The sequence below is a fragment of the Podarcis melisellensis genome (assembly GCF_964234715.1).
Source record: "Podarcis melisellensis genome assembly, chromosome: 17".
Classification (NCBI taxonomy): domain Eukaryota; kingdom Metazoa; phylum Chordata; class Lepidosauria; order Squamata; family Lacertidae; genus Podarcis; species Podarcis melisellensis.
Genome location: NC_138534.1, coordinates 37,894,050 through 37,965,431, shown reverse-complemented (window position 1 = coordinate 37,965,431; position 71,382 = coordinate 37,894,050). Strand labels below are relative to the sequence as shown.

The following is a 71,382-nucleotide window of genomic DNA, read 5'->3' as shown; positions in this document are numbered from 1 at the left end:
AAATGATGTACAGGTGGTACATGACTCCAGTCAAGCTTGCAAAAATCTACCATTTGCCCGATAATAAATGCTGGAAATGTAAAGAAACTGAAGGTACATTCTTTCACCATAGGTGGAGGTGCCCAAGGATTAAGGCTTTCTGGGAGATGATCTATAATGAAATAAAAAAGGTATTTAAATACACTTTCCCTAAGAAACCAGAGGCCTTTCTCCTGGGCATAGTTGGCCAATTGGTGCCAAAGAAGGATAGAACTTTCTTTATGTACGCTACAGCAGCAGCATGAATACTCATCGCAAAGTATTGGAAGACACAAGACCTACCCACTCTAGAAGAATGGCAGATGCAAGTAATGGACTACATGGAAATGGCGGAAATGACTAGCAGAATCCGAGACCAGGGAGAAGAGTCGGTGGATATCCCGCCCTGTCAGTGCAAACAGAAATGAATCTAACACTAATGAAGCCATGCTGATGTTGTAAAGGTAAAGGGACCCCGACCATTAGGTTCAGTCGTGACCAACTCTGGAGTTGCGGCATGCATCTCTCTTTATTGGCCAAGGGAGCCGGCAGACAGCTTCCGGGTCATGTGGCAAGCATGACTAAGCTGCTTCTGGCGAACCAGAGCATCGTATGGAAACGTCGTTTACCTTCCCGCTGGAGTGGTACCTATTTATCTACTTGCACTTTGACGTGCTTTCAAACTGCTAGGTTGGCAGGAGCAGGGACTGAGCAACGGGAGCTCACCCCGTATGGGGATTCGAACTGCCGACCTTCCAATTGTCAAGCCCTAGGTTCTGTGGTTTAACCCACAGCGCCACCTGTGTCCCACTGCTGATGTTGTAGGGGGGCATAATAGGGAGCAGAGAAATAACTGCACTACTCTCTAGGGCAATAATGTGAACACACACACTGTGAGGTAGCACAGGCCGCAGGATGGTGATTTTCTCAAGGTCATCTGTTGAATATGATGGCTAGGCAGGGATGCAAACATAGTAGTATCACACAAAATCCAACACATTATTCACCACACAAGCCTGATTTCACAATACCCTAGTTTATGAATATTCCAGCATTAAAAATTATTTAAGAAGGATGGAATTCAAACACATGGGGACACTAAAGTTCGGTGCCCAGTCTTAGTGCTGAAGCCCACTATCAAACAGCCATTCACTTTGCCGAGTCATGTGTGAAATCTTTCTCTAGGCATTTAATTAAAAAGTAGCCAAGTGTAGCCTTTTGGAAAGGTCCAGCGTTCTAAAGGTGTTTTATGTGTGGCTGTGCGACATGACTTTCCTTCCCAAGTTTCCTTCACAAAATTACTAGTTTCCTGGAGAATCTGCCGGAAGGCTCACCAAGTTATGTAAGGAGCATGAGAGAAATGTTCCATTTTAGCACAGTATGGGGCATTAGCAAGGAAGACATTAAAATGGTAGCGCTTGGGAAGCAGCGAGCGAACATTGAAATTTCCTAGGACGTTCTGTAGCAGAACCATCCCTACATGCCAAAAATTCGAAAGGAAACTCTAGCGTGAGGCAGCTATGTTGGAATTCGTGAGCAAATTTGACACTGAGTTCTGAACTCAATGTACTGGGTATATGTTGCTTGCTCACTAAAGAAAGTAATTGTCCCTCCCATTTATTTGTAAGTTATTTTTAGCCAGGTGTTCGCCATAAGCTGCCAGGTGATAAGTTATGACAATATAACACACCATTATGAAAACAGATAAAACAATTTAAATTACAAAAACAACTAAATTTGAATTACAAAAACAACTAAAACAACAGAAGATGTTTCAGCCAGAACAAAATAGCCTAAATTCAGTAAAAGTGGTTCTGGCCCTACCAATGAATTGGTTCATGCTACAATGTATTTGTTAGTTTCTAAGATGCCACTAAACCATGGGTAGGCAAACTAAGGCCCGGGGGCCGGATCTGGCCCAATTGCTTTTGATATCCAGCCCATGGACAGTTCCGGGAATCAGTGTTTTTCTACATGAATAGAATGTGTCCTTTTATTTAAAAACGCATCTCTGGGTTATTTGTGGGGCCTGCTTGGTGTTTTTGCATGAGTAGAATGTGTGCTTTTATTTTAAAAGCATCTCTGGGTTATTTGTGGGGCATAGGAATTCGTTCGTTATTATTTTTCAAAATATAGTCCGGCTGCCCACAAGGTCTGAGGGTCAGTGGACCGGCCCACCGCTGAAAACGTTTGCTGACCCCTGCACTAAACTCTGCTGGCTTTGGAGAAGGAGAGGGAAGTCAATGGACAGATTATTTCGTAGCACCATAGAGCAGGAAGGGACCTCGATTCTCTTCTTATCTGGGGTTTCCCAGAATGGTTGATAATGACCCCTTCTGGGGTTGATGTGACTGTGCAGCAGGAGAGGCACAAATACAAGATGGCTTGAGAGCAGTACATGTGAAAAGGATCTAGGAGTCTTGGTTGACCACAAACTTGACATGAGCCAACAGTGTGACGCAGCAGCTAAAAAAGCCAATGCAATTCTGGGCTGCATCAATAGGAGTATAGCATGTAGATCAAGGGAAGTAATAGTGCCATTGTATTCTGCTCTGGTCAGACCTCACCTGGAGTACTGTGTCCAGTTCTGGGCACCACAGTTCAAGAAGGACACTGACAAACTGGAACGTGTCCAGAGGAGGGCAACCAAAATGATCAAAGGCCTGGAAACGATGCCCTATGAGGAACGGCTAAGGGAGCTGGGCATGTTTAGCCTGGAGAAGAGGAGGTTAAGGGGTGATATGATAGCCATGTTCAAATATATAAAAGGATGTCACATAGAGGAGGGAGAAAGGTTGTTTTCTGCTGCTCCAGAGAAGCGGACACGGAGCAATGGATCCAAACTACAAGAAAGAAGATTCCACCTAAACATTAGGAAGAACTTCCTGACAGTAAGAGCTGTTCGACAGTGGAATTTGCTGCCAAGGAGTATGGTGGAGTCTCCTTCTTTGGAGGTCTTTAAGCAGAGGCTTGACAACCATATGTCAGGAGTGCTCTGATGGTGTTTCCTGCTTGGCAGGGGGTTGGACATGATGGCCCTTGTGGTCTCTTCCAACTCTATGATTCTATGATTCTAGGTTAATAAAACTCCAGGGGTCAAATAAGGGACATAGGAGCCAACTCCCAGGGGCTGTGGGGGCTTTGGGTTCCCCAATAAAATATTTGACGGGGCTGGGCTCCCACAAAGTTTGTGGGCATTTCCATTCAAATTGTGTGTGTGCTCTGTGTCATGTGATTGTTATGTACTGAGTTAAATAGGATCCAAAATGCAGCAGTCTGATTGGTCCTAGAACAATAGGATTCAGAATGCAGCAGTCTGATTGGTCCTAGAACAATGCAGCAGTCTGATTGGTCTGCAGGAGCCACCCAATCCAGCCCCAGATGGAAGTGAATCCACAACCTGATTGGACTACAAGAGAATTCCGGAATTAACCAATCATGTGCAGCCCATTGTGTAAATAATGTATATAAAGCAGATACTTTGGGGAAACTTTCATTCCCTCCTCACCAATATGAGCTGAATAAAGAGCATGAAATCCATTCCCGACTCTGAGCATATTTCAGTGATCAATTGTGCAGGGCAGGCCTTACTTAGCTAGCCCCCCCCCCCCAATATTTTATTCAAGTTGGCACCCCCGATGAGGGATGCAAAGAGCTCAGGGGGTGAAAATTTGCATGGGGTATCAGTGACTCTAAGGAATAAGGGGCACAAATGCGTACAGAGTACACCTCCCTTATTTATGATTTCATAAAAATTATACACCGATTGAGTGTAAAAAAACCCCTTCCTTGCCAATGAGGAACCTCTGTTTTTAATAATACAATTTGACAATAAAAAAGTATTCCTAATTTCCCCCCACGTTATGATTCCCAGGAACGATGATCATTTATAAATGTTGACTATACACTGATATTTCTTTGACTTGTGTCATTTACATTCCTAGGAATCTGAGTCAAACACATAAGAAAAGCCGGCTGGATCAGGCCAATAGACCAACTGGTCCAGCAGAGTGCCAACTTAAACAAAATATTGGGGGGGGGGAGAGACAGATAACCCCTACCACACATAATTGACTACATGACATAGTGCACACACATTCTTTGAATGGCAATGCCCATCAACTTTGGGGGGGCTCGGCCCTTTCAAATACAGTGCTACCTTGGGTTTCAGATGCTTCAGGTTACAGACTCCGCTAACCCAGAAATAGAACCTCGGGTTAAGAACTTTGCTTCAGGATGAGAACAGAAATCGCGCTGCGGCGGTGCGGCAGCAGTGGGAGGCCCCATTAGCTAAAGTGGTACCTCAGGTTAAGTTTCAGGTTAAGAACGGACCTCCAGAACGAATTAAGTTCTTAACCTGAGGTACCACTGTACTTTATTGAGGGGGCAAAGACTCCTTGGCTTCTAGGAGTTGGCTCCTATATCAGGACCATAGCTGCCAACTTACAGACTTGAAAATAAGGGACCAGCAGCCTCAAAAATAAGGGATCAGCAGGCAAAATAAGGGATTTTAGTCAACCAGCAGCCAAACGAAGCCTCAAGCGGTGGTTCCCACAGCACAGCAACCCGGCAAAGGGGATGCAGCAAGGAAAACCACCGTCACCTCTCCGCTGGGAAGCGCTGAGCAAAGGTGAGTCCCCAGGCAACGCGGCCGATTTGATCGGCACAAGGCATGTAAGCTCCTCCCCCCAGTCATTCTTAGACTCCTTATTCGGTGAGCAACACAGCCAAGTAACACAATTGGAGCCTCCCTCCTCCCTTGCCAGCAGGGAGGGAGGGAGGGAGAGGAGCTGCTTCCTTTGAAACCCAGGAAATTTAAGGGACATCATCAAAAAGGGACAGCAGCGGGACACGGCGCTGGGATAAGGGAGTTTCCCGCCAAATAAGGGACGGTTGACAGCTATGATCAGGACTCAAAATTGGGCAACCAGCTGCCTGAGGGAGGGCTGGGTTCCAATGAAGCCAATGAAAGGATAACATGTTGTATAGAAGATGCGAGTCCTTTTCTTCTAAATTGATGTTCCTTTTGTGAGATCGTTCATTTGTCCATACTTGTGAAATTCAAGCTTCAAAAAGGTTTGCATTTAAAGCTTTCGATGAACATCTTTGCGAATTACATTGTTAGAGGATGTTGCCACAGGAAGAGAAGGCGTGATTCTTTTCCCTCCACAAGTTCTCTGTCAAAATAGTTCCTTAGTAATTCAAGCATCTCCCCAGCATCCAAAGAAATGTGGACATTTTAAAGGGGATGTACATATTCAGTGTAGGAGAGGATGAGAAAGTTCAAACAGGAGCAGAGCAGGGAGAGAAGGCAGTTCCTCATGCCCTGTGGATTTTTATGGTGATGTTTGCTAAGACCTTTCACAGGAGGAACTGGCAGGGACACAGGCACTTACAAGCACCATGCTGGTGACCCCAGATCGTTTTATGCCATCCACATTTCCCAATAAGTGTTTGGTAGCTGTTCTCCATAATAAGCTGCACATTGAAACATGGGAAGCGCATTGAAGTCTTCTATTCTTCGGTGATTGTTGGAGAGGACTTCTTCTTCCAGTGTTGGAGAACATTTTGGCCATAATGAGAGTCTTCATGACCCATTTTCATTGTCTGCCCATCTATCAGTTCCCACAGGAAAGAAATGTAATTCAAAAGTTAGACAGGAACACATTGATTTCAAAGAATTCCCCAAAACTAGGTGAGTATGTTTTATCAGACCAGAAGGGAGCCATTATAAGGCATACTCACATTATAGGGTATAAGAACTGCAGTTCCCAAAATGTGGAACACCCTCATTGATGGGCTGCAGCCGAGGGGAGTTGGAGTCAAAAGCATTTGGGGGCACTAAGTTGGCAAAATGTGCTTTAGGGTAGTGTTTCCCAAACTTTTTTGGGCAACGGCACACCTGTTTACTGAAAAAAAATCTCACGGCACACCACCATTAAAGCCCCGCCCCGTGACGTCAGCGCGCAGCGTCACGCCGGGAGGGACGCACGAAAGTGAAAGTTTTTTCCCTCCCCCTTGCCGGGGAACCTCCAAGCTTTGGGGGTGGGAGGAGGCAGCAGAGCGAGGGACTGAGGGACGGCGGCAACTGAGGCGGCGGCGGCTGTTGTGGTGGTGGCGGCGATAGCGGGCGGAGGAGGGGGCGGCGGCGGGGCTTGAGGAGCCGTCGCCGGGAGTTGCTGCTGCTGTTGTTGCTGCTGCTGCCCGGACATGCCGGCCTCCTCCTCCTCCGCTGTCTCGCGCTCCTCCCTTTTGCACGCGCTGCCCCGCCGCTCGGCACCACCACCGCGGAGCCGCCCCCGGCTCGACGCGGATCCTCGCCGCCGCCGCCTCTCACCGCCCGACTCGCCCGCCTCCCTCCCACGGCACACCAGCCAATGTCTGACGGCACAGTAGTGTGCCGCGGAACACCGGTTGGGAAACACTGCTTTAGGGAGTCTGACATCCATTTGTACCAGAGAGTGTGTGTGTACATGTGATGATACCCAGCTCCACCTCTCATTTCAATTGGAACCAGTGAAGGCAGAGAATGTCCTATGTGGGTGTCTGGAGGCAGTTGCGGGGTGGATGGCGGCTAACAAATTGAGATTGAATCCCGACAAGACAGAAGTACTGTTTCGGGGGGACAGGGGTAGGGCAGGTGTGGTGGGTTACCTGGTAACTGTGCCCCTAAAGGACCAGGTGCGCAGCCTGGGAGTCATTTTGGACTCACAGCTTCTATGGTGGCACAGGTCAATTCTGTGTCCAGGACAGCTGTCTACCAGCTCCATCTGGTGACTGGGAGTGGCCTCCCAGTGGCCTCCAAGATCATATAGCACCGGTCTTGAAAGACCTACACTGGCTCCCAGTAGGTTTCCAGACACAACTCAAAGTATTGGTGCTGACCTTTAAAGCCCTAAACAGCTTTGGCCCTGCATACCTGAAGGAGCGTTCTCCATCATTCAGCCTGGACACAGATCCAGCTCCGAGGGCCTTCTGCTGGTTCCCTCACTGCGAGAAGTAAAGCTACAGGAAACAAGGTAAAGGACCTTCTTGGTAGTGGCACCCACCCTGTGGATGTCAAGGAAACAAACAACTATCTGACTTTTAGAAGACCTCTGAAGGCTGCCCTGTATAAGGATTTTTTTTAATGTTTGATGTGTTTCCATTTGTTGGAAGCTGTCCAGAATAGCTGGAACAACCCAGCCAGATGGGTGGCATATTAGTATTATTATTAGCTATCTGTGTGTCAATGTGTGTAGACAGTGAAGGCTATTCTATTGGGGTTAGGGCTCACCATCTTTAGTGTGCCCTCAGCCAATCCACACCTGCCTTCCTTCTTACTTATAAACTGTTTGGGGCCTGGCCCTGGCTTCTTTCTTCTCTTTGTTTGTTTCACTGTTGTCAAACTCAGGTGGGAGGAGGAGGAGAACAAAACTAAAATTGACTTTACTCATAGTTGGGCTCCCTGCCTCCCACACCACCAGCCCCTGATGCACAAGAGCAGAATGCTCCCCATTGTGGATCACAGCCACCTGTCTCTCCTGGCTCAGAGCACAGGCAGCAGCCCCATTATAACCTCACAGAAGCCACAAGCCACTTCTTTTGATCTGCTTGGAGCAACTGCCCCACACCAAGACCCGCCATCGCTTTCCAGAGGGATGTGCAGAGCCTCCGCTTCAATCCAATTAATTTTTGCACCCAACTAACATTTGCCCTCCCTGCAATGTGAGGGGGTGCCGCCGCCGCTCAAAACTCCCGCCCTTGTTTGCTCTCCCACATCCTCTTCCCCCGCTCCTCCGAGCGCCACCAGTCTGCTTCCCAGGCTGCCTTCATTTCAGGTTTTATCTCTCCATCGATCCGCTGCTCTCACATTCTCCGACACGCTTGCTGCTTTTCATTAGTCAGATAAAGCCAGGCCGCCTCAACAACCATTTCAGCCTGACTCTGCCCTTCTCTCCTGACTGGCTGCTTCCCTGCGCTCCTGGCTGCTTTCACCCGAAGCTCCTTTCTGGGCCCTGGGCACCTCTTTAGCTCCCCAAAATGGCGCAACAGATTGTTTGCTCCGGTTTAATATCGCATGGTAGTTGGGGCCTCATAATCACTCGCACAAATAGGTGCTCTGCTCTCCCGCAGACACAGAGAGGAGGACGTGCGTTTACCGTGTTCTTAAGTACAGGGTTTTGAGACAGATAGTACAATTCTAAGGTCCTGGTTCACCAGGTGGCCATTAAGCCCATGTTGGCATAACACCATCAAGCTCCTTAGGCACTCCCAGGAGGAAAGCGGAAAGAGCTAACATGGTGCCAAGGAGGGAGTGGGGGCAAGTCAGGAATAGCTCACAAGTGTCGGTGAAGTTAACCCCCTTTTCAAAGAATCAAAGCATCTCAGGCCGAGTGATCACAGCAACTCTTCCCAGTACGTCTTGCCCCAATGAGCTAGTTGTGAGGACTGAAGGCTCCCACTTTCCACTGCTCTCTAAGGCTCCTCTTCTCCCGGGGACCTCTTCATTCCTCTTTGTGTTCTGGGAGAACAGGGAGGAGGGGAGCTGGTCACAGCAGCAGGAGGAGGCCCTTTGGCTGCTTCATCAGTCTGCCTCATCTCTGCCCCTTGGCCCCAAACCTCTGCAGCCTCCGCTTCTGCCTCTGATTCTGGACTGCTCTCTGCCCCAGACTCTTCCTGCTCACCAAACCCTGTTGCCTCTTCAGCTTCTGACACCGCCTTCTTCCCCGTCTGCCCCGTCTTCTTCCTCTGACCACTCACTGTGGTCCCACCACCATTCCCCTGGCTGTGAGCCTTCCTCCCCTGGGAGTTCCCTTCGGGTTTCCCCAGCTGGGGCCTCCCACTGACTCCTCTGCATCCAGCCAGTCCATGACACAGGCAACAATGACGGCCATTTCCACAGCCCTCACACCACCAACTCGGTTGCCAATTATAATGTCACCATTGTGGACGCTGCAGCAGACTCCTCGCAGAAAAGCTAACACTGAGCAATGTTTGGAACAGCTTGATGACTTTGTGGAACCCATTTCTCACTTGCCCTTCCCCCACACAGAGCAGAGTACAAGCACAATCCCAGAGACATACGACGACATCGCCTTCACCAGAGCTTCCCGTGGCCCAGTGATCTGGAAGATTGCATGTACAACCCAGAGGCTTCGTAATAAGACAGCTTGAGTTCTGCTGGGGTGCCAATGTTTCCATATACACAATGCTCATAACCTTTAGCATGTCCATTTTGTCGACTGCATAAAGACAGCAAAATTTTGAGTCACACCACTTTGCTGTAACTAGGCCCTCCAGATGTTAATTTCATGGCACTTGCCTGATGTTTTGCACTCATTATGCTATCAGGATAGTCATACACAATCCCATTTTCAATATTATTCTCACCTGCAAAAGTTTTGTGGCTGCCGAGACCACATAATACCAGTCCTGAAAGACCTACATTGGCGTCCAGTACGTTTTCGAGCACAAAGTGTTGGTGCTGACCTTTAAAGCCCTAAACGGCTTTGGCCTAGTATACCTAAAGGAGCGTCTTCACCCCCTTCGTTCAGCCCGGACACTGAGGTCCAGCTCCAAGGGTGGTTCCCTTTTGGTAGTTCCCTTACTGTGAGAAGTGAAACTTCAGGGAACCAGGCAGAGGACCTTCTCGGTAGTGGCACCCACCCTGTGGAATGCCCTCCCATCAGATGTCAAGGAAATAAACAACTGACTTTTAAAAGACATCTGAAGGCAGCCCTGTTTAGGGAAGTTGTTAATGTTTGATGTTTTGTTGCTTTTTATTATTATTATTATTCATATTCTGTTGGGAGCTGCCCATACCTTTTCATGCCACAAATTGTTGGGGCTTCTTGTTGTTTTGTCCTGCTTTTGTTGCTCTCTAGTCCCTCCCAACAGCAATAATGTGGTAGCATTAGGGATACATTGCATAACGACTAATAAAGCAGAACAAATCCCATGCTAGTGCACTGTTGTTATGTGAAAAACATTTTGCAGAGTATACCTGCAACAAAACACAAGGAGAAATTGTGGGTAGCTGTGGGGCCCTAAGCAGGGAGTTAGCTTACCAGACCTTCAAAGTGTCCCTATTTTCCAGGGATTTACAGAAGCCACCCCAGTTTCTGATTTGATTCCGGAATGTCCCACTTTTCCTTAAGACGTCTCTATTTTCATCAGAGAAATGCTGGAGGGTATGCAGTTATGCGACCCCAAACCAAGGAGATAAGTAACTATACAACCTTTAGAAGACATCTGAAGGCAGTCCCGTATAGGCAAGTTTCTCAATGTTTATCGCTTCATTATGTTTTTATAAACCTTATCATTTCCCAGAATGCTTTTAGAACTTTACAGGTCCACCACATATGATAGAAGGTGCCTTCCTTTTGCTTACATTTCCAGCAGATATTTGCACTTGTCTTGTACATTTTTGCAAACTTAAAAAGGTAAAGGGACCCCTGACCATTAGGTCCAGTCATGACCGACTCTGGGATTGCGGGGCACATCTCGCTTTATTGGCCGAGGGAGCCGGCGTACAGCTTCTGGATCATGTGGCCGGCATGACTAAGCCGCTTCGGGCAAACCAGAGCAGCGCACGGAAACGCCGTTTACCTTCCCACTGGAGCGGTACCTATTGATCTACTTGCACTTTGACCTGCTAGGTTGGCAGGAGCAGGGACCGAGCAACAGGAGCTCACCCCGTTGCGGGGATCGAACCGCCGACCTTCTGATCGGCAAGTCCTAGGCTCTGTGGTTTAACCCACAGCGCCACCTGCATCCCTTTTGCAAGCTTACTCAGAGTCAAATACCACCGGTACATCATTTTCATATAATTTTCTTTCAGTGTACAACATGCTGAGAATTTCACCACCGCCCAAGCCTCCCTTACCTGGATTGCACAGCAGTGCCTGGCAGCAACAATGGCAGATTCTGATGAGATCTTGTGAGATCTCACTGAGCTCTTGCAAGATCTTACAGAGCTCATGAGATCTTGTGAGATTTCAGGAAGATCTCACAAGATCTTGCTAGCCTAATACTACTATTAAACCAACTAGATTTAGTAGGATTATGCATAGGGTTTCCATGTTGGGTTGCAGCTAGCACTGTCGGCAGGTTAAGGTCCTGGCACTTACATGACCTCCCATTACTGACATTGCTGGTGCTGGCAGGGTTGAGTAAGGTTGGCACAGTGCAAACACACCAGTGCAGCCAAACTGGTGCTCATGCCAGTGTGTTCACACCACATCAACCTCACCTCCTTCCTCCTCTACCTTCTTGTAAGCCACAGTGATGTCAATGTTGGGAGATATGCTAAGTGCCTCCCCCGACCAAATGCTACTGGTTGTGGGTAGCCTATAATTTTAAAAGATTCCACCTTCTGCCCAAGTAGTGTTTACAAGCGGCCGTTGTAGCTATGCTTTTAACAGCAGCTCGACATGCAGACATAGGGTGATATTCAATTAAATAATTGCATGAGTGGACCACAATGGGACTTTCCTCCCTCTCTTCCCCCTGTGATCCCCCTAAATCCTTTGTACAGGTTCCCCCAAACCCAGATTTGGGGACAGTGCAGGGTTGTACTTGTCCTCCGCTCTTCCTCAGCAGCATGTTGGACATCTTCCAGCATCATAACTTTTATATGTGTGTTGTCTTTGTCCATGGAGTTTTCTTGGCAGGGATACTGGAGTGGCTAGCTGGTTCCTGCTCCAGGTGGATCACATTTGGTCAAAACTCTCCACTATGACCTGTCCATCTTGGGTGGCCCTGCACGGCATAGCTCATAGCTTCTCTGAGTTATTCAAGCCCCTTCGCCACGGCAAGGCAGTGATCCATGAAGGGGAATAATGGAATAGGACATCCCTATTTTCATTGAATAAATGTTAGAGGGTATGCAGTCAGATTCCAATAATCAAAATGTGATTTGGCCAGGAAAGAAACCCTTGTTGAGAGGCGAGGCAGGCAAGGGGAAGGATTCCCTGCGCTTGACTCTCCTGCCCTCTTCTCTCCTTAAATGTCACTGCCATCTTCCCACTTGAAAAATGATTGTAGCAAAAATCTGTGTTTAAACAAACATCTAATTTGGACCCCAGGGTGAAGACAGACTTTGCCTTTGTGTTCATTGTTTGCAACTGTGTTTTCTCTTCACCCACATATGCATCTAGCATGGCAACTCAAAACACTGAGTCAGTGCGCACTTCCAGACTGTCTCTATTTTTGGTCAGGATTCAGTCACATGCCAGCAAATTCGGGCTATGCAATTAAAATGGATTTGAAGCTCACGAGCAACAAGCCTGCTTCCTCCAAAAACCAGACTTTTTGCAACAAGGAAAGTGGCAGTGAAGTGACTGGAAAGTGTAGGGTGATATTTTCTTGACACAACATCATCTAACCTCCCAGAAAGCAAACCAGAACAAGGGCTCCTTAAATAACCACAGCACAAGGTTTGGGCAAACAAAGCAGGACGAATGCTCAGTGAGCATGTCATTTGTTGCAATTTCTTTCTAACTCTCTGACTCTTGCTATGCCCACTGCGATGCCCACCAGTTTGGGGGTGGGGATTAGACTGTGGAGGTAGAGAGGGATACTTTGGTGATGACATCAATGCTAGGAAACAGATTCCCACTGCAATTTTTTCAGTTCAACTTGAAACATACTGTAAATGTTGTTGTTGTTTATTCGTTTGGTCAAACTCATGCTGTTTAGTCATTTGGTCAAACTCATGCTGGTAGCTTCGAGAACACTATCCAACCATCTCATCCTCTGTCGTCTCCTTCTTCTTGTGCCCTCCATCTTTCCCAACATCAGGGTCTTTTCCAGGGAGTCCTCTTCTCATGAGGTGGCCAAAGTATTGGAGCCTCAGCTTCATGATCTGTCCTTCCAGGGCTGATTTCCTTAAGAATGGATAGGTTTGATCTTCTTGCAGTCCATGGGACTCTCAAGAGTCTCCTCCAGCACCATAATTCAACAGCATCAATTCTTTGGCGGTCAGACTTCTTGATGGTCCAGATCTCACTTTGATACATCACTACTGGGAAAACCAGAGCTTTAACTATAGGGACCTTTGTTGGCAAGGTGATGTCTCTGCTTTTTAAGATGCTGTCTAGGTTTGTCTTTGCTTTTCTCCCAAGAAGCAGGCGTCTTTTAATTTCGTGGCTGCTGTCACCATCTGCAGTGATCATGGAGCCCAAGAAATTAAAATCTCTCACTGCCTCCATTTCTAAATGCAGAGAAGCAATTCCCCCTGCCCCAGGACAAAAGATATGTGCATATACGTTGTAGGGAGGAATAAGACAACCAAACAACTTGGGCCCCTCTTAAAACTGGGAGTAACGTGGGCAATGGAATGGAGAGAGCAAAAGTGTCGATGCAGCAGGAAGAAGAGGAGTTTGGACTTGATATCCCGCCTTTCACTCCCCTTAAGGAGTCTCAAAGCAGCTAACAATCTCCTTTCCCTTCCTCCCCCACAACAAACACTCTGAGTGGGGCTGAGAGACTTCAGAGAAGTGTGACTGGCCCAAGGTCACCCAGCAGCTGCAGGTGGAGGAGCGGGGAAGCGAACCCGGTTCACCAGATTACGAGTCCACCACTCTTAAGCACTACACCACGCTGGAGCACCGGGGAAGCACGGAACAACTGTCACAGCAGGATAGTGTGTGGATGGCTCAAGATACACCCGCGTCAAATGTGTTTTTAATGCATCGGCAACATGTTGCTGCAGACATTTGCAATAAAACAACAGGCTGGAATGAGCCCAAAATCTCCCCTGGAGTAGGTGTAAGTGTGAAAAGCATGTTGATTCATTTAGATCATCCTTGATCCATGACACCACATCATGTGTTTATCTAATCTCTCCCCTTCCGACATAATTTCACACATAACTGAGCAGTAAGTTCAGGGCTGCCACCAAGTGTGTACTCCACAAAGACCCACAGCCAAGCACCCTTCTGACATGATAAATGTGTTTTCATTTGTCTAGAATCTAGACCACTTTGTCATATTTACCTTTTTAGAACTCACTTTTTAAAAAATAATAATAATAAATACCTACTTGCACATCTAAAGAACAACTTGGTTCCCTCATGTTAACATCTCCACTGCCCTTCTGCCTAATTTTCAGAAGTGTTTTGCTTGCTCTCTCACCATTCACCCCAATTTCCAGGATCCTTCTCCTTTGCCTCTCAGAAGGCTTCTCTGCCTTCGCATCGTCTGGATATTTGCTCTTTTATTGACCTTTCCTTTGGTTGGATTTTCGAATTCGCTCTGTGCTCTTCCAAGGGATAATAAGCACACACACTCTGAATTTGGAAAGAACAGGAGATGCCTGAATAACCAAAGACGCCTACAAGAAAGAAGTTGAACTCCTGGAAGAAGACGGACAGGCTTTTGCCCTGACATGCATAGAAGAATATCTATAAAGTTGTGCATTTTAGAAGTGGTGATGGCCCTTGGCGAATCAGCAGAACACAGAAGAGAGAGCTGCATTTCCTTTGAAACTGCCTACGGAAAGAGCCAAGCACAGTATGGATTAGCAGGGCGTGATTTGTCAATACGGTTTCTATGTGTCCTAAGAGAGCTTCAGATGAAAGAGCTGGGAAAAGGCAGAGAAGCCGAGATAATCCACAACATCAAAACTCTTTGTGTTTGTGAAGCCAAAGGGCTCAAACATACATGCAAACATGCCTCACATAAAACAAGAGTGCTGCCAGTTACAGGCTGACAACAGCTATACACTCAAGAGACATGAAATGGCTTCCATTATCTTAAAGCCAGACTTCTCAGAAAGCTGACTGTACCGCCTTTGCCCTACCTACTGCCCTGGCTTTGATTGAATTTGGCTCTGCAGTTGTCAGAATGTACTAGGAATATATTTTTGAAAGTGTGTAAATGAAACTTGTAGAAAATAGTGCCAGAGTTGAGGGTTGGGGAAAGTGGTATCTCAGCATTCACGTCGCAGGCACTATCTGGGTAAAGACAGTGCCTGTGTGATAGAGAGACAGTGTGGTACAGTGGTTAAAGTTTTGGACTAGAAGTGGGGAGATCAAATCCCCACTCAGCCATGAAGCTTGGGCCAGTCACTGTTCCTCAGCCTAAGCTACCTCACAGGGATGTAGTGAGGAGAGCTCTGTGTGCCTCTGAGCTCCTTGGAGGAAATGGGGGATAGAAATATAATAATAATAATAATAATAATAATAATAATAATAATAATAATAATAATGTAAACTCATCTGGCTAAAGCATCGCATTTTCTGCAGAAGCAGGGACTCCAGCCCTTGTTAGAGAAAATGGAGGGCAGCCACTGAAACCAGCTGACATAAAAACACGTTGAGCTGTAGCCAAAATGGTTTTCGTCTACTGTTGCTGCAATGAAATCTAAAACAATTTAGCTGTTTTTATTGCATATTTCATTTGTTGTTATCTTTTTAAAAGCCCCTGGCTGTTGCCAGGGGGGAAAAAATTCAGGGAATAGGCCCACAACACAAATTAGTATAAACTTTCCCTATGCCAATTTACATGCATATGGGCAGATTTAGGCACCTGAGGAAATTAAGATGGTATGTGGTCCCAATGGCTTTGCTGCATACCATGTAAGCAAAAGTATTAACAAATGGTTTAAAGTGTGTGTGGGGGGAGGAACAGGGGAGCCTGTACTCAGTGCAAGAGGGTCAGTCACCTGTGGAGCTCCTCCTTGTTACGGCCATTAGATATCTCAGCTGCATGGGGCACACATTACATAACCCTGTAATTCTTCCAGAAGCTGCTTCAATGTACACAACGCCAAGAGACAGAAGCACTTTACTCAACTGATGACTTGCCAAGCCCTTATTCTGCCCCAATTACTTATTACATTTTGTACATGTGATGCAAAGGGGAGCAAAACAAAAAGGAGGAGGAGAAGGATCCCAAGTGGCCTAAACTGACAGTTATTTCACTTACGCAGTTTTCTGAAGTGTAACAAATTCTGTAACATAACAGCTGTGGCCTGGTGATGATGAGTAAAAGGTAATTAGCTCCCCTATCTATTTCTGCTTCCATCTTCTCTTCTAGCTATAAGTTCTGCAAAGTGGCTGGTCTGCCTGCCTGTCCTCTATGCGTTCAGAAACCTCTGAAGATATCGTTGCCCAATAATAATAATAATAATAATAATAATAATAATTTACTATTTATACCCAGGTTTCCCCAGCCACTCTGGGCGGCTTCCAACAAAACACTAAAATACAATAATCTATTAAACATTAAAAGCTTCCCTAAACAGGGCTGCCTTTAGATGTCTTCTAAAAGTTTGGTAGTTATTTTTCTCTTTGACATCTGGTGGGAGGGCGTCCCACAGGGCGGGTGCCACTACCGAGAAGGCCCTCTGCCTGGTTCTCTGTAACTTGGCTTCTCGCAGTGAGGAAACCGCCAGAAGGCCCTCGGTGCTGGACCTCAGTGTCCCGGCTGAACGATGGAGGTGGAGACGCTCCTTCAGGTATACTGGACCAAGGCCGTTTGGGGCTTTAAAGGTCAGCACCAACACTTTGAATTGTGCTCGGAAACATACTGGGAGCCAATGTAGGTCTTTCAAGACCAGTGTTATATGGTCTCGGCGGCTGCCCCCAGTCACCAGTCTGACTGCAACATTCTGGATTAGTTGTAGTTTCCGGGTCACCTTCAAAGAAGAAGAAGAGTTTGGATTTGATATCCTGCTTTATCACTACCCTAAGGAGTCTCAAAGCGGCTCACATTCTCCTTTCCCTTCCTCCCCCACAACAAACACTCTGTGAGGTGAGTGGGGCTGAGAGACTGCACAGAAGTGTGACTGGCCCAAGGTCACCCAGCAGCTGCGTGTGTAGGAGCGGAGACGTGAACCCGATTCACCAGATTATGAGACTACCACTCAACCACTACACCACACTGGCTCCAGGTGGCCCTACATAGAGCGCACCCCACACAGTTTGATGAGGTGGCTCCCGAGGTGGACGAGCTGGCTCTTGTCTATGTTTGGATACCGTCGCTGCCATGTTTAAATGAGATGGCAGACCGAAACGCTCCAAACATGTGCCGATTCAGACACCTCCAGAAATGCTGTTTCCCAGTTTGGCATGTTGGATCCCAAGGTCAAGGAGCAGGTTTCGGTTTAACACTGGAAACAGTTTGATGCCATTTTTGAATCGCCTTTGGCTTGCATGGGGACGCGGGTGGCGCTGTGGTCTAAACCACAGAGCCTAGGGCTTGCCGATCAGAAGGTCGGCGGTTCGAATCCCTGCGACGGGGTGAGCTCCCGTTGTTCGGTCCCTGCTCCTGCCAACATAGCAGTTTGAAAGCACACCAGTGCAAGTAGATAAATAGGTACCACTCTGGCGAGAAGGTAAACGGCGTTTCCGTGCGCTGCTCTGGTTTGCCAGAAGCGGCTTAGTCCTGCTGGCCACATGACCCGGAAGCTGTACGCTGGCTCCCTCAGCCTATAGAGCGAGATGAGCACCGCAACCCCAGAGTGGGCCACGACTGGACCTAATGGTCGGGGGTCCCTTTACCTTTAGCTTTGGCTGATGCAGGAGGCGTTTGGGGTGGCATGTGAGGTGGGCCCAACTCAGATGGCCTCTTCCCACACTGCAGAGGCACTGGTGGCACCTGAGAATGGGAGGTGGTGTCATCATTGGTGGTGGTTGTGGGGTGAATACATCTGGGGCATGAGCTGCACCTAGCAGGGGCATACCGGGGAAATAACATGAAGTGAGGGAGGGCAGAGAGGTGTTAGGAAATCTCTTAGCCATGTCAGAGGAATGTGCCACTCTCCAGGCACCCGGCTAGATTTCCTGTTGACCTCCCCGTCTGTGACTCCCGGCAGGATACAGGCGAGGTCTCTATCGGCGATCCTTCTCAACGTGAGAAGAACACACCACTCCTCCCTCCTCCCTGCCTTTCCCAGGGAGGGGAAAGAGACAGACAGAAATGTATTTACATGCCTTTATTTCTGTCTTTGCAGCAGTACAGAAAAACACGTCTGCACTCTCCATACACCAACAGCAGAGAGAGAGACTCCACCCCTGTACTTACAGTACAGGTCAGATGACACTCTGAGCTAACATCCGGCGCTCAGTACAGTGAATAGACTGTCCCTTTTGCTCCCATGGTACAGTCCCAAACATCAACATCCTGTTTGGCTTTCCAGCCAGCTGCAGCTCGCTGCATTGCTCCTTTTTCGTAACAAGAGGGAGGGCAGGCAGGCCTGCCACGGCAGCCACACATGTGCAGTGGCAGGCTGTAGGAGCCACCCACTGAGGGTGCAATCCTGCAAGGTGCAGAGATGCGCTTCACCAGTGCAGGGAATGGACTAGGAAGCCGCCCCCAGCCCACCCGGGAAGAATGGCAGATGAAGGTGATGGACTACATGGAACTGGCGGAAATGACTGGCAGAATCCGAGACCAGGGAGAAGAGTCGGTGGAGGAAGATTGGAAGAAATTTAAAGACTATTTACAGAAACATTGTAAAATTAATGAATGTTAGAAGGATGTTGGAATGAACTTATGTGGTTTTAGCAGAAATGTTATAAAGGATTAGGAAAAAACAGACTGTTAATTGGTGAAAGGAGGGAAAGTAAAGTTACATTATATTAAGATAAATTACAGGACAAAAATTGGAAAAGATGGAAAGGATTTGCTGAAATAGTTAACCGAACTAGAATACAAAAAAGGGAGGTGTGAGGAGGTCAAGGAAACAAGCAAATGAAAGATAAGTTATGGGAAGATTCGCCGTGTTTTTTAATGGATTTTATTTTTCTGTTTTCTTTTTCTTTCTTTCTTTCCCCTTATTGTGATGTGTTGTTTTGTTTTTGTTTAATATGGTGTTTTTACTTTTTCTTTTTGTAACCTTTAAAACCTTAATAAATATTATTATTATTATTTTAAAAAAGGAAGCCGCCCCCAGATTAGACATTATTTCTGCCCCTGAATTGATTAGGGCCCAGATCAGGGTCAGGCAGGGGAGCTGCACATTACCCTAGAAACCAATAAATCACACTCTCCATTAATAAATCTCAATATCTGGGGAGGCAGGGAGCTTTCCTTAGAATTCCCAAGCAATGCCAGGTGTTTCCAGCTAATTCAGAAATAAACGCCGGCTGAAGCTGAAGAGGCTAACACTCCAGCAATGCTGCACACCTGCCTGGGAGTAAGCTCCACAGTGACCAAGACATTTTGCTGCCTGAAGCAAAGGACACAATGGTGCCCCCTCCCTTCCACCTCTGTTTCAAATGCAGAAGCCACCTGGCCTGGCCAACTCTGGGGACAGGTTAGCATTCACCACCACATGGCAGTAATCTAGTTTAAAGGGTGCAAGGCAGGCCATGTGTTGCACACACGGCTCTGTCCTCTAGCAGAGGGGAAAAGCCACAAGGCTCAAGAATGGTAGGGGAGTGTGACACTGCAGTCTCACGGTGCCAGATTTAGGGCACTGCAGGCGGTTCACCCCCATAGGGTGCCATGCTGAGGGCGCACAAAATTGAGAAGACCCATCAATGAGGAGATCCATTCTGGGACACCAAATTTTGGCCTCGCATCGGGTGCCATATTAGGAAAGATTACCAAAGTCCACACCCCCCTCCCCAGTCTCACTCCAGCATCTTCCACCAGAGGCAGCTGCCTTACCTGCCATATGGAAGGTGACTGAAGCCAGTGGTGCTTACTCCTGACTAAACATGGATAAGATCAGGCTGCATGCATGCGTGGGATCTCAGCTTTAGGTTGCAACCTTTACTATGTGGTATAGTGGTTAAGAGTGGTGTAGTGGTGTAGCCAATGTGGTGTAGTGGTTAAGAGCAGTGGACTCGTAATCTGGTGAACCGGGTTCACTTCCCCGCTCCTCCACATGCAGCTGCTGGGTGACCTTGGGCCAGTCACACTTCCCTGAAGTCTCTCAGCCCCACTCATCTCACAGAGTGTTTGTTGTGGGGAGGAAGGGAAAGGAGAATGTTAGCCGCTTTGAGACTCCTTAGGGTAGTGATAAAGCGGGATATCAAATCCAAACTCTTCTTCTTCTACTACTACTACAGTGTACATCTTATGGAACCCAGGCTTCTGAGTGAATATGCACAAGATTCAGAGCATTTAAATGCCATATTCAGGTTGTAAATATCTGCCACCGATTCTCCACCCCGGTGTTTTGTATTTCTAGTCTGACAATTTAAGGCTTTAAAATAAAATAAAATCTGGGGACTTTCTTGCCAGCAATTGCTACTCTCTAGGGATAAACTCCTTTGGGTTTAATCATCTGATGAGGCATAAATAACTCCCTACATCACAGGAATATAGCAAGATGCCTTGCATTGAGTCAGACGATTATTGGTCCAACTAGCTCAATATTGTCTCTGCACTGATTGGCAGGGGCTCTCCAGGGCTTCACGCAGGGAATCTCTCCCGGCCCTAGCTGGGGATGCGAGGGATTGAACCCGACGCCTTCTACCCACATGGCAGATGCTGTCCCACTGAGATATTCTCTCTCTCTCTCTCTCTCTCTCTCTCTCTCTCTCTCTCTCTCTCTCTCTCTCTCTCCTTTCTTACCTGGACACCCCCAACTACAAGCTTCTGAGTTGGACACCTGCCATTTCCAAAATGCTGCAAGCCTCTTCCGATCCGAAACTGCCAGACCTACTAATTGGATGTGGTCAGAAAAGCCAGTTAAAACTGTTAGCCAGGCATATAGGTGCTGTGCTCCTGTTGAGCTTCTGTACTGATTTCCACAGAGCAGCAAAACTCCCAAGTAGCCAAATCAGCTCTGCCTCCCACTCTGCCACCTTTCAGTGTGCCTCCTGGGGCAGCTAAGCTCACATTGCCTATGGACAGGGCATTTTCTGCGCCTCCTTTAGGCTGTTCATTGTGCGCACCCCATTGCTTTGACCGCTGGCTTGTGCCCCTGGTGCAGAAGGCTGTCCATGAGAGAGTGCACCACAGTTCAAGAAGGACACTGACAAACTGGAACGTGTCCAGAGGAGGGCAACCAAAATGGTCAAAGGCCTGGAAACGATGCCTTATGAGGGACGGCTAAGGGATCTGGGCATGTTTAGCCTGGAGAAGAGGAGGATAAGGGGTGATATGATAGCCATGTTCAAATATATAAAAGGATGTCACATAGAGGAGGGAGAAAGGTTGTTTTCTGCTGCTCCAGAGAAGTGGACACGGAGCAATGGATCCAAACTACAAGAAAGAAGATTCCACCTAAACATTAGGAAGAACTTTCTGACAGTAAGAGCTGTTTGACAGTGGAATTTGCTGCCAAGGAATGTGGTGGAGTCTCCTTCTTTGGAGGTCTTTAAGCAGAGGCTTGACAACCATATGTCAGGAGTGCTCTGATGGTGTTTCCTGCTTGGCAGGGGGTTGGACTCGATGGCCCTTGTGGTCTCTTCCAACTCTATGATTCTATGAGTGCAGCTGAAAAAGACTTCCCTGCCCCTCCTGTAGAGGGAGCTGTTGTCGTGTCCGCCTCTTTGTGATCCCCTGGACCAGAGCACTCCAGGCTCTCCTGTCTTCCACTGCCTCCCGCAGTTTGGTCAAACTCATGCTGGGAGCTTCGAGAACACTGTCCAACCATGCCTTGCCGTGGCGAAGGGGCTTCAATAACTCAGAGAAGCTATGAGCTATGCCCTGCAGGGCCACCCAAGATGGACAGGTCATAGTGGAGAGTTTTGACCAAACATGATCTACCCGGAGCAGGAACCAGCAAGCCACTCCAGTATCCCTGCCAAGAAAACTCCATGGACAAAGACAACAGAGGGAGCTGCAGCCATTCGCAATTTCGTGGATGCCCATGGATGCAGTTCCATAGATGCATTGCTCATCCTGTAGATGGAGGAGCAGGGCTGTGCTTTTAGCTCTGCCCTGACATTGCTACTCTTTTCTGCAGCAACTGCATCCGAGAGTCTGGTTGTCTGCAGTGAAATCCCAAGGTGGGAGCACCTGCTGGTGCGGTCAGGACACCGAGGTTAACTGCAGGCAGACGCATCGGGCCGTTGCAGAAGGAGGGGCAACTGGCGAGGTGGGTAAATGCACGGCCCTTGTTCCTTCTTCAGTACATAAATATATGCATAAATATAGCTACAGGCATCCAGGGAATAGTGGATGGCTGCAGCAGCTCCCTGTTGAGCAGCGACGAACGAGACGAACTTTTGCAGGGCTTGCGATGCGAGCAATACTGCCGATGCGTGCTTGGAACATTCACAAGAACATCCCTCACACGATCCACAGTCAACACGTGTGCAGCAGCACTCCCCATCTACTCCCTACCATTCCGAGCTGAGTCCAGGCGCTGGCTTTGGAACGCACCTCTTTCACGCAACCGCCTGCACACGGGCGCAGACCCTTTGAACGCGTGTGCAGCGCGACGTATGAACAGCCTTAGAGTTTCATCTGACAGCTTCCTTGTCGGGTGGGGGGCAGATCTTAAAGTGGTCCAGAGGCTCCCCCAAGCCCAAGAGGTGTGTGACCGAGGGAGTCTTCAATTCCATCTCATGGCGAATACATATGCACGGTGATCTTATGGCGGAGACGGGACCCAAAATCCTCCTCCCTGGCCAGACACGCGGGTGCGCGCTCGGTGTATTCAGACTTCTAGCCACGCTCCGTCCCTCTTGCAAACCTCCCCCCCCCCCGGCTTCAAAAGAGAAGCAAGGAACCGCAGGAGGCTCGCCTTTTTAAGGGGGGGGGTGAAGAAGACGAAGATGAAGGAGGGCTGGGTATGGAGAGGGGGGGGGTCCCTTGGGGAAAAGCACCCCCGGTGCCAGGGAGGAGACGAGGACGGCGGCGCAAGAAAGAGGGTCGCTAGAAGCGGGAGTGGCGGCGGCGGGGAGGAGCGAGGCGGCTTCGTGGTGTGGAAGAAGCAGCACAGCAGCGGGACCGAGCTGCGGAGGGAGCAACGGGAGCAGCCATGGAGAGCCCAGCCCGGCAGCAGCAGCCGCCGTCGCCGGGAGGAGGAGAGCGCCAAGGGATGGTGGAGGGCAGGCCGAGCGGGCTCTCCTCCTGCCTCGCCTGCCCCACCCGCCCCTCGGCTCTCCTCTGTCTCTCCAGGGGCGGCGGCGCGCCGGGTACCCGGGCTCGGCTGGAGCGCCAAGTGCGCGCGGAGGCCGCTTCAGCCACAGGTGCTGCGCCCGGCAGGGCCCTTGGAGACGCCTCGCTCCCTAGCAACGCGGGCTGGGCTGGGGGGGGAGAGGGGGGATGCTGGGGGGAGCAGAAGCAATATCTGCCGGGGCAGCAGGTCGTGTGAAGGGGGAAATATGAGGGGCAGAGCGCACACGAGAGACCTGGCTCCTTGCGCCACGGCAAGAGGTCCCGAGGCTGCCAGGTGGGGGAAGCCACACACCCCCCCTCGCCGCCCCCTTTGCCCTGGACGGAACCCTTCGCGCTCCTCCCCAAAGCGGGAGGCGGACCTCTCATCTTGCTTGGGAACACTTTGCACATGCCCAGAGGCACTCTGATTAAGAAAATCCTTGCGCTCCGGGGCGCCCACAGGGCTGTGGGAGAGGCTGCTGCCCCAGCTGCAGACGGGGCGCGGGTGGCCTGATCGGCTGCCCCTCCGCCTCCTTCCAGAGGGGTTTGGAGCGCGCTCGGGGGCTGCCTCCTCTCCCCCCGGCTCCGGTAGCCCCTCCCCGAGAGGACCCCTTCCTTCCTTCCCTCCCTCGCGCCCTCCTGCCCCTTCATTCCCTCGCCGGCTGCGCGAAGAGGCGCCCGTCCTCCCGCTCGAGGGGGCGGCCTCTGGTGGCGCGCCGAGCAGGCGGGGGTCCGGCCCGCCGGCAGCCCGAGGGTTAACCGCGGCCGGCGAGCGAGCGAGCGAGACAGACGGGCGGACGGGCGGACAAGACAGCCTCGCCAGAAGAGGCTGGCGCGCAGTCCGCGCTGTAGCCTCGCCGAGCCCGGAGATGGGAAGCGGCGGCGGCGGCACGCGGGCTCCCCCAAGCCCGGCGGCGTCCCCCCTCGCCGCCGCTGGGAAGGTGAGTGGCGGGCGGGCGGGCGGGCAGGCGGGCTGGCTCTCGGGCGCGCTGCCCGGCGGGGACGGAGCCAGGGCTCTCGGCTCCGGCTCTCCTCCGCCGTCGCGCCTTCGCTTCCCCACGGAGAGAGGGCTGCGGATGGGGCGGCGGCGGCGGGGCGTGCTCGGGCTGCCGCCCCTCTCAGGTCAACGCTTCCCAAACGGGGCGGCTGCGGGACGCTCCTGTCGGGTCCGGAGCTGCCCGCCTTCCGCGGGGCTCCAGTGCGTCGAGGGGAGGCGCAGAGGCGAGGGGGTGCTCGGTGGGGGAACGGGGTCCACTCGAGTCCCGGTTTTGTTTTCCGTGGGGGGTGGAATTCTCCGTTTTCCTGTTGGAAGTAAGAAAGGGTGGTGGTTTTGAAGATGTGAGATAAAGGGGTTTCTGTGGGGTCTGAGGGAGAGATCCCCCCCCTCCGTGGCTTCCACAATGTGAAAAAGCAAATGTGTTTTTGTGGGGTTGCTTCGTGGACTTCGTGGTTTTCCTGCGTGTAGAGAGAGAGATCTGGAGAGCCCTGGGGCGCCTGGTCTGTGGAGCTTGGTGGACCAAGGAGGGATGTTCTGTTCAGTGCAGTGTGCTCTGTGTGTTTCTGTCTCTGTGTGTGTGTGTATGTATGAGAGAGAGAGACAGTGAGACAGATCAAGGATGCTTCCTTTGATGAAAGAAAACAAGCTCCTTCTGGGTTTGTACTTGGCAGTCTCATCTGGTCCTATCCAGCAGCCTTGCCCCAGCTCCATGAGCAACTCTGGCTCCAGTTCCCCACAGCTCTTGACATGCATGATGCACCCAGACCTGTTGTGCCCAAAGAACAACTGTGACCAAGCAAGGCAAGGAGGAATGTCAGGGAGGGAGGCGTGAGATAACTTGAGCCCCTCTTGTGCACCGGCCAGGGTGGGTGTCCTGCAAAAAGTCCAGCGCCAGGGCAGCAATGAATGCGTCACACACAGCAACACAATGCGAGGAAATCTTCCAGACTGCTTGTGGATGCCCATGGGGGAATTCAGCCCCTCTGGGAGGGGCCTCATTGCTGTGCTTGGACAGCCCCTTCCCAAACACAGGAAAATGCATTTGGCTCCCAGGATTTGCAGTGCCACCCTAGGCATGTTTACGCAACCCGCTCAGTTCAATGGCACTTATTCTCCCAAGTGCGCGCGCGCTGGACTGTGCTTTTTGCTGTTGCAAGAGGTGGAAGAACAAAGCTTGCTGACATCCGTAGGCACGTTAGGATTCCAGGCCATCTGATCCACAGGTAGGTGGTAGTGAGGTTCGCTTTGTCAGCTGTTGAACATCAAACTGCTTCCCCCAGCAAGATTTGAGGCTAACACTTCCCCAAGCATCTCGCCTTCAACAGAAGCAACACCATCATAGGGTGAGATAGCTCCAGACTTTGCTTCACAACCTCAGCGAGCAAAGGCTGGAGGATTTCTGTAAACAGTGCATTAGCCACCATCAACATGAAGTCACAGCCCAGCTTTGGAGCACAGCAGGGACTCACACTTTGGGACAGCACCAGCATTCGTATTCTTAGTCCCAGTTTTTCCATCTCGATAGAGTGTCAGATCTGTAGACGAACATAAGAAATGCCTGTTCAGTTCAGGCCAAGGGTCGCTCGAGCCCAGCATGGTCCCCAAAAGTAGCTGGGGAGGCTCACTGTGAGGCACAATGTAATACAGCTGTGCAGCGTCTAGCAACTGGAGGTAGACTGTACCCAGCCATGGAGGGTCTCTTTAGCTTGCCTTGGCTAGTCCTGTCTTCCATGAATTTGAGTATTTCTTTAGCCTCTAAGCTAGAAGCTGTCTCTGCATGTTCTGGTAATGAATTCTGTAAGCTAATTTATTGTGTGTTATGTGAAGAGCTACTCTTTTTTTGGTCTGTCCTAAATCCACTGCCACTGAGAGAAAGAAATAATGTTCCCTATGTACTCCCACACCATTCATAATCATGTTCACCTCTATCATGCTCCCTGTTAGGCGTCTCCCCCCCCCCTGAACTCCCTTTTCCTTTCTCCAGAACATAGCAGGAGCCATCACTGCAAATCTTCAGCCACACACACCAGCAGTTGGTTTTTGATACTCCCACTCCTACTGATTAAGAGTAGCAGTCTATTCATCTTCAAGTCTAGGCCAGTGTGGGATTCAGAACAATGGTGCAGGATCCCACCCACCGTCTCTAGGCTCTGGGGCCAGTTTTCCTTCTGCCCACACTGCTATATTTGTACGACTATTGAACATCCTTGCATGCATCTGAAAGCCAGGAGAGACCAGTGAAAATTTGTCTGTATATATTTCTGGCTGAGCTTAGAGTAACTAGGGTCTTCCTTAAGACATCTTGGCAGCTGACGTAGAAAATCCAAATGGCTACATTAATGGCAAAATCAGTCCAGACATTCTCCAGCATGCAATCCATTGAAATTAATCCAAGTGTGCCAGAGCACATGCAGTTCTCTTGTGCAGCTCCTATTCATTCAGAGAGTCTTGCACAGGAGAATTTCCTGGCGGATGGTGCCCTGTGCTTCAGATCTATCTTTCAGTCTGCATTACTATCATGGTGGCAGAAATCTGCCACCTTGAGGTACTAGCCACACCTTTCCTCATGGGAGGGACTCAGGGTTTTACTTCTGAATAGATATGTACAGGACCGAGCTGGAGGAAAAAACCCTCTGTTTACTGTAAAAAGAAAATGCACAGAAATTCTGAGAGCCTAGGCAAAAGCATACGAGACTCAGATAAATATTGTTATGTCAGGGAACAGTCAACTGTGAGATTAATAAGGGAAAGTGACATCTCACTGATCTACCCGAATTCTCCGAAGATGTCAGGCAGCATGTAGAACAGGGCGACCCAGTTGATTTAGTGCAATTGGATTTTCAGAAGCGTTTGACAAAGCCCTTCATCAAAAGCTCTTAAGAAAACAAAGTCATCCTGGAATAAGAGGGACGATCTTTTTGTGAATCAGTAATGAGTTGTTGCTGGGGATTTTTAATAAAAAAATATGGAAACTCAAAACATATTTTTTCAGCATATTGTTCTGGCATAAGCCCTATTTTTTTTTTTGAAGGTACTTAGGTTGTTGTTGTTTTAAATCACCATGGGGGCACCATTTGGATTTTCTGCCTCAAGCACCGGAATGCGTTTTCTGTGCTGTGTTGAGAGATGTGCTGTGTTGAGGACTAGAACGATGACAGGGTCAGCATCGCACTGAAAGGCCAAATAGGAAAGTGGGAGCAAGCATCTGTGCATCAAAGAAGCGATGTTAAACATATTCAACAGTGACCTCAAGAAAGGAAGGGAGGGGTGCTGAGGTGGAAACATTTTACAGCTGGCAAAGCTTTAAAGTCCAGAGCAGATTGCTGTTTTCTGGAAGGTCATTACACAACTGGGTGACTTTAGCAATAAAATGGCAGATGAAATTCAGTGTTGGAAATTGCAAAGTAATACACGCTGAGGGGAAACGGGGGGAGGGGGAGAGAGGGAGGGTCCGTATCAGAACTATTCCAATAAAAAGAGAGCACATATTTTAATGTCAGCGTGTGGATCGAAGGTGTGTTTGCACTTCTCTGTTCGGGGCTGATCTTCCTCCACCCACAGCTCAACCTGATGTTGCAGAGCAAGGGAGGACAGGGGCAGAGGAAGGCAGCTAAAATGATCAGTGAGATGAAACAGCTTCCATAATAGACTTGAGGCTCCTTGAGCCAGATGACAGGAAGACGGTGCAACAGAAGCACATGAGAAAATCATCAATGCTGTGAAGTAAGTTGATGGGGAGCAGCTGATAATTTTACCTGGGCTCAATAATGCAAAAACAGCCGAGAACCTGAAGAGACGCAGGCAGAAGAGTCTAAACAAAATACTCAGTTTGATCCATGAATCAAATTTGCCACAGAACGTTTCGAGAACAGAAAATAAAACTCTTTTTAAAAAAGGATTTAAAAATTCCCGAAGGGAAAAAAAATGTCAGTAGCTATTAGACAAGACAGTCAGGGAATACAAACTAATGCTGGGGGTGTTTCTAAAATCTCCCAACAGCTAGAAGCTATGAGTAAATGACAGGAATTGGGTTACTGCTCAATTGCTCCTTATTTTAATCTGAAGCACTGAGCAAAGGTGGGTGTTCTGGCATAAGTAGGTAAACTGTTGATTTAAGCATGCATACCTTTTGCTTCTAAATGATCTCATGAAAGCCCTTGTAAGCTTCAAGTTACCTCTTGAAATATTTCTGGAAAATGGGGAGGATGCAAGGAGCTGCCTTGAAGCGACTTTAATCGACAGTCCAGCTACCTTGTAATGTTGTTGAACCAGGCAAGCGGGCAGGCAGACAGGCATGTCTTGGATCACTAACTGGAAATTCTGGGAGCCCTGAAATACTTCCAATAACAATAATGCTTAGCATTTATATGGATTTTTTTTTATTGCCTTGCACAGATTACCTTATCTTTACAACACGCCTGTATGGTAAAGGTAAAGGGACCCCTGACCAATAGGTCCAGTCGTGACCGACTCTGGGGTTGCGGCGCTCATCTCGCTTTATTGGCTGAGGGAGCTGGCATACAGCTTCCGGGTCATGTGGCCAGCATGACTAAGCCACTTCTGGCGAACCAGAGCAGCGCACGGAAACGCCGTTTACCTTCCCGCCGGAGTGGTACCTATTTATCTACTTGCACTTTGACATGCTTTCGAACTGCTAGGTTGGCAGGAGCAGGGACCGAGCAATGGGAGCTCACCCTGTCGCGGGGATTCGAACCACCAACCTTCTGACTGGCAAGTCCTAGGCTCTGTGGTTTAACCCACAGTGCCACCTGTGTCCCTCCCTGTATGGTAGGTCAGTATTATTATCTTGAGATTGCAGATGTAGGAAGGCTGAGGGAGTGGCACTGAGTGAGGTCATGGCAGAGGAGAGATCCAAACCAGGTTCTGTCTGACTACGATCTCAATCTCTTTAGCCACGACGCTAAAGTAACTTTCAACTGTTGGCCTCATATATATGATAAACATTTACTCTGCTACCAAGGTAAAAAAGGTGCAGTCTGCATCTCTTCTCAGGTCCTAGCTAAGGTTAATCCAGGAACGAAAAAGGCACCAAGCATATCTTATTTCACTGCTCCACCGAAGCGAGGAAAATTAAACAAGAGTGTGTTAATTAATTAAACATCTGACTGAAAGACATGATTCTCAGTTGTGTGCGTGCGTCCGTGCACACTCACACAATTCTCACAGCCTTCTGTTAAATTTCCTACAGTTATTTTTTGAAGAGTTTGTGATGAACTCATGAAATTAATTGTCTCAAGATGTGGAGAAGCCATAATGTTAGGTGGCTTAAAAACAATAACAACCCAAAGGATTGGACAGATTCCTGGAGGAACGTTGGCTGTCATGGGTACCTAATGCTACCTTCATTAAGTGAGTTCTTGCTGTAGCACTGCTGGTGGCTCTGTTGTCAGACGGAAGAGTAGGGAGAAATGGGAGAGAGGAGATGGGTTAGGCTCATTCTAAGATAATAGTCACTGTCCAATCACTCCAACAGACAGACACATGTAGCAGTGGGATGGACAGCTCTGTGTTGTTTTTTGCTGAAATAGATTTCTTTATTTCTGAAACATTCCAGATCAGCAGAATACAAGTTGTAACCAAGTATTAAAATCGTATCCCCATAGTAAGAAAGCATTGATTAGTGCAATTTTTTTTCTTGCAAAAGGTCTATCAAAAAAGTTTTACTTCCATGAAAACTTGTTTGTTTTCACCAAACACAAGTGTTAATAAAACATTGCAATTTTATTCTTTATTGCAAAGTATCGAAACCCAACCATTGTTGAATTTTCAGTCAACTAATAGCTTGGTGAGGGTTGAAGCTGGAGAAAGTGATGGAAAGGGAGGGTAAGTTTAGAAGTGATTGTGGGTTGAAGCAAACACGCCTGGTTCACAACCATACTTCAAAAGTCTCAATGGGAGGATTTAGAAAGGGAAATGTGAGTTTCTTATCTGATCTTCAATGCTACATCCACTACCCCTAGGCAGATCTTACTCAGTTTGCTTTGAAACAGTCATTTGGGCTTTCCCCATAGTGTCCTTGACATTGTGTCACTACTGTTTTGTTTTATCTTTAATAAGGAAAGGGAAAGGACAGGAGGAAGCCTCAAATTCACATCCACATCTCATTTTAAAGGCTTCAAACAAGGGTGTTGTTGTAATGAGACATTGGGCTCTGGACGCGTCAGGTTCATTGATTGCTTCCACACTAGCTACTTACTGTGGAATTGCCACACTTGGTTCACTCACTTTTTATGAGGCATCTATATGACATCATAGGGACATGGGTGGTGCTGTGGTCTAAACCACAGAGCCTAGGACTTGCTGATCAGAAGGTCGGCAGTTCGAATTCGCGTGACGGGGTGAGCTCCCGTTGCTCGGTCCCTGCTCCTGCCAACCTAGCAGTTCAAAAGCATGAAGTGCAAGTAGATAAATAGGTACCACTCCGGCGGGAAGGTAAACGGCGTTTCCGTGCGCTGCTCTGGTTCGCCAGAAGCGGCTTAGTCATGCTGTCCACATGACCCGGAAGCTGTACGCCGGCTCCCTCGGCCAATAAAGCGAGATGAGCGCCGCAACCCCAGAGTCGGTCACGACTGGACCTAATGGTCAGGGGTCCCTTTACCTTTATATGACATCATAATGGAATTGCTGTTTTCCAACACCACCCTAAGTCTCCCATCTCTTTTTAAAGGTCAAAGAAAGAAAGAAAGTATAGCACATGGTTAGCTCCATTTAGCAGTGGTTTTACTTTTTTATACTCTTTCAATTTGCACATAAGCATTTTTTCCGCTTACATTTAAAAAAAAATCAATGGTGCTTAAAAGAAAAATCATTTTAGCACACAAATGTAGACATTTTTTATAAAAAAATAAGCATCTTGGCTTTCCATTCAGCACCATTTTAGAGAGTTGGTTTAACAAATAAATAAATCATTTAAGTTGCACTCAAAATACTTTTTAGTCTATATTTTAAGTAAACGTTTTAAAAATATTTATGCAGTGGCATGTAAATGAAAGACTGCTTGAGTGCAAAATTTAAAATTGATTTAAAAATAAACATGCTGCTGCTAAAATGGCTTAGATGTATTGCCACTTGCGCATGGGCTAGATCACACCCAATAGTGTGGGCAGAACATGGTTGCTAGTTGAGACCAAAAACTGCTAGTTTAGAAGCACTTCAAGACTCTCCAGTTCTGCCTCGTTCTTGCTGTGCTGTAAGAGCCATAAATCTAGGTCTCATGCTTCGGTGAAGTGTTTCTCTCGGCTTCTGAAGAATCCTAGTCAGAGGTGGTTATATCATCACATTGGTACCTCTTAGTGCAGTAGCATCTGTGGCACAGGAAGCTATGACATGTTGGTATCTAAGGCAGGCTTTGGAATGACTGCCTGTGTTAAGCATGTAGCTCACTGTGGATTTAATGAGCACCTTTAAAAAGCCTTTCAGGTCGTTTCACATGATATTATAAAGCTCGATAAATCTAGGCAGTTGGCTGATAGCTCATAACCTGTAAAGAACAGTTGACTCACTGATAATGTGGGAAGATGAAGCAATGAGTGAAGCTTGTGGCAGCGATTGCCCTAGGCCATCTTCAATATTTTCATCAATATTGTGGTCACCTGTTTGTTTTTTAGAAAGGGGACAATGCCACTTTACCAGAGATTGGCTGTGTGCATTTAACAGTTCTGCACGGGACTGTGATATTCTGCACAAACCTCAGGTTCCTTCGGGCTATGAAGACAAGCCTGCAAGTGTGCGCGAAATGATGAAGGAAATATCAGGTGCCCATAAAGATGGCTGAATGAAATTTCCAAGGGTCACTGGAATTTGATTTCAATTAACTCCCCAGACCTCTTTGCCCTTCCCCACGATGATTAGGAGATGCAGAATAAATTTTGCAAAGGGAGAAAAATATGAAAAGATGCACACATTTTATGGAAACAAGAAAGAGTCCTGTGACACCTTAAAGACTAACACATTTTTAAATGGTATAAGTAGGAATTTTAACACAGAGTACACATAGATCTGAGTAGGGAGAAACATCCAGTTCGGTGCTCTGCCTTTTAAAATACATCAACAAACCACACAAAGTTCACAGGAGAGCAGCAAAGAGGATCAGGGAAGTGTTGTGCAAGAAAAATGCGGGGGAAATGAAGAAAGTGAGCATGTTTAGCAAGGACCAGAAAAGGGTGAAGGGAAAATGTGTGTACAGTTTATATCCAATTTAATGGTGTAGAACTTAGGATCTTGAAGTAAGGGGAAAACCAATTTCCTTAGGTCAGTAGAGGAAAATGCGCTTAGCAAGCAGGGCGGTCAGTTATGCATCACTAAAAAAGAGGGCACCGATTTGCATAAAATTTGCATGTGCTAATTTATATGGCTAGAAGTAAATTTAGAAACAATTTTCTATAATTTAAATAGAGGTGCACTACAGCTCCCCATGGTGGGAAAAACTTTGACTAAGTGACCTGCTATGAGCTTGCTTGCTAATTTATATGGCTAGAAGTAAATTTAGAAACAATTTTCTATAATTTAAATAGAGATGCACTACAGCTCCCCATTGTGGGAAAAACTGCATAGGTGACCTGCTATGAGCCGGCCTAGTCTTCTGCCCAGGCGCGACTTCAAGGCCCTGCTCCTCTTGTAATGGCGATTAATCTTTAAACTGGAAATAGAAAAAAGTCCTCAGGAAAGTAGGACATTTGGCCACCTTATTAGCGGAGAAAAGATGAATAACATACATAAAGGAGAACTTCTGAGCCATAAAAACTGACAAACTACAGCAGGTACTATATGCATTCAAATTATTTAGGGCCAATGAGACACAAGGAGCCAGTGAAAGAGAGAGAGGTTCAACTGTTGTACCAAAAGCATGGCTTAGATTTAATTGGCAATGGCAGCCTTAAAAGCTTCCAAAGGGAAGTTGAAAAAGAAGAAGAGGCACCTGCCAGCTTGACATTTAAATAAATAGTTTGGAGTTTTAAAAGAAAAAGAGGTATGAAATGCCAGGACTTTCTCAAGACATGGTTGCACCCGAGACAGACCCTAGAATGTCACCTCCCTTCCCACCAGAGAAGAAGTGGTGAGGGAAGATCATCAGGGGAAAAGTAGGGGGAAGAAAGATCAACACTGGGATTAACTGCCTTGGTGGATCTTGCTGCTTGAGGCAGTTGTCTCACCTTGCCTCATGGGTGGGCCGGCCCTATGAAATATACAGTAGGCCTAGCTAGAGTGCAGGTTTGCCGTAGACTGAAAAGAAAAGCTGAAGTAAGATATAGGCTCAGTTCACACGTAACACTAAGCCAAACCATAACTTTGCTTCTCCTCCAGTCCTGCTGGTGTTGCGCTGCTGTGAGCTAAGCCATGGTTTGGCTTGGCGTTACGTCTAAGCTGAGATCTGTGGTTTATCTCACTCCAGGCAAACCACAACCTGTAGCCAAGGTTTGTTCAGTGGTTCACTACTTTTTGGTTTCCATGGCTTGGGGAGATAAAACATCACTTTCACCAGTTTCAGAAATAATGCTAAGCCAAGCTGTGGCTTAGCTCACAATATTGCGACAAGATCAGCGCAGGAACAAAGCAGCCACCATCTTCCCTCCAGGAGCTTGCACGACTGCTCATTCACACACAGCCATGGTTTGGCTTAGCGTTGCATGTGAACCGGGTCATAGGGTGGCGTCAATTGAAAATAAACTTCAGGAATTGCAATGGTTACAACGTGATAATGTATGTGAAGTGTTTAAATATTTAGCAAGAAATGGCATATAAATGTCCCTACAATGCATTAACCATGAGGTTTGTGCTCCTTCCTTCTGAGAGTTACTGCTTTCTGCTCACTCCACCACCTGACACTCATTTGGAAAAGAAAGAGAGAGGGAACATATCTCTGTCTATCTGCTTGCCTACCTATAGGGTGCCAATGTGTCCTGCTTTACAAAGGACACTCCTCTGTTTCGAAAGGCTCTCAGAAGTCAGTTCTCTGTTTGAAGGTGTCCTCTATTTGACAACTGCCCAGTCCAAGTCTGGCTTAAAGATAAGAAACATAAAAAGGGAGAGCAAGAAGCCTTGAAGTTGCCCCTCAACAGCCATGAGTACGTGGACATCAGATTTAGCAGGCACACAAGTCCCCTGATGTCTTCCCCACTTTGGTGAGATGTATTTCTATTGTAATCGCAGCAATTTCTGAATTTGCTCCTGTACATTTTTTAAAAACCACGTGTTTTTCTTAATGTTCTCCTCCCTTTCTTTTGGTAGTGCACGCCCACTTTTTTGACAATACGTGAGCTCCCGTTGTTCGGTCCCAGCTCCTGCCCACCTAGCAGTTTGAAAGCACGTCAAAGTGCAAGTAGATAAATAGGTACCACTCTGGCGGGAAGGTAAACGGCATTTCCGTGCGCTGCTCTGGTTTGCCAGAAGCAGCTTAGTCATGCTGGGCACAAGACCCGGAAGCTGTACGCCAGCTCCCTTGGCCTTTAAAGTGAGATGAGTCAGCCACGACTGGACCTAATGGTCAGGGGTCCCTTTACCTTTAACTGACCACCTGATTTACCTGTTGAGAAAGAGTGATCTCCCACCTGAAGCCTGAAGCAATGCAGCCACTTGCTTGTGAAATGGTGGGGTTGCAAAAAAGAATGCTGTAGCCGTGAATAGATGGGTTGGGCTAGATGACGTTTGAGGTCACTTCCATGATCTGCTGTTTTGGGTGAGCTAAGCCTCTGTGACAGAAGCACCAAACACACATGCGGCGGAGGAGGATTGGGATCAGCAATCGCAAGGAACAGCAGTCTAGTATATTGCACTTGGGTAAGGTCATGAGGTGAGGGGAGTCTCTGCCATTAGGGTAGAAGACAATGCGTGGCAAACAATGTTGGGTTTACCTAGCAGGGTGATAAAAGACGTTGGAAAAGAAAATGTGAGCCAGGTAGCGTGTAACCTCATGTACACCGTCTGATTATTAAACAATCAGTCATAGCTGGAAATTGTTGAAAAAGCTTTTTGTTTGAGGCAGGTTGTGAGGTGTTTCAAAACATCCATGGAGGAGGCAAGCCAGCATTTGATGCCACAGCGCACATGAATCGTGAGAATAAGGTCTTGAAGAACTGCTGTTAGACGACGATTCAAGGCCTAGCAGCCAAATGTGTGAGGGGGAAGTAGAACTGAGGGAAGTGGCCCAGAAAACTTTGGGTTTTGCTGGAAGCTTCTGGCAGAATCAATTACAGAATGGCAGAGTGAGGTTTCTGCTTTAATAACAGGTGTCCCAGCTGCCCTAGATGGTATCAGAAAAGTGAATCTAGCTTAAAAGCAACATTTTAATTAAATGTGAGTTTTCTTCTAAAGAACACCCCTCAATTTTACGCTATGTGTGAAGAAGAAACTATTAAACCATTGAAAATGGATGCAGAGTAATTCATCACAATGAGCATAAGGTAATATGTTTTATTCCTTCCTCTAAATTCCATCTCAAAGCTCACATTTTCCTAACCGCCCCCGCCCCTCCCTACTCAGCCTTCATTGCCCCTTTAACATAGATAACAGCTGCACATACATCATATTTTTGAAGCACCCCCCCCCCAAGAATCCTGGGGAATATAGTTTATCTCTCACGGAGCTGCAATTCCCAGCACACTTAACAAGCTATAATTCCCAGGATTCTTGGGGGCAGTGGCGTAGCGTGGGTTGTCAGCACCCGGGGCAAGGCAAGTAATTTGCACCCCCTAACCCGTGGATTTGCGCCCCCTAACCCTAACCCCCAGATGTTGCACCCGGTGCGGCCGCCCCCACGCCCCCACGCTACGCCACTGCTTGGGGGGGGGAATATGTTTTAAATGTGCTTTAAATGTAAGGTGCATATGCATCCTGTTAAATTGTGGGTGAACATATCAGACGACACAGCGATTCTTCAAACAGCTCTTGTTTATTCACAGGCCAGGACAGAACTGAACTGAAGGGTTCAGTCAGCCTGCTTATATAGAGCTCCAGTACAACGTAACTGTAACAATTTCCTAAAACTATCCAATCACTGAACATCACTTTTGATCCCTTATTTGCATAACTATCTACAGTATCCCCCTGCTGGCCCAGGGTGAGAACTTCCGTACATAACGCATCCAGTCTAAGTGTGAGTAAGCACACCTTCTCCCAGTCCTTTTCTTAGGTTTGCCTTGCTCTTCTTGCTAAACTTTTCTCTACCCACTTACTGATACAACGAGAGAGAGAGAGAGAGAGAGAGAGAGAGAGAGAGAGAGAGAGAGAGAGAGAGAGAAAGAGGGAGATTCCTCTGTGGAAGGTGGCTGCATCTTATGATGCAGACAGTAATGGAATCATAGAATTGTAGAGTTGGAAAAGGAACCACGAGGGTCTAGTTCAACCCCCTGCAATGCAGGAACTTTTTGCCCAACATAGGGCTCCAACCCGTGGCCCAGACATTAAGAGTCTCATGTTCTACCAACTGAGCTTCCCAATTTGGCGATGGTGGGGCAATACTAATATGTGACTGGAAGTGGACCATTAGTTGTAAGTGCTTTGGGGCAAGCTGTGTGGTGTGTCTGTGTGTGTGTGTGTGTACACACACACACACACACACACACACACACACACACACACTTGAGCTGCAAAGTGCCATGTACATCAATATGATTCTTGCCCCAGTTGATGTGTTTATTACAGTTTGACACTGCACCTTTAAAGCACATTCGAAGTACAGTGGTACCTCGGGTTAAATACTTAATTCGTTCCGGAGGTCCGTTCTTAACCTGAAACTGTTCTTAACCCGAAGTACCACTTTAGCTAATGGAGCCTCCCGCTGCTGCTGCGCCGCCAGTGCACAATTTCTGTTCTCATCCTGAAGCAAAGTTCTTAACCCGAGGTAATATTTCTGGGTTAGTGGAGTCTGTAACCTGAAGCGTATGTAACCCGAGGTACCACTGTACACTTTCCTCTCTAAATAATTCTGGGCACCCTAGCTACAATCCCCAATAACCCTTAACAAACTACAGTCCCCAGAATTCTCTGAAGCTGGTGGAAACATGCTTCAAATTTGCTTTGAAGATCGCAATAGTGTTCAACGCAGCATAAATATTTTGTGACATATGACTCTGTGAATGCTGTAGGTGGTGCCTGTGTTGTCACTGATTGCGAATAACACTGCCCTAGCCCTCCCCTGTGCCTGGGCTCTTAATTTTTTTATTTTAAATGTCGCTTTTACTCCTGTAGCGGCAAGCACTTCCCTTGCTATGTCGCTTAAACTGGCAAGTGCTTGTGTATCCTTTCAGAAATAAAATGTCAACAGCAACGCCCTGATCTTCCATTTTGTGAAATGCCACCCCCCCACACACACACCCACAAGTCACCTTTTTATATAGGGCTCATTCATTTAGGGCACTTCATTACATGGGCACACACGGCTCTCTGCTTATACCCCCAGCTGTATGTGTCACTAGGGGGGTGGCAGAGGCTAGCAGGGCAAGGACCCCCTTGCATAGGTACAGTTCTGCACATGTGAGAGATGAATCATTCCCTTAGCTCCCCCCCCCCCCCATTTCTGAAGGTTGCGTGTTCCCCTCTCTCAATGAAGAAGCACAAATCTCTCATGATTTTTTAACAGCAATAATGGACTATCCCCTGCAGCTGGGGCTCCATTCTCTCTCTCTCTCTCTCTCTCTCTCTCTCTCTCTCTCTCTCTCTCTCTCTCTCACACACACACACACACACACACACACACACACACACACAGTGTTCCTTCCCTTGCCCCCTCCAATGCACATGCAGGTACAGCAACTCACACTGGCGCACAGTACTAGAATTAGTGCAACGTGGAAAATAAAATCCTTTTAAAAAGGGGGGGAAAGGCTTTCCAGAATGTATCCTGTCCTAAATATAATGAGAGCCTGAAGTTGGTTTTTTTGGACATGATGAAGATAGATGCTGCAGGGGAAAGAAGAAAGAATTCAGAAGTGAGCTATGGAGAGGATAAAAAAGATCTGAAGGCAAGTCTTATGAGGGTGGGCCAAAAGCTCCTGGTGTGGCTTGCCTGGAGAAAAGAAGATTAAGAAGGGGTATTTAAATATTTAAGAGAATTTTAGAAAGAAGATGGGGAGCAAATGTTCACCCTGTTCAGTGATGTAATGAGTTTAAGCAAGAGGCAGGTAGCTTTCGGCTAAGCATGGGGGAAAGGCTGCCTGAATTCAAGCGATGGAAAATAACTGCCCAGAGAGGATTCAGAATCTGCATTCTTGGAGAAAAGGCCTCAAATGGCTTCTGAGGGGGCATTTTATGCTTTGAATAACCGTCATTTATGTACCACATTTCAGGGGTTCAAAGCACACGTTTGGGTTGTAAGCCCCTTGAGATAGGGACCTGCCCTCTTGTACTCTCTAATGGGGCCATATCAACCAAACAAATAATTGCAGAGGGAAATAGATCTATGACCCACGTGTGGGTAATTAATAAAAGAATCAGCTGGATTCCTGGATTCAAGATGCAGGGCATAACACGCTCTCCGGTGGGAGAAAGACCCCAGCAGAGTTTAAAACTTTGCTTATAGTGCTTTCCCCATTTCTGCTCCTCTTGCAATGAACAAACCACACTCTTCAAAGCTTTACTTACAAAATCTTAAAGTACTGTATGATTCATGTGTTATTCCATGCAGCAGCAAGGAGAACACAGGTAGAATTCCCTTGGGTACAAAGTACCAAAAGATGGTTTGAAGCAGGCAAGCTCACACACTTTCTTCCTGGTCAGTTACATGGTGTGAAGAAGAGTGATGAAAGAATATTTATTTCCTCCCTCACTGGAGATGAGGGAGTGTGACCTAACTGAGTCAAGCATTACAACTTTGTGGTCTTTAATCCCTTCATGCATTAACTATCCCTATGCCTGCTAGTTTACTTTGACTACAAATTCCCCACAGTAATAACATTACAGTCATTCTTTCTGCAATGCTTATCACATACATTATCTCTGTAATCACATGCATTATGTCTAATGCTTATGACAAGTTGAATATAGAAAGCAGGAATATATTAGGATGGAACTAGGTGTTTCAGCTGCTATGTCTGCTCCTCTGCTCACCCTGTAACATTTAATAATGCAAGGCATGTGATGTGTTGCCGTTCCACTGAAAGTTTCCCAGCTACGGCTGATCCACTTCACTGGCTACTGCTCCATGGGGTAGGGAACGAGAGGAGGAAAATTCATAATGCATTATAAAGCTACATGGGCAGGGGGAGGAGATGCAGGCAGCGACAAGACATCACTCATAAATGGCAGCTTTTATACATCTCTTTTGAAGAGGAGGGCTGTTCTGATTCGTCCACCATGCTAAGTCAAGGCATGGTGTGCTGAGGGCCCAACGGCGGATTCACTCTATCCCAAACTCGCTGTTTAGCTCTCCCAAACAAACTATGGGTTGAATACAAGGAACAAACCTTGGTTGCGCCTCATGGATAGTTCAGAGAGTGGGTGGCTCAGCAGCATAATGACTGGAGAGGAGCAAAGTGGCAGAGATCTCCCCAGGAGTCCACATCCTCACGTTCACACAAAGCTGTGGTTTGGCTTAGTGTGACTTGCAAGGCAAGGCTGTGTTGCTCACCGCAAAATCTTCTAAAGAACTTGCAACTGAAAAGGATCCAAAATAGTAAGGTCCAAACTGGCTTCCCCACCCCAACAGAGGTTGAACCACTTAGGGCAGGATGGGTCACAGCCTCTCTCAAAGAGGCGCTAGTCACTTCTGAAGTCCAGATCGAAAGCTCAATTCTGTGCAGTTTCAGAAACCAGGAAGGTCAAGGATTTGAGGAGCAGGTAGACCTCAGCCTTCCAAGCAGCTCAGTCTGTGATGGCAAAAAGCGTTAATAGAAAAATATGGTTGTTGTTTAGTCGTTTAGTCGTGTCTGACTCTTTGTGACCCCCTGGACCAGAGCACGCCAGGCCCTCCTGTCTTCCACTGCCTCCCGCAGTTTGGTCAAACTCATGCTGGTAGCTTCGAGAACACTGTCCAACCATCTTGTCCTCGGTCGTCCCCTTCTCCTTGTGCCCTCCATCTTTCCCAACATCAGGGTCTTTTCCAGGGAGTCTTCTCTTCTCATGAGGTGGCCAAAGTATTGGAGTCTCAGCTTCAGGATCTGTCCTTCCAGTGAGCACTTATGGCTGATTTCCTTCAGAATGGAGAGGTTTGACCTTCTTGAGTCCATGGGACTCTCAAGAGTCTCCTCCAGCACCAGAATTCAAAAGCATCAATTCTTCGGCGATCAGCCTTCTTTATGGTCCAGCTTTCACTTCCATACATCACAATGCTTTAAATTAAATCACTGCCCCTTCCAAAAATGTAGTACTGTAATGGTTGTATCCATGTTCCCCTTTTTATTCCTCCTCCTCCTACCAGATCATCACCTGCGCTAGGAATCGAATTGTTAACGAATCTATGACTCTTCTTTCTCCTTTTATGATTAACTGACTCCCCCACATTGCCATTATTACCTACGCTCTCTCTCCTCTCCTCTCTCCAGGCCCCAAAGAATCTGCTCAGACAAAGCAGCCCTCTTATTACCCCAACAACCCTTTTTTAAACAGGAAAATCCGCTTCCATCTTCTCCTCGCTCCCTCCCTGCCCCCAGTGGCTTTCCGCAGGGTTTCAAATGAGTCTGAATTTAAACATAATATAAGTGTCTAATCACAACTGAATCATATTCTATGAGAACATGTTCAAGAGATTAAAATAATAAGGCTGCAATAAAAGAGCTATTTAGCAAGTAGTAAAAATGCACATCAGATTTGCCAGGATACAAAGTGAGAAGTGAATTTTACTTTTCAAGACAGAAACGTAGTCTCTGCATCTTGTAATCGTGTGGATATATGGCCATCTGTTCTAGTCACTTTTTATCTGTCCGTTCAGTTCCCCTTCTTCCTTTCACCCAGACTTTGTAGGCACACAAACACACAATGCGGGTGGGGGACTCTCTTAGCTGTCTTCCTTGCTTACCCTAGAACTCGAGGTCTGTCTGACAGCTCTAGCGAACAAGTCAGCAAAACATTAGCATATTGATTTTCCCTTCTAAGTTTGTTTGCTGAAGGACTTGTGTCAGCCACACCATTGTCAAGAACAGAGCCTTGGGTTTCATTGGGCTCCCCTGGGAGGGGATGTTTCTCCTAAAGATATTATCTCCAGTCCTTGAAATGACTTGCGAGGCTTAAAGCACCCAGCTTCTCTGTATCTGCAGATGAGTTGTACCCGGGCCATCTCCAGGGCTTACAGGCTGGATCATCTTTTGAACTCTGCACCCGCAATGGGAGACCAGAGTTTGGGGAAATAGTAGCAAGCTAGGTTGTATAACTGGCCAGATATAAGTGCAAACATACAATATCCGTATCCCAGTTTGCCATTTTTAAAAGCTATACAGCCATAATTTGTATCAAAAAATTGTGTGTGAGAAAGGGAGAGGGAGAGAGTGCGGGCAGTGATTAAAAGGGCAAAAGGGAAAGCCATTTTAGCCCTCCGGAAAGTAAACACTAAATATTTTATGGACACATTTTTCCTCTCTCAGTCCTTAAGCAGGCTGGCGTTTTCTCCCTGATTCATTCCCTTTCGCTATCTCCTGTGTTTATCATTCTAATTTTATTCCTATTCTTTTCCTTGCCTCCACACACAATTAAAGTAGCTCTTTATATTAAATGGATTACATGCTCAGTGCTATAAATAAATGCAGGAATTAAGATTCTCTTAACTTGTTTAAGTGATAAGAAATCAGAGGCACAAATCCCCCCCTCCCGCCCCCAGCCCTTGGAGGAACAGCAGCACGTGTGTTCACGGCTGTGAGGCTCACATTAATGTGTGTGTATGCTTAATGTTGTTCTGCCGCGAGTGCAGGGGGAGGGCGGGAAATGTGCGTGTGCAATGATAAGGCAGGGGCATGTTTTCTCTCCATGTCGGTCTGTCTTCTGCTTATGTTCATAATACATGGCATGTTTATAAGGGTTGAAGGGACTTGATGGAATGTAATGAAAGTTGGTGGTCACTAGGCAGCCGTGCATCAGCTGCGCTGAAGGGATTTAGGAACGCTTTAGCGAACATTCAACTGACATTCCTTTTTCTTCATTCCTGGTTTTTAGTGAAGAATATGAGGCAGATTTACCGCTGAGTGGAGAAACAGTCGCCTCTAGATATGGAGACCAGCACCTGGTAGGTTTGCAACTCTTCTTTTAGAAAGCGTGATGGAAAAGGGCCATGGCCAGGCACTTAAGTGTGTGTCTAGGGCAGTACTTTGAAGAAGGAAGCATTGCTAGTGCACTACCAGCAACAAACCGTACTTGATGCATGCCTGGTAATGGTAATAGGCAAAGCACTGGATTTACAGTGGTGTGGACAGTCCCCCCCCCACAAGGCACTGAGCTGAGGGGGTGCAAAATAGAAAAGATCCATTTGGAGCATAGCTGTCAACCGTCCCTTATTTGGCGGGAAACTCCCTTATCCCAGCGCCGTGTCCCGCTGCTGTCCCTTATTGATGATGTCCCTTAAATTTCCTGGGTTTAAAAGGAAGCAGCTCCTCTCCCTCCCTCCCTGCCAGCTAGGGAGGAGGGAGGCTCCAACTGTGTTGCTTGGCTGCGTTGCTCACCCAATAAGGAAGACTCCTTATTGGAACGACTGGGGGGTGGAGCTTGCATGCCTTGTGCCGATCAAATCGGCCGCGTTGCCTGGGGACTCGCCTTTGCTCAGCGCTTCCCAGCAGAGAGGTGACGTTGGTTTTCCTTGCTGCATCCCCTTTGCCGGGTTGCTGCGCTGTGGGAACCACCACTTGAGGCTTCGTTTGGCTGCTGGCTGGGCTTTCTGCCTTTGACTCAGAGGGGCTCAGAGGTTGACCATACCTGTGCCTGGAAGATCCCTTATTTTGGCTGCTGATCCCTTCTTTTTGAGGCTGCCGGTCCCTTATTTACAGATCTGTAAGTTGACAGCTATGATTTGGAGGTGCCAGTTTTTGACCTTGCACAGGGTGCCCAAAAAAGAATGAAAGAGCTGGTGCTTTGGGGAGCCACAAGCCAAGGGATTGTACTGACAATAGGAAGGGAGTGAGCTAGTTGATGCATTAGGGTTGGAGCTGTGACAGGTGAGAAAGAAGTGTGCAGCTATGGCACCTGCACATGGCTTCATAAATCATCGTTTGTGAAGCCGTGGACCATTGTCTGAATGTGGCTGTTGGGTCTCCAGGGCCCAGCACCCAATGAGAGGCATGAAGAAAATTGGGCATCCCTGCAAAATGGGAGTGAGGGATATGCATGAAATGTGCATAACCCCCCCCCCCCACAATTGCAGGGTGGGCTGCTTACACACCACACCTTTAAAGTGTGTGGCTTGCCCCAAAGAATTCTGGGAACTGTGGTTTGTAACAGCTTCTGGGAAGTGCAGCTCTGAGAGGTGTGACGGTTCTCAAGATTCTTTGGGGGAAGCCTTTAAATCTATGGTGTGTACACAGAAAGAGTTGCAGACACTCCTAGACAAAGAGGTCGTTGGAGGTGGCGCTTAAAACAGGCTGCAGGAGAAAGCTCCATCTTCAGGCTTAGCAAATTAACATGGGGTTACAGAAGGGTTGCCAGACGTCCCCGTTTCCCGGGGAAAGTCCCCGGATTTGCAAATCTGCCCCAGACAAATTCCGTCCCTGGAATGTCCCCAGATTTGCAAATCTGTCCCCAGGAAATGTGGCTGCAGCAGACTCAGCAGCCCAGAGCCAGCCTGTTAGCGCTGTGTGCTGCCATGACGCCCGCCATTTTTCCTGCTCCACTTCAGGAGCATATCCTGAAGCCAGCCAGAGTCAACTGCACTACCAGGCTGGCCCCTCCTGGGCAACAGCCGCCCACCCGTGATTCCCAACCCTCCCTATATCTGTCCAAACAAAGGGGGAAGGAGATCAGGGAAGGCTCGGGAGTCACGAGCAGGCGGCGCGCCATTGCCCAGTTTTAAAAAAACCTCTGTGCATTTATGTTTCACAGGGTGCGAAAGAAGGGCTTTGCACCTTTGCATGTGTGCTTGGGCCCAGGGTCTTTTGCCTCACCATCCCCACTACTGACTCCCTGTTGCTACTCAGCTTCAAAAAAAAAGTGTCCCCGGATTAATTGAAAAAAATCTGGTAACCATAGGTTACAGTCTGTTAGTTATCCCATGCAAGCCCCATTAAATGAACAGGAGCTGGCAGGAGTTCTGTTGGACACTTGCACAGATCATTGGCTTCATCTGAGCTTTTGCAGAAGTTCAAAGTTGACTGCGATCTCCACCTTCCACACTTCATGGGAACCAAAACCCCAGGGCCTGACAACACAGCCAGTGAGCCCCACAGACGGGGACTCTACAGCTTCGCGACGTGCATCTCTCTTTCTCCCCTTCCGCAGCGTGATGCTCCCTCTGGTCTCCTGCTTCCATCTGCTGCAGCTCTGGCCCTTCTTACTTCTCGCCTCAGCACTTCCATCCCACAGCGCCTGGTCTCTGCGCACCCGGGGCCTTCTGGCAGCGCGGCCCCTCTGCAGCCACCGCAGCCCTTCCTCCCCTCGGCCCGTTTGCATCTGGGACAAGAACCCAGCCCCAGAGAAAGGGTCCCACTCTACCTCACAGCGCCATCGGTCTGTGGTTCCCAAGGGGGCTGGGCTGCGCAGCTCAGTGCGCCTGAGGCGCCAGGCTCAGGGGACCCGGCCTGCTACTCCGTCCGGCTTCGAGGATGGCCTGTCTTCTTCCCAGTACCCCTGGGCCATCGTCTGGGGCCCCACAATATCCGTGGAGGATGGAGGCGACGCCAACTCTGCCAACCCTGGCTTCCCTCCTCTGGGTTACACCTTCGTTTCGTCAAGCGGAATGGCGACGGCGCAACCCAACTCCCACTCCCTGCTACACAACGAAGGGCTCAACCTGCGCCAAACGCCAGCCACCCTACGGCCCTTCCTTTTCGGGCCACGGGGAGAAGGTAACACTCATCTTCTTCTCTCGATTCCTTCTGGTGTTGCCAACTTTTTTTTTTCCTTTTCCCATTATTATTTAGAGCTTATTGATTTCTATTTTCCAGTGGACCAATAAAGAGAAAGTAATGAGAAAATAAAGGAAAGGGTTTCAAAACTGTTCCCAAACGTGGGTTTCCAGCTGTTTTTGGACTACAATTTCCATCATCTCTGACCACTGGTCCTGCTAGCTAAGGATGATGGGAGTTGTAGTCCAAATGCAGCTGTAAACCCAAGTTTGGGAAACTCTCCTGTAATACAATGCAATATAGAGCTATAAAAGTAATGCCATTATTCCAACAAGTATACAATTAGTAACAAGTTGGTCTAATTTTTATCAATGCATTCCGAGTATCATTATATTTATCCATGCGCAATTTGCATCTAAAAGCGATCCGTTCATGTGTTGCAAGACTTGTCATATCTTCTATCCATTGATCAAAGGGGGGGCATAGTATTATCTTTCCTGTGAATCAATATCAGTCTTTTGGCAGAAGTAATGGTGTGAAGGGTCCACCTGCATTGACCAGCCGTCAAACCCCCATATCATTGGTATGTGGTTTAGTGTAATATTATCATCTGACAGTTTTACCCCCCCCCCAAGTAGAATAAAGGGACGCGGGTTGCGCTGTGGGTTAAACCACAGAGCCTAGGGCTTGCTGATCAGAAGGTCAGCAGTTCGAATCCCCGTGATGGGGTGAGCTCCCGTTGCTCGGTCCCTGCTCCTGCCAACTTAGCAGTTCAAAAGCATCTCAAAGTGCAAGTAGATAAATAGGTACCACTCCGGCGGGAAGGTAAACGGCATTTGCGTGCGCTGCTCTGGTTTGCCAGAAGCGACTTAGTCATGCTGGCCACATGACCCGGAAGCTGTACACCGGCTCCCTCAGCCAATAAAGCGAGATGAGTGCCACAATCCCAGAGTCGGTCACGACTGGACCTAATGGCCAGGGGTCCCTTTACCTTTAAGTAGAATACATTTTAATACTTTTCTCTAAAAGTTCATAAGCGTCGGACACTGCAAAAACATTTGTTTCAAAGAACCATTTCCCTTATTATATCTCCAGCAACATGTTGCCAACTTTTTCCCCTGACTGGGCTCCTGTGTACCTTTAATCGCTTGAGTGGCAAGCAGGAATCCTACAGGTGAAGCATTTCTCAATGCTACGACTGTGAGCTCCACCTGCAAGAGTGCTACTTTTAAAAAGCACACAGGAGGGCAGCCAGGAAAAAAGTGGAAATCTCGGGGGGGGGGGGAGGGGAAGGCATGGACTGCCCTGTCCCCGCAAAATGGTCAGGTGCTACATACCCTACTTACTGACACTTCCTGTCTCTGTCTGTTCCAGGTGTGGACCCTCAGCTGTATGTCACCATTACGATCTCTGTCATTATTGTCCTTGTTGCTATGGGGATAATACTCAAATTCTGGTGAGTAAATTTTAGGTAGCTGCAAAGGTTAATGCCATAGGATCACAACTCACAGGAGGTGAAGAGAGGCACAAGGGATATGTTGTAATTGAAGACAATGCATGCAAATGGCTTAATATTGAATGGAAAGCCAATTTTGGTGTTCTTGGAGATTCTCTACACTCCAAACATTAGTTTGGGAGCTGGGAATATATTTTGTTGCACAAACTGGCCCTTTTACTAGTGGTCAAGCTCCGTAAATAAAGTAAACGTCATCTAGTATTAAGGGCTTCCTACCTTAGTCAGCATCTTAAAAAGCAGAGACATCACCTTGCCAACAAAGGTCTGTCTAGTTCAAGCTATGGTTTTCCCAGTATAGAAGTATAGAAGTGAAAGCTGGACCATAAAGAAGGCTGATTGCCGAAGAATTGATGCTTTTGAATTATGGTGCTGGAGGAGACTCTTGAGAGTCCCATGGACTGCAAAAAGATCAAACCTATCCATTCTGAAGGAAATCGGTCCTGAGTGCTCACTGGAAGGACAGATTGTGAAGCTGAGGCTCCAAGACTTTGGCCACCTCATGAGAAGAGAAGACTCCCTGGAAAAGACCCTGATGTTGGGAAAGATGGAGGGCACAAGGAGAAGGGGAAGGCAGAGGACGAGATGGTGGGACAGTGTTCTCGAAGCTACTAGCATGAGTTTGACCAAACTGCGGTAGGCAGTGGAAGACAGGAGTGCCTGGCGTGCTCTGGTCCAGGGGGTCACGAAGAGGCGGACATGACTAAACGACTAAACAACAACAACAATGATAGTCAGTACATGCATCCCTAATATAGATCTGCAAAAAAATATGCTGGTTATATATTTATTTACAAAAGTGAAAGACATCTGCAATGCTAAAGTATGTAATTTAATTACTTATCTCAGTTTGTTTATGACATTTTAAAAACGTTGTTCTTTCCCTTGCCTGTGTTGTACCTTGGTACAACATAAAGGCCGCATAAAACTCCACATAAAGGCCACAACTAGCCATCACTACCCTAATGAACAGAAGCAACTCTTGATGATTCTTCTAATATCCAATTCTGTGAGCTGCAGAAGAAGATATAAGGTCCGAAAATACACTTGGCAACTTTAAAGAAACTGACATTTTCAGTTTCACATTAACTCCTTTAGGTTTTGTACAGCACCAATTTGGATGTTGGGATTTGTGTACTGGGAGCGAATTATATCAGATTTTGCTTTAAATACCATGTAGTTCAAACATTTTATAACTGCATTAAAATGCACACACATCATTATAGAGTTATACAAGTTAAGGAATTGGTATGTTATATTTGAACATTTTAATTGACTTCTTTTTCAGTTGGCATTTTTTTTAATTTAGGCATTTTTCTTACTACTTTGTGCATAGCTGAGGCTCCGCCATTATACTTTTGTAACCTGCTACTTAAGAATGCAGACTGGTGTAACATTAGTAGGGCTGTGGGACCATTTAGAAAGCATGCTCTCCACATGCACTACAAACTTGCTTTTGGGGAAATTAATCCTGTCAGTTTGCTTCAAAAGCCAGCTATAGGCACTGCTGATTGGCTAGTGACTGTGAAGTCTCCACAATAACTCCTCTCTCCTATCCCTGAGGAAGTTTTGCAACTATTTTAAAAATGCTAAGATGAAGGGTGAATAGAGACACAGTTAAACACACATGTGGTGTTTTTACAAAAATATAGGGCAGGCAGTTCACTTGAAAAATGTATGGTGGAAAGACTAGAGTGCTGACTGAACCAGCTTGATAGATTGCCTATCTGTCATGTGAATGTTGAAGCTGAGAGGAAATTGGGCATATTCTTCAAATGAAGAGCCCACTGTATCATCACTTTTATTACCACCTCTGTCCTCTCAAACCACCAAATCAAGTTGTAGATGGCTTGGTTTACTCCCCTGTCATATTTCAAGTTCCATTGAAGGGATTATTTCTCTGACAGGTATTGATCTTGAAAATTTCATTTTGCCCCCCCCCCCTTTCAGTTTCTTATAAAAGCAGAACACAGTTCTATGAAGTGCTGGTACCCACATCTGTACTTAATACCTTTTAAAAGCTATTCTTCTGAATTGCCATCTTTATTTGTCTAGAACTCACAAACAAAAGAAAAGATCCTCTTTTCATACTTGAATTTTAGTTCCAAGCTGAAGATCACCTTCAGTGCAGACTTGGGGAGGAGGAAGCAAACTGCATCTAAAAAGCAGTAGGCTTGGGCTGGTGGGCCATCATTTTTGAGCAAAAACCAGCATCCTTTTGATATGATTTGATAACTGCATCCTGCTTTTCTAACAACAATGCTGATCTCAAAACAGCTCACAACAATAACATTAGCATAAAGAATGAGTAAGCGTTTCAATCAGTGCAAACATATCCAAACACAAAGCAAAAAAACCACAAATAAATTCATCAAACAATTAATACAATTCTGTACAAACTCATAGTGATTCAGAGTATCTGGAGTGGCTGCTGAGCCCCAGCTGTTTACTGTCGAATCAGATCAGACGTCAATCTGGCTTTCTGTGGGTTGACATTTGTTCCGATTCAGCAGTAAGCAGTGGGTTTTCCTGGGGAAAGGGGTGGCACAAAATAAAAACCTCGCAGACCTGTGCCTAGAAATCGCGGGACAAGTCCCAAATCAGATCCCTTTTGAAAGTAGATTGGTTGTGCTAGGATGGCAGAGCCCATGAATCCATCGCACAAGACCTAAAGTTCTGTGATGCACTTGAAACACTCCTGCAAAAGAGTAACGGTCCAGAGGCACTCAGAACAATTCATTAGTAAGACAAAGCTCTCCCTGACAGCCAAGTTTTAATTAAACAAATAATTTGCGGAAAGATAAAGGTGTTCCAAAGGGAGCTTCGCTGGACAAGGAACTGTCGCAGCTGCCCTTGTTCAAGTCCTTGTTGATGTTGCAAAGGTTGCGACCCAGAGAGGAACCCTACTGGCATTGGGAGAAATATATGGGGAAAGGCCCAATAGGCACACATGGCTTTCACCCCACATTCAGTACTATCATTATCCTAAGTGGTGGAAATCATAGAATCATAGAATCATAGAGTTGGAAGAGACCACAAGGGCCATTGAGTCCAACCCCCTGCCAAGCAGGAAACACCATCAGAGCACTCCTGACATATGGTTGTCAAGCCTCTGCTTAAAGACCTCCAAAGAAGCTTGAGCAGAGAACTAAAGGTCCATTCCAACTTGGAGTCCGTATTTTATGTCAGCTGTACAAGTGGACATTTCACATTCCCATTGTACTTTGGGTGGACTGTACAGTATATTCCTTACAGTTGGAGGAAAGGTATTTGGGTACCAGGAAAACAAATTAAGGCATGGATGCAGAATCCTCTGGTTAGGTCGCACCTTTCCTGATGGTAACAGCCTTCTCTCTCCCCACTACCCCCTGGCTTTCTGTAGCTGGGACAGGAACCAGAAGCGACGTCACCACTCCAGCCAGCAAAGCGGACTGCAGCAGGAGGGTAGCCACCAGCCCTTAACGGACCTATCTCCCTCTGCGGTCAGCATCCTGGGGCCCTTCAGCGACTCACCGGCCCCTACACCAGACATGATGGAAACTGGGCAGGTTCTGGAAGGCGTGGAGAAGCTAGAGGGACTAGGGAAGACCAGTGCCTTCCAGCTCAACAGGTAACTCACCCAAATTGCAAGTATCAATCAATCGATTTATTGTAGATAGCCAAAGGCCTTCGCTATGAACAGCAAAGAGCAAAAGCAGGGCAATACTCTGGAAAGAAGAAACAACTCCCAGCAGTGCTTGATTTATAGCATGGAACACAACGACTTTATAATATGATCCTGGGACACCCAGGAAGTATTAAAAAATGCAGCTACATAAGAACATGAATCGTTCTCAAAATATAATTATAAACGAGTTTCCTCCAGCACTCTGTCAGAACAGCAATTGTGGATCACAGTTGGGATAGTCCTCAGGATCACTCAGTGCTCTTGCTCTCATTTTGAAAAGTTATCTATCAGTACTCTGCAAATTTAAAAAAGCATTTTGATATGATACAATGATACTATACTATACTATACTATACTATACTATACTATACTATACTATACTATACTATACTATACAGTGGTACCTCTGGTTTTGCGAATGGGATCCGTTCCGGAGGCCCGTTCGCAACCTGAAAGGAACACAACAATTCACCACTTCTGTGCATGTGTGTGATGTCATTTTGCGCATCTGCGCATGCACGAGCTGCGAAACCCGGAAGTAACCCTTTCCGGTACTTCCGGGTCTCTGCAGGACGCACCCTGAAAAAAGTACAATGAAGCAAACGTAACAAGAGGTATGACAGTACTGTACTGCACTGAAATGTTTAAATGTTTCTTTGTCCTTGAATCTTCCTGCCACATTTGCCATCCTCTCCTGCTACCTCCTTTGAGAACCCCTGCACGGCAGGGTCACAATAGCCTGACCTAAGGGGAGGGGCATGTCACAAAAGCAATACAGTGACCACCATTCCGGCAGATTGCATACAAGATTTAAGAAGTGGGTCCCGATAGGCATGCTTGGTTTGAAGGTGGGTCCTGGATCTGAGAAGATGGGACAGTACTGATGCAGTGCAAGTATAATGCTTGGAAAGCAGATCTTTCAGCTGAAGCACATGTTCTGAAGATGACTCACTCTCAGCTGTACGTACCCAGTGTGCAACAGCTGCAGCACAAAAAGTGCAGAGCTGTAAGCGTTGGCCTGCTTTAATCAATGGATTTATCAACCAGGTCTGCAGTTCTGCGTGCAGTTGGCTTCAGTGAGATTGTAGCAGCCTAACTGTTCGCAGGGATGCAACCCAAAGCTGTGGTTGATTAATAAGTTAAGGCTGATCAAATTTCAGTGGCTGGGACCATGAGCTACACATTTTTATAGTGGGTACCGTATGTTGCATCTGGTATGCTGCTCTAAAGAAAAACAAAAAACTACAGTGGTACCTCGGGTTACATACGCTTCAGGTTACATACGCTTCAGGTTACAGACTCTGCTAACCCAGAAATAGTGCTTCAGGTTAAGAACTTTGCTTCAGGATAAGAACAGAAATCGTGCTCCGGCTGTTAAGTTGTGGGTGAACATATCAGACAACACAGCGAATCTTCGAACAGCTCTTGTTTATTCACAGGCCAGGACAGAACTCAACTGAAGGGTTCAGTCAGCCTGCTTATATAGAGCTCCAGTACAATGTAACTGTAACAATTTTCTAAAACTATCCAATCACTGAACGTCACTTTTGATCCCTAATTTGCATAACTATCTACAGTATCCCCCTGCTGGCCCAGGGTGAGAACTTCAGTACATAACACCGGTGGCACGGCAGCAGCAGGAGGCCCCATTAACTAAAGTGGTGCTTCAGGTTAAGAACAGTTTCAGGTTAAGAACGGAGCTCCGGAATGAATTAAGTTCTTAACCCGAGGTGCCACTGTATTTAATTGGACTTGTCTTCTAACAACTAACCACCGAGTTTATTTCATTTTAAGTGCTGAGACTGGTATCTCAAAAAGGCATCTCTTTTTGCCCTGTTTGGGTTTGCCCTGTTTACTCCACATTTAATGCAATCCCATGGCAAGGGAGAGGGGAGGTGGTGGCAGTGCCCCCACTGCCATGCCCCTGCCTGCCCTGTAGAAAGGGGAAACAATTGTAGTGTAGATCTAGCTCTTTATGCATGAACTCTTCCTCCATAATAGTTCCACATCATGGCCAGAGCCTAGGTCTGGTAGAGAGGATTTCCCCTACAACCTGCAACCTGTTGTGCAAGGGTGAGGTCAGCTGCTATGGTCCCCCATTCGCTCCCTATGCATTAGTACAAGCACAGGGGTTTTTTTGGGGGGGGGTTGATGGTGGTGGAGAGGATGCCCAAATAGGGGGATGATTCGTGTCCTTATGTAGCTGCATTGCTTTATATTTTCCGGATGCCCCATGATGTCAGGCTTTAGGGAATCAGACACCCCCCCCATGGCAGTAATCAAGAAGATCAAACGAAAGGAGTGTTCTTACCAGATAAGTTCTTTAATAATCACAGTGAGAGACAAAGGAATGCATATCTCTCTAAAAGTGGCATTGCTCCCAGTTAAGGTCCACCCCCTCCGTCCCCATTAATCTACGCATAGCTGTCAAGTGTCCCTTATTTAAAGGGACAGTCCTTATTCCAGCTCCATGTCCCGCTGCTGTCCCTTATTGATGGATGTCACTTAAATGTCCCTTAAATGATGTCCCTTAAATTTCAAAGGAAGCAGCTCCTCTCCCTCCCTCCCTCCCTGCCGGCCAGGGAGGAGGGAAGCTCCAACTGTGTTGCTTGGCTGTGTTGCTCACCTAATAAGAAGTCTAAGAACGACTGGGGGGTGGAGCTTGCATGCCTTGTGTGTGGCTAGTTAATGCAAGCTGAGGGGGTTTTGTTGCACGTGCTGATGCAAACTTTGCAGTGCAAAGCCAGGCCGGGGAGGCATCTTAAGTTGAGGCTGCATAGGCCTTGTGGTGCATGTGATTCAGATTCTATTCAGTTGAACCTCTGGTTACAAAGTTGGTTGGACAGTGTTCTTGAAGCTACTAAGCATGAGTTTGACCAGACTGCAGGAGGACAGGAAGACTAGAGTGCCTGGAACAGGTGAGGCTGCAGGTCCCTTATTTTGGCTGCTGGTCCCTTATTTCCAAGGCTGCTGGTCCCTTATTTTCAAATCTGTAAATTGACAGCTATGAATCTACGTCACTCCTATGTCGGGTAATCTGATCTTGTTTCCCTGCGCTTTCTGTTCTATCACCCTCAGTGCCCGTCTAGTCCTAGGCGAAGGGGGCGGTCAGGAATGCTGTCCAAGGACACTGAATCTGCCAGCTGTCTCTCCTGGTGTTTGCTCTTCTAGCTGTTCCTCACCCAGTATTTCCCAGCTTTATCCCTCTGGACTATGCCCCTCTGCAAACCACTGTTCTAAATCAATACTATCCTCCTGCCTTTGGGAAGGCTCAGGAAATGGGGGGAGTGTAACTCCCACCATTCCTCCTCAGTCCTGACACATGATCATATTATAAAATAATTGTGCTCTGTGTTACAAACAAAGCATTGCTAGGAGTCGTTTCTTTTTGTTCTCCTACGTAAAAAAATTCAGTGTGGAGCCAGCAAATTTTTATTCTCAAAGTGTGGCCCAGGAAAAGAAGAAGTTTGAGAACCTCTGCTGTAGTACAAAGGGTGTGGGGAGACTTAGAAGTGCACCCTATGACAAAAGAACAAGAGACCAGATGAAACCGCTTACCTCTGAACACAGGGAGCATTGTTCATCACTCTTACTCTTTCTCTTTCCCTTTCTCTCTCCTTCCGCCCTTGTTTCCTGCTCAGGATCCCCCTGGTGAACCTGTGATTGCCCTGGAAGCAGCAGGCCCGGCTCCTTCGTTGCGAGACCAAACACTGAGTTTGCCAGAGAGTCCCATAGAACTGGCAGCCCTCCCTTTTAGTTCCATCCGCCTGCGAGTATGAAACTGCTACTCCTCACGCAGCAGCAGAAGTATTGTAGATCCCTTTGTGCCCTGGCATTCCGTCATCATTGCAGACCCAGCCCAAACCAAGGTTTTCGCTCAGGAGGAGCTGGGCTCCGTGGTGGGTCCTCATGGCAGAGTTGATGACTGGGGTGGTCTGATGTGAGCAGAGGGGTGAGGAGGAAGGCCTAGAAGACAAGAGGTATCAGCACCTTCATGGTAACGTTTCAAAGATATCCCTTGTACCCCCGGCATAAACATTTATACACAAACATGTATTTATTTATGTTTAAGTAAGCATGCTTGATAATGGGATGCAGAAGTAGGATCTCCTATTCGGTGTCTCCCCATCTTTCCTCCCTTTCCTCATCACACAGTTTTGAAGCATCTTCCAAAGAGCCAAAGCTCACATCACATACACCTGGGCAATGAATACCTTTCTGTATTGTGGGGATGGGCATATATGGAGGGGAAATGGGGTGCAGGAAAATCAGACACTCAGCATTGGTATCAAATGGACACGATTCCCTCATCTGTCATCTAATCTTCTTCGGCTGCTTTCTCACCCACCCTCTTCTGTGGAATTGCCATCCTTTTTACGGTGCGTCCAGACAACGCCATTGTCATCCTATTGCATTCCAGTTTTTTTCTGTGTTGGCTTCTCATCTTTTCCCCCAAACCTGATTTGTTGCAGTTGTGGAAGAGAAGTAGCAATAAAGATTGCAACATGCGCCTGTCTACTAGGGACACACAAAGCACGATTGGAGCTTTTTGCAGGCTCCTGTGCCTTTAATTAAACGCTTCCTGGCTTGCAGTTGCAGTCCATTTTATTGCTTTCTGATGATCATGGTACAGGATAATCATGAAAAAATTGCCTTTCAACCTCATAATTGCCCTCATGTCAACTTCTGTTCCACTGGGGGAGGGGGAGAGCTTTAAATTACTTCCCCCCCTTTCTTATTTAAAAGCAAACCAGCATTATTTTGCTGTAAAGGTGCCAAAATGAGAGGAAATAAGTAGTTATAGCCTCCATCCTCCCACAGGAGCAGAAAATGACAGTTGGAACATGCAATTAAGAGGGCCTGCTGAAAGGACAGTTATTAAGCTATTCACTGTAATCCCTTTCCATTGCTCACCCAAAAACAATAAATGGGAAGAATCTTCAAGAAGGAATATTTTAATTAACATTGCTGAAAGCCTTTATAGAACTAGACTTACCAGTTCATAATCATTATGAGAGTCTTGGTCATGGGGGAAGGCATTGCTGGATAGCATAGTGCTATTATCATGTGCGAGCATGGAACTTCTGTTTTAATTCTAGTTCCAGCTAATTGCAGAAAAGGAATGCCTCAGGCATGCTGGTGGACTGCAGTGTCGAAGCAACACATTCTGTATTTTTGTCTCACTTCCTGCATCTCCAGATACACCATTCTCCCTCACTCTAGCGACTGTGACAGCGTTGCAACTCTCCCTCTTTTCCAGACTCCATTCTCTTCCCCTGTCTTCCCTAGCATATTTTTTGGCCCTGTTCCATGATTTGCTTCCTGTCCAAGTTATTTTCTGCTAAGCCTGGTTCAGTCTCCGTTCAAATGTGTGTGTTTTCCCCCACCCCCCATAAAAGTATTTTACTAAGCTTTTTCTTTTTTTAGAAAAATTAAAAGTATGCATATAAGTTAATGGCTGGCAGATGGCTTTTTGCTCAGCTGAGGAATAGTAGACCCTGGAGTTTATATAAGAAGTGGTACTAGGTGCTCAGCTCCTCCTGATAGCTAAGTGGAGTCCACTGCCTAGTAGAACAGCTGCAGTCCTCACTCTTTGAGCAGATGTCCTCGTAGCACAGTGAATAAAGATTTAATACCTATCTAACAAGGTTCATTGGCAAAGCCCCATATTGGCCAGGGATGCCAAATAATCAGGTTTTGTGGCGGGGAACCTTACTCTGCCCTTATATCTTTATTAACAATTGCTTCTGCAGAAATCAGCAGAGTAAGCTTTCTGTGGCATGGAGATAAACATCGCCTGCTATTTCCATCAAGATGCTGTTTTAAGTTGGCAGGCTGCATAGCACCTAATAATTGCACTGAAGTTAAAGGGTCCTCAATCATTTAAATTTGGGTCATGCCCTGGCTTGAGGAGGCCATTCTCGCGCAGCAGAAATAGCGCCCAATGCATTCTAGTGTCTGAACTGTGCAAAGTCAAATGTAGCCCCTCCTTAACATATTCAAGTTACAAGAAAGGAGATTCCAACTAAACAGCAGGAAAAACTTTATGACAGTAAGATCTGCTCAGCAGTGGAACAGACTCCCCTGGGAGGTGGTCGACTCTTCTTCCTTGGAGGATTTTAAGCAGAGATTGCATCTGTCATGTATGATCGAGTTAAGGTTCCTGCACTGCAGAAGGGGTTGGGCTAGATGACCCTTGGGGTCCCTTCCAACTCTAGAGTTCTATAATTCCATAGCTTGTCTCCTACAACAAGCATATTTCAAAATAATGGAGTCTGTGCAACAACACAGCCGTCCTCATATGAGGTCATCCACCTGCGTGACCATGTGAAAGCTCTGGCTTTCTTTGCATTTATATCATCTGCACTTAACAGACCCATTTAGACACAACCATTTCTAGGTGAGATTAAATTGATGTGGCCCTTACTGCCCATGGTCCAGTTCATTTCCTCCAACCCGCCAGATTGGTCCAACTGCTTTTGCAGTGCAAGAGCCTGCGAAACCTAAGCACAGAAATCAGCGTAAGCTCCAGATTTGGAAGGACCCTTTGCCAGGGAGATCACTCCCTGAAAAGCCCCAGCTCCTTTTCATTGCTGCTGCTGCACATTCGCTTGCCGTGTTCCTCCCGGCTCAATGTGCCCCATGGGCAAGGTCAGCAGAAGCAGCTTCTCCCCCTTCTCCTTCTCCTTGCCCTTGTCCCTGCTCAGTCTCTCAGAGAACGCAGGTGAACAGGCAATGAAAGCCAGTTGAGATGCCCAATGATGCCAACCCTTGACGCCAGCCCTGAGAGAGGAAAGAGTGGGACAGTTCTGCACACCATCGTCAAGGATGCCGTCAACTCTAGAAGGGAGGGAACTATCTACAGCCTCATAGAGCCCTTGGATTCTTACATGGTGATATTTTAATTTCTGTAAAGAGCCAAAGCCCTTCAACACGACCATCCTTTCAGTGACGGCGCTGCTCGCATTTAACACCCACATTAAATAGGTGGGCAAAATGCTAAGCATAAGCACATTAGAGGTTTCTGAAGGGGGTGGTTGTACGGTGAATGCAGAGCCCATCCCTGCAGTGCATGGCCAAAGTTATTTGTTCTGCACTATCCCCGAGGAGCCCACATCGCGGGCAGGGGAGACGCACAATCAGCATGGGAGGAATGCTTGCTGTGCAGTCTGCATGACATAGGGAACCTGCAGAATAAAAGCTGCTTGGTTTGATTTGATTTTTCAAGGAAATGTTTCTGGGCTAAACAGGTGCAGCGTGCATGCCTCTGTAAGGCGTAGGAGAACTCTCTGGATCACGGTTACTGTTTTGCCAGGGCTGCCAGCATGGATGCCACGATTCTATGCAAGCATGGAAAAAGCATGGAATGTGATGCCAGGTGCAGAATTCAGCTCCCTGAGAACCCCAGCCTTCATTTCAAATAAGAAGCTCGCCCTCTATGACTATGCAGATATGCTTGAAAAATATGCGGGTAGTCCTGTAGGAAAAAGTTAACATTTCTGCAGTCAGGCATTCCAGTCTTTACAGCAGCCTTAGTGATTACACAAATTGAGCAGATGTGCATAATGCTCCCATTTTCATTTTTACTGTTTTTACACCATTCATTCCAGTTTCGGTAGTCACGAATATGCAGGGCGCTAGTCATATATGCAAGACATAGAAGCCCCCCCCCCCAATTTCCCCAGTTCCTGGAAACATCATTCCACCACAGCTTTTTGCTTCTGAGGTTTCAGCAGCTTAACTGAGAGCCAGTGTGGTGTAGTGGTTAAGGGTGATAGACTCATAATCTGGTGAACCGAGTTCGTGTCTCCGCTCCTCCACATGCAGCTGCTGGGTGACCTTGGGCCAGTCACACTTCTCTGAAGTCTCTCAGCCCCACTCACCTCACAGAGTGTTTGTTGTGGGGGAGGAAGGGAAAGGAGAATGTGAGCCGCTTTGAGACTTCTTCGGGTAGTGATAAGGCGGGATATCAAATCCAAACTCTTCTTCTTCTTCTTAACATATTTTAAAAACAAAAGTTGAGGTTCTCAGCAAGCTGAAGTCATACAAGGTCTCATGTGACGGTGTGGCTGTGCTGCAGCATGGGTCTTCTGCCTTCTGCCACATTATGGCCCAGGACAACGCAAGGATTTGGTGGAAGGGCATTCAGGCGCTCCCTCTCCTCATCTGGGAAGCTTCCCCCGTTCTCTCCAGCTGAGTTGAAGTCCTGAAAGACCATCTCCCTTGCTGGTTTCTGGGTTGCATGTGCCTCTCAAGTCTATCCAATATTACAGCCCTGCTTAATACCATTTCCTGCTAACTCTGCTCTTTCTTTCCCCATTTTTCTTCTTCTGTGTCATCATACTTTCCTCCCTGTTTGATTGCAGGCTGTCTTTTTATTTCAACATTCCCCTCCTCCTTGTGGGACCCAAAGCAACAAAACCTTAAGAGTTACCCAGCCCCCCTTGGAACCAAAGGAGCAAACGAATCGCAACTAACTTAAAACCCCTTGATTTTCAGTTATTTGTGCATGCATTTGGTCAATTTATATGCCTCCCTTCAAAAGAAGAGCCTCTTCAGAGGTCCTTTTCACTGCACACCTGTGATGATTTGTGCTCAGGATTGTATTGCGACAGTTATACACAACCCAGCCTTCAATACTGTTTATGCCTACAAAGGTTGTGGGGCAAACATACCCCATTGGTGTATGTCTCTCAACTTCCAGCTGAAATCCTGTAACTTTTTATACCACGAATGCTTACTTTTTTTGTCCCACTGCTGTGGCACTATAGTGCAAGAGCGCCCCTCCGGACAGCAATACTGGGAATAATATTACTGGTGAAGCATCGCAGAATAACTAATAAAGCGGGGTCACATGTGGGTGGTTCACTATACAGGTAAATCCACCGCTAACACACTATTCTTACATCAATGGCAGTTTGCAGAATCCACCTGCGGGAAAAGTGGTCTGGAGGGGATTTTCAAGGGGACTCTCAGCAATTAAAAAAATGCACGGTAAAAATCTGTTTCATTTGGACTCGATCACAACAACCCCAGTCAGAACAAAGAGTCGATTCTTTCAGCTATCGCAGCCTTAAGTGAGCCAATTACCGTATTTTTCGCTCTGTAAGACGCAGCAGACCACAAGACGCACCTAGTTTTTGGAGGAGGAAAACAAGAAAAAGAATATTCTGAATCTCAGAAGCCAGAACAGCAAGAGGGATTGCTACGCAGTGAAAGCAGCGATCCCTCTTGCTGTTCTGGCTTCTGGGATAGCTGCGCAGCCAGCATTCGCTCCATAAGACGCACACACATTTCCCCTTACTTTTTAGGAGGGGAAAAGGGAGTCTTATAGAGCAAAAAATAGGGTATAGGAAAAGAAAGGTGGAGGGGTTGGGGAGAGAAAAGGTGCTGGAAAGAGATTTGAGATGCAGGCAAGGGCAGGGAGGGCAAGGCCAGCGGGGCGTTTGGGAGACAGCGGAGGTGTCTGCCCCTTGCCTGCACTAGGTGGGCATCTCTGCTATCCCTCCTTTTATTCTGCTTGGCTACCACCGCCCCTCTTAGCTTCCTCCAATCACAGCTCCTGCCCTCTCTGGGCGACTTGACTAACAAATTTCCTGCACAAATGTCACTTCCATGTAGGAAACGGATGCTTGCTCCTGTAGTGATCGTGAGCAGTCAAATATAGAGTAGCAGCCAGAGGCAAGAGATTCAGCCGTGGGGCTGAACGGGGCATGGGGTTTTGCCATAATAATAAGCATTAATAAATAAATAAAATCAATGTCGCAATTTCCTCTGTAGTATGGAAATAGCACTATAACGCTGTAATATAAATAGATTATTTTTTTGAGTAAAACTGTCTGTTTCTTGGCAGATTGGGTCATGGCCAAAGATGCTCTGGGGAGTCTTCTGAATAGGCTTGGTTAAAAGAGGAAGAGGAAGTCCCTGCAAGAGATTCTCTCCTCTCCTCTCCTCCCACCCCCCAATTACACCACTGTCACATGTAACAAATGCCTGTCTGGCATGTCTACATGCCTGGGGAACCCGCCACCCACCGAGTCGACTTGTGGCCAAATAAACGCATGTGCATTTGTGAGACGTGTGACAGTGTCCCTGCAAGTTTCTCTCCTGGAAGTGCTATTTGTGCCAAGCACATCTGTCGTGTGTGAAGCAGGGTCTTTCGTGTGTCTTGCCCTTCTCCTGCCCCTTGTGCACCGTACGATATATTTTTGTAGGGTTTTCTTCTCCTCGTGGTGAAATTCTTAAATTCTTGTGGGATGTAAGTTTCAACATTTTTTAAATAAAACTTTGCAAAATACTGAAAGCTAATGGCTGGCTGTGTGCTCTTGTGGGCTGCTTGCTGCCTGACTGCTGTGAGCAAGCTGATCATTACCCATTTTTATTTTATTATATTATATATATTTTTGCCTTAAAGCAATGCCTGGGCAGGGCTTGGGATTTGAGAAAAGAATGTTAACCTTTCTTAATGGCCCAAGGCGGCCGGTAGATGTCCCTTTATGGGAGCTGGTGGCCAGAAGATGCTTTCTCACTACAGAGATCTCTCTGCAATGTTTGGAAGGGGAAAGCAGATGATCAAACTTGTTCAGGGTGGTGGGGTGATAAGGGGTCAGTGGGCAGCCAGCTACTGACCCTCTGTTGTCGTTGCATTGGACCGGACATCATGTCTGGTGTAGGGCGAGAAAGGAACAGTGGCTCCAAGGAACTGTTAGGAACTTAACAGGAGCTCCTGATGTTTTCTTTGAAAGTGGGCTTTGCTTACAGGGCTGGCTCAGCTGCCCTAGGGCGTTCCCTACCAGTGCAGCCAAGAGGGCTGGCTATTCGTGTCGTTCAGCAAGCTGTGCCTGTGCATGAGCATGCTTCTTCTGAAGACAGGTTGCCGGCTATTGTAGTTTGGTGTTGATCACCAATCCCACCCTCCGTAGCTAAAGGGAAAGGTCAGGTTCCTTGTGTGAGAGAGGGAACAGAACAAGATGCTGGGGTGGCTCAGTCGGTAAAGCACAAGGCTCTTAACCTCGAACCCCACGTTGGGCAAAAGATTCCTGTGTTGCAGGGGGTTAGACTGGATGACCCTTGGCGTCCCTTCCACCTCTATGGTTCTACGCACTTTAGGGAGAGTCAGAAGAATCAGCTGGAGGCCAGGAGCATTTTAGGGTGCAGAGATCTGGTGTGAGGTAGCACATTGCTTTCTCACATCAGTGAACATGCTGCTTGCCTCTATTAACGCTACTGCTTGCATATTTAAGAACAGGAGTCAGCAACCTTTTTCAGCCGTGGGCCAGTCCCTCAGACCATGTGGTGGGCCAGACTATATTTTGAAAAAAATAATAATGAACAAATTCTTATGCCCTACAAATAACCCAGAGATGCATTTCAAATACAGTCGTACCTCAGGTTACAGATGCTTCAGGTTGCAGACACTTCAGGTTACAGACTCCGCTAACCCAGAAAGAGTACCTTGGATTAAGAACTTTGCTTCAGGATGAGAACAGAAATTGCACAGCGGCGGCGGCAGCGCTGCGGCAGCGGGAGGCCCTATTAGCTAAAGTGGTACCTCAGGTTAAGAACAGTTTCAGGTTAAGAACAGACCTCCAGAACGAATTAAGTTCTTAACCCGAGGTACCAGGACGCGGGTGGCGCTGTGGGTTAAAGCCTCAGTGCCTAGGGCTTGCCGATCGAAAGGTCGGCGGTTCGAATCCCTGCGGCGGGGTGCGCTCCCGCTGCTCGGTCCCAGCGCCTGCCAACCTAGCAGTTCGAAATCAACCTCGGGTGCAAGTAGATAAATAGGGACCGCTTTCTAGCGGGAAGGTAAACGGCGTTTCTGTGTGCAGCTCTGGCTCGCCAGAGCAGCGATGTTACACTGGCCACGTGACCCAGAAGTGTCTTCGGACAGCGCTGGCCCCGGGCCTCTTGAGTGAGATGGGCGCACAACCCCAGAGTCTGGCAAGACTGGCCCGTATGGGCAGGGGTACCTTTACCTTTACCTTACCACTGTAAAAGCATACATTCTGCTCATGTAAAAACACCAGACAGGCCCCACGAATAACCCAGAGATGCATTTTAAATAAAAGCACACATTCTACTCATGTAAAAACAGGCTGATTCCCGGACCGTCCGCTGGCTGGATTGAGAAGGCGATTGGGCCGCATCCGCCCCCCGGGCCTTAGGTTGCCTACCCCTGTTTAAGAACAAAGGATTTATTTTTTAAAAAAAGAAAATAAATCAGAAACCGCCAGTGCCCTCTCTCCTTCCTTGAAGGGAAGCTGGTAGCACAGGGATGTATCGCTGCTAGGGAATTGGAGAGCAGGTAACAGTTCATTACGGGGAGAAATCTGTCTAGGGCAGCGGTCAGCAACCCGCGGATCCAGAGCCGCATGTGGCTCTTTTACACCTTTGCCGTGGCTCCGGGGCGGATACCAGCGAGGGGAGGAGGCGCATTGTGCGCCCTGACACTCCCCACTGTGGCGGGCGCTGTACTGGCTGGGACGTCGCATGGGGGCGGTGCGTGCGGCTCCCAGGTTTTTCCCCTTCAGAAACAGGTCCAAGTGGCTCTTTTTTGTCTTAAAGGTTGCAGACCCCTGGTCTAGGGAGTTGGCTTGGGGAATGTAAGGCATTGCTTAACACGTTGATTCTGTGCAAAAAGAAGATCGACTCCATTCTGGTCGCTGGTTGCTCCTGGTCCTCCTTCCTCTCCTCCAGCCCACATGGTGATATTGGTGGTGGGGAAACCCTCCTAGCAGAGACTCTTATTTCCACGGGGCTTGCTCAAGATATTTTGGTACCTGAGTGGGAAATCTAAATGCATCTCCCTTCTTGCCAGTTCGCAGTGTGTGTAAGTGTAACGGGGCAGACACAACCCACTGGGAAGCCCTCATGCTTGAGCTTCAGAGGAGAACTTTCTGGTGGGGTTGTGATGTACAAGTCTGGAGAAGAGGAGGTTAAGGGGTGATATGATAGCCATGTTCAAATATATAAAAGGATGTCACATAGAGGAGGGAGAAAGGTTGTTTTCTGCTGCTCCAGAGAAGCGGACACGGAGCAATGGATCCAAACTACAAGAAAGAAGATTCCACCTAAACATTAGGAAGAACTTCCTGACAGTAAGAGCTGTTTGACAGTGGAATTTGCTGCCAAGGAGTGTGGTGGAGTCTCCTTCTTTGGAGGTCTTTAAGGAGAGGCTTGACAACCATATGTCAGGAGTGCTCTGATGGTGTTTCCTGCTTGGCAGGGGGTTGGACTCGATGGCCCTTGTGGTCTCTTCCAACTCTATGATTCTGTGATTCTATGATTCTATGATTCTAAGTCGGATCTGGCTGTCTCCCACTCGTGACACCTTTAATGATAACATAACAAAACCTGACACCCGGAGGTCCTTTTTCCACGGTTAGGTCTGCCTCAGAATTCCCGTGCTCAGTTCTGTAATTGCTGCTTTTGCTCGCAACATACAATTTCCCATCTCGAAATCTTGGATTTTTGTAACATTTTAATTTCAGGCTGCAGGAAGGAGGGAGGAGGGAGGACAGAAATAACTGGAAGAAAAGGAAAAGCAAGGCAGGGAGCGGAACGCTTGCTCTCTCGCTCGCTCCACTCCCCATGGCTGCCTCCACGCTTTCTATTTAAGGCTCTTCTCCAGCCTTCTCTTCTGTCTAGGCTGCTCCCAACGTCCCAGGTTTCCAGGGTTGTTCTGCAGCCTGTCCCCCCGTCCCCCGCCCATCATCTGCTGAAAATCCCCCCCAGCCCCCGCACTTCATCAGCCCTGGCAATCAATGATGGAGAAAGGATTTTGGCACCAGAGCAAAGCATTTCCGTGCCACACTTTAGCCCTTGGCTCTCCAGAGGATTAGACCGAGAGGGTGGGCTGGGAGTTGGATTAATAAACCCATGTTGGCTGAGATGAAGACCTCTGTCTAAATAGGTGTACAGGAAACTTCAGAGTTCCCAAGGGATTTCGGAATTGAGGCTACCCCAGCTCTGGACACAGATGATGGCCCTACATTTAAAAGTTATTTTCAGACACAGGCAGAACACCACACTCGGGGGAATCTGACTGAACTTGTGTCGTTGTTCCCACAATAAATATGGGACTGCTGTGTGGCAGCTGGGAGTGGGTGGCTAGGTGTCATAATAGCGCCTCCCTCCCCCCTCCATGTTTCTTTCTTAAGAACTCGATCATAGAGCAAAAAGGTACACTCTCTGAATTTGCAGCTATTGCCACAACTCAGCCTGGGCCAATTGTGAGTGAGGGTGCTGATGTCTAAAAAAACCCACCTTCGCCTTAGGAGTGTTGAGAAATATGTATAGATGTACTTGAAAATAGCTGTGGGGGTGGCTTTTTCTGCTTCAGAGTGAGCTCTGCTTCCCCTCAGTTTTTCTGGACAAAATCCCAGTTGCTTCTTCCTATTTGCAAACACACACACACATGCGCGCGCGCGCACGCACACACACACACACACACACACACACACAAAGAGTCCACTTTGGTTTTTTTCCAAGCACCTCACGTGTTTGCCTGCTCAGCACTATTTTAAAATAAGTTTTTAACACTTCGTCATCCTCCTCCTTTTAAAACACTTTTAAGAAGGCGAGGTGGCTAATTATATCTATGAAGTCCTTTGCTTAGCCTCCTTCTCCTCACCTCAGGGTGGGTTACTGAAACTCATACCTAACCTGTTTTCTAACCTTGGTGCAAAACCTTAACATGGTGTTCTGGCCTAAAATGCTCCCTCATATACTTGCTGCCGTTCCTTCCCTTTGGCAATGCTTCTGTCACGCAGTCCATCCCAGCCATGGCTCTGGGGGAATGGAGTGGAGGACATCTCATTCAAGAAAGAGGAGTGGAGCTTTGCAGAGTCCTCCAAGGCTGCACACAGACATCGTCTCTCAATTGCTTGGGGAAAGCCTTGGAGAGGAGAGGACTTGAGACAGTTGTGGGGAGGTGGGACTTTCAGCAACTGATTCATGAGGCGAGACCTACCAGGGACGAGCTGCTGTGCTCATCAGGCCTGACACACCATCAAGTCTGTGCAGATCGTGTTTTTGCTAATAAAGAGTTAACTCCAAATGGGAACAGTGTGATTTACTGCTGGCTCACTCTTTGACACCAAGTCACCCAGTCCCAAGGACACTTTGCCTAGATGCCCATTCACCACACCTGGATCTCTCCTCAGCTCACATCCACCCAGGAACAGAGGGAATAGAAGACCTGGCAAGATGCTCAGAGCTGGTGGAGGAGAGCTAGCAGCCAGATGACTTCGTTACCTGGGGTCTCCTTGAGAGGAGGGAGAAGCCAGCCAGGAACCAGTTGTGCATTGACACCCAGCAGATGGCCAAAAAGGAGGCAGAGGTCCCTGAAGGGATATAAACCTCCAAGCTTCTCTGGACCTTTGCTAAAGTAGTGGTGGTCCCCTATTAGGTGCCTAATAAAGGTAAAGGTAAAGGGATCCCTGACCATTAGGTCCAGTCGTGACCGACTCTGGGGTTGTGACGCTCATCTCACTTTTTTATTTTATTTTATTGCAGCTTGGTCCAGGTTCAAAATCCTACATGGTGTCCACAAAAGTTCTTAGACCAGATGTGGAATGAAAGCAGCAAAATTGTACATTGCACCTCAAAATGCATGGGCCATTCAGCTAGCAGAAGTGCATGGTCTTCCACTAGTCCAACAGGGGATTTTGCTCCCTCTCCTTTCCTTGTGTGTTCTACACACACACACACACACACACACACACACACACAGGCACTTGGTGAGTGTCAGGGGAACTCCCAGGACAGTGCAGGGGTGAGGAGATGGGTGATTTTTTTTGCTCTGGCAAGCTGAAAAGTTTGCACTGACCTAACAATCTCTATAGTGCTATGTTTAACTCCTCCCCATTTCCCCTGGTATCAGTGACCTCCATTATGTAACACTGCCATTGTGGAATATGTTTACTATATGAAGCAGGCTGTTGGCTTCATGCTGAAAGAAACCTTGGGTTATTACTATTATTATTAGATTTAAATACTGTCCTTCATCATAGAATCTCGGGGCAGTTCAGAGAATAAAATACAGGATAAAAACCAGTAAATAACTGAAACAAAACAGCAAAACAATAACCCCCTTTCCCATAGCCAACTAAGTCATACTCAGAGTAGACCTATTGAAATAAGTGCACTTTAGATGGTGAAGTCCATTGGGTTCAATGGGCCTCCTCTGCACAAGTCTTTGTTGGTTGCGATCCTTTGCAAATAGCTAAAACACAGCAGATGAAAGAACCTTGCATGCAAAACACAGTACAGAATACAGATCGGTTTTGTTTGACGACATTTCTTGGGATGTTGTTGAAAAATATTATGAACTGATTAACTGATCAATGTCACCATTGATCTCTTTTGGCGTGTTGCTCCGCTCAGAATGTGAATGCGCACACAGCACAGTGTGGTTCAGTTCAGTATGGCTGCCTTGTAAGCACCTGCCAATTCCAGTTCCGTAGCCTTTCCTGCGGTCGCACTTGATGGATGACTTCAGGTCCAGATGGGTTGACGTGCATTACCAAGGACAAGTATCCAATTAGATCCAACAGACTAGCCATCACATCAAGCAGACAAAGGAAGCTGTGGGTAGACTGAATTAGCACTCCTGTGACACATTGTGCTTTTTAAATACTGGGAGATAGCAAACCACTGTGGGAGGAAGCTGGCTTGGCTTGAGCCTGTGGATTTGCGTACCGAAGGGAGCGCAGCTCCTGTACAGATGAGTGGGTCTTCGATTTGTATACCAAGCATACAAATATTTCCAGGTAAAAGTACGCACACACACGCCTTCTGCAAACATGCACACACACACACACACACACACACACACACACAGATAGAGAGCGCTTCTGAAATTTTGCCACTGCACTCTACAAAATGAGGGACCAACTCCCTTCTCTTGCGGGGGCCCAATTAGTGCCATTGCCTTCCGTTAAGAGTTTGGGTGTAATCCTTGACGCCTCCCTTTCCATGGAGGCGCAAGTTACAGCAACAGCCAAGGCGACATTTTTCCACCTTTGCCTCATCAAGCAGTTGGTCCCTTACCTTTCCCGCCCCAACCTGGCCACAGTGATCCATGCGACGGTCACCTCCAGGCTTGACTACTGTAATTCGCTCTACGCGGGGCTGCCCTTGAAGCTGACCCAGAAACTCCACAGGGTGCAGAATGCTGCAGTGAGGCTCCTCATGGGGTCTCTGCCATGGGAGCATATTCACCCAGTGCTTTTCCAGCTGCACTGGGTTCCGGTGGAGTACAGGGTCAGATTTAAGGTGCTGGTTTTGACCTTTAAAGCCCTTCATGGCCTAGGACCCTCGTACGTATGGGACTGCCTCTCCTGGTATGCCCCACGGAGAGCCTCAAGGTCCATAAATAGCAACACGCTAGAGGTCCCAGGCCCTAAGGAAGTTAGATTAGCTTCAACCAGATCCGGGGCCTTTTCAACACTGGCTCCAGCCTGGTGGAATGCTCTGCCTCATGAGACCAGGGCCCTGCAGGATTTGATTTCTTTCTGGAGGGCCTGTAAGACAGAGTTGTCCCGCCTGGCCTTTGGCTTGGAGCCAATTTGATTCCCTCCCCCTCTTTCTTTTTTCTTTTTCCTTTCTCCTCCTGTGATGAGGCTGCATTTTAATATTTTAACATATCAGTATTTTAATTGTTGTATTTGAATCTTGTTTTTAAGTTGTATTCATTCAACTTGTTTTTATTATTGCTTGTTAGCTGCCCTGAGCACGGCCTTGACTGGGGAGGGCGGGGTATAAATCAAAATTATTATTATTATTATTATTACTTAAATACCATCATCCCTACAAATCTTCCCACAATGTTTCTTCCAGTCAAGGCATGCCTAGCAAGTATATATCCTCCACGTGCTTTTGCTTCCCATACTAGAAATGTATTCCTCACTTGCTTGTTCTTTCTCCTGTTAACAATTAAATGCTTCAAAGTAATGGTTGGATATAGTTAGATCATCCACAAATGGCACATCTCCATTTGGGGATTGAATGGCAGCATCAGCTTCCATATTGATTGTGCTTCCGCAAACTAAAGAGACGTGCTGGTCCAGTGGCGTAGCGTGGGGGGTGCAGGGGGGGCCGGCCGCACCAGGCGCAACATCTGGGGGGGGGCGCGGAAGAGACTCAAGTGCTAAAATCCACAGGTTAGGGGGCGCAAATTACTTGCCTTGCCCCGGGTGCTGACAACCCACGCTACGCCACTGTGCTGGTCTCTTCATGACGCACAACATGGAGCAAGAGTGTGCCTTTTCATGGTTGTGGCTGCTGTCACCAGGGCCTCCAGGTCAGTACCCGACCAAACATCTTGTAATGACTTATTCAATGACTTATAAAATGTATATACCGCTTATTCAACAGAAGACCTCTAAGCAGTTTACAAAGTTACAAAAAATATAAAAATTTAAAAATACAGATGGAAACAAACAACAAGTTAACGTGTTTGTGTGTATGCGTATCAGCAATTTCAAAATAATTATACATGCAGTCAGTTCTGTTTTGTTAACATGAGAAAACAATTTCAAGGGAATTTGATGCATGAATAATTATTTTTGCGAAATGCTGTGGAGGGTTCCTTTCCCTCCAGTTCATTTAATTCAAATCTTTTCCTTAATAAAATGTTCAATGCACCGATCGAACACCAGCCTAGCTTCATCATAACAATTTGCCATTTGAATGAATATTTGGACAACTGCAAAGTTATTCCAGCTGAACACGTTGGTTGTTCTTAATGGGGTGGGCACAATGGGAACGCCAACAATAAAGACCAATTGACCTGTTGGTTTATTGCTGTTGGCTTATGCACTTGCGGAAACAGAGCACAAATCCACATCGTTATCACCCTCATAGCTAAATTTATGGCATGAGATGTATGCTTCCAGAGGAAGTGTTTACTATACAATCAGTATGCCCTGTTAACTCATGTTCCACAAAGGGTGAGGCCCACAAAATACATTCATCAGCATCTGCCAAAGAGCGGGCCAGCAGTAAATCACACTCTTCAAAGTTGGTCTTAACTCTTTATTAGCAAAAACATGATCTCCACAAACTTGGTTGAGTGTATTTGTTCTGTACTTCTGTTTCAGTGTATCTGAAGAAGTGTGCATGCACACGAAAGCTCATACCAAGAACTAACTTAGTTGGTCTTTAAGGTGCTACTGTAAGGAATTTTTTTGTTTTGACTATGGCAGACCAACACGGCTACCTATCTGCAACTGGAACTATGGAAGGCACCGCATTGAGCCGCATGAAATGGAAGTCCATCAACGACTTCTGTTTCAGTGTATCTGAAGAAGTGTGCATGCACACGAAAGCTCATACCAAGAACTAACTTAGTTGGTCTTTAAGGTGCTACTGGAAGGAATTTTTTTGTTTTGACTATGGCAGACCAACACGGCTACCTATCTGCATCCACAAACTTGGTTGAGTGTCAGGCCGAATGAGCACAGCAGCTCATTCCCAGTGGTCCCACTCCATGAAAATCAGTTGCTGAGTGTGCTGGTCCCGGGGGGTTACCGTGCAGCATGGTCTGAGTCCAGTCCGAGGTCAAGGGTGTGGCATGGAGGCCGTCCGTCAAGGCTGAAGCCGGGTCCAAGACAAGGAGTCGGATGGGGTCAGGAACTCTGGGAGAAGAGCAGGACAGGATGCCGGCAGGAACAGGTTACCAACAATGTTGCTCCCGCAACCTGGGACTTGGCTGGCTGGCTTTTATCTGCCCCGAGGCATAGGGTGGCCCCGGTCCACAGGTGACTCGCCTCTCCTGGCCTGGAGGCGAGCACTCCTCCTGCAAGAACTTAGATCCCTCCTCCTCTCTGCCTTGAGCCTCTGCAGCTCAGGGGAGGCTGGAGGGTTACTGGACCCAGAGGCAACCTCAGCTTCCCCTGACGGGGCTGAGAGTGAAGCACTTGCAGGCAATGGGTCCTTGATCACCTCCAGAGCAGATTCAGCTGGTGTCTGCTCCTGAGGATCCGGCACAGGTGAGGGCCCTTCAGGTTCAAGCCCCTGCCCTGGCTCAGCCGGTCCTGGAGGTGGGGACTCCTGTGCAGGCTGGGATTCCTCAGGTTCAGCCTCTGAATCCGATTCCCAGGCCATCACACTGAGACTGAAAGTCCCCACAGCCATCTAAGTCCCCTCCTCTCCATGGTTTTTCCCCAAGCAATCAGAGGCTGTGCCTTTGTGTAGCCAACCTCTCCTCCACTGTTTTCATGCCTCTTCTGGTTCTGGGAGAAGAGGGGAGGAGAGCTTGTTGCAGCTGGAAGGGGAGACACCTATGAATCTCTGCCAGCCTGACTCATCTCGGGTGTCAGGGAACTGCCATCGGCTTAGGGGGTAGAGGGGAAAAACCGGATGGATTACAGAGAGCCCCCAAAGATTGTGGGAAGCAGCACCTCCTCAGCCACACCTCTAGTGGAGAGGAGATGCAGGGCTCAGAGGAGGCAAGGCAGTGCCAGGACACCTTGCCTGAGCAAAGCGGGGAGGGGAGAGGTCCCCCGTTACCCACGCCTCCCTTGCACAGTAGGCTTCTGCACAGAGAGGGGAGGCACAGACTGGGCGTCAAGAAACTACTCTGCTGGGGAAGGTTTAAGGACCGCCCACTCTCAGATTCTGCCAGTGAATGAGCAAGACACGGAACAGAGGCACTCTGCATTCCAAAGTTTTTTATCACTGATAAGAAAGCTTTAAAACAGACTATTGAAGCATATTGCCTGTTTGCTCTCGAGCAACCAACTTATACCTCTAACATCTGCCTCTTGACCTCCCTCCTCTCCTGCTTCAGCTTCTGCCTCTGATTCTGCACTTCCTCCTGCCACAGACTCTCCCAGCTCACTAAGCCCTGTTATCTCTTCAGCTTCCAACACCTCCTTCTCCCAGTCTTCTCTCTCTGACCACTCACCCTCATCCCACCACCATTCCCTAGCCTCTGAGCCTTCTTCCCTTGGTGGTTCCTCAGCTGGTATCTCTTACCATTCCTCCGCATCCAACCAGTTCCTGACATCATCTTTACACATCTATCCTGTCTCTCCTCCCAAAGGAGCTCAGGACAGCAATGCAGAAGCCTCATGTTCCACTGACCTGCGTGATGCAGATGCCTTGCACTTTTGCAGTTTTGGACTTTGGGGGAAAGCGTGGATTTAGAAGCATAATGTGATGGCCTGGGAATCTGATTCAGAGGCTGAACCGAAGGAATCCCAGCCTGCACAGGAGTCCCCGCCTCCAGGGCCGGCTGAGCCAGGGCAGGGCCTTGAAT

General features: G+C 47.5%; 1 protein-coding gene and 1 long non-coding RNA gene across 4 annotated transcripts; both read left to right on the top strand.

The window, feature by feature from the left end:
* Positions 1–23,722: 23,722 nt before the first annotated feature.
* On the top strand, positions 23,723–60,420 carry PIANP (PILR alpha associated neural protein). Of its 3 annotated transcripts, none has more exons than XM_081894699.1 (6): positions 23,723–23,951; positions 42,104–42,173; positions 44,372–44,937; positions 46,312–46,393; positions 49,833–50,060; positions 59,971–60,420. In XM_081894699.1, the coding sequence occupies exons 2-6, from the start codon at positions 42,157–42,159 to the stop codon at positions 60,011–60,013; spliced, it is 936 nt and encodes a 311-aa protein (XP_081750825.1). In that variant the 5' UTR covers positions 23,723–23,951; positions 42,104–42,156; the 3' UTR covers positions 60,014–60,420. The 3 variants fall into 3 exon arrangements, with proteins under 3 accessions (XP_081750825.1, XP_081750827.1, XP_081750826.1); XM_081894701.1 differs by lacking the exon at positions 59,971–60,420 and adding an exon at positions 53,759–56,757 and having other exon boundaries at positions 23,732–23,951; XM_081894700.1 differs by lacking the exon at positions 23,723–23,951 and adding an exon at positions 24,869–25,230.
* Positions 60,421–62,584: 2,164 nt separating this feature from the next.
* On the top strand, positions 62,585–65,175 carry LOC309360434. The gene is made up of 2 exons (XR_014164145.1): positions 62,585–63,035; positions 63,418–65,175. It is a non-coding gene; the product is annotated as an uncharacterized lncRNA (long non-coding RNA).
* Positions 65,176–71,382: the final 6,207 nt, after the last annotated feature.

Excerpts from the sequence above, each read along its gene's own strand:
- PIANP (XM_081894699.1), top strand. Across the intron at positions 44,938-46,311 it reads TTTCGGGCCACGGGGAGAAG|GTGTGGACCCTCAGCTGTAT; the intron begins GTAACACTCATC and ends TGTCTGTTCCAG. Across the intron at positions 46,394-49,832 it reads GGGATAATACTCAAATTCTG|CTGGGACAGGAACCAGAAGC; the intron begins GTGAGTAAATTT and ends GGCTTTCTGTAG.